The 54,758-nt window shown below is 35.6% G+C and overlaps 1 protein-coding gene and 1 long non-coding RNA gene across 2 annotated transcripts; both read right to left on the bottom strand.

Annotated features, from left to right (window-relative positions):
- Positions 1–14,253: 14,253 nt before the first annotated feature.
- LOC109191533 (pathogenesis-related protein PRB1-3-like) lies at positions 14,254–19,750 on the bottom strand. The gene is made up of 4 exons (XM_019342171.1): positions 19,645–19,750; positions 19,428–19,462; positions 19,219–19,330; positions 14,254–14,774 (listed from the first exon to the last, which is right to left on the bottom strand). Exons 1-4 carry the CDS (start codon positions 19,748–19,750, stop codon positions 14,254–14,256), a joined length of 774 nt encoding a protein of 257 aa, XP_019197716.1.
- A 49-nt stretch (positions 19,751–19,799) lies between these two features.
- Positions 19,800–20,688, bottom strand: LOC109191537. The gene is made up of 3 exons (XR_002055938.1): positions 20,476–20,688; positions 20,252–20,347; positions 19,800–19,863 (listed from the first exon to the last, which is right to left on the bottom strand). It is a non-coding gene; the product is annotated as an uncharacterized LOC109191537 (long non-coding RNA).
- Between the last annotated feature and the right edge of the window lie 34,070 nt (positions 20,689–54,758).

A 54,758-nucleotide genomic window follows, 5' to 3' on the forward strand; every position in this document is an offset into this window, starting at 1 on the left:
AAATACACCATTGGGGGTGGTGAGTTATATGGTGTATTTTTTGGTATGTTTTTTGCATTTCATTATGGTGTGTTTTCCTTACACTGTTAGTGCATGTTGTTAACACTGTTGGGGTATTCTGAAATTCTGCCGCACCGCCGCACCTATAGCCCCTGCCGCAATTGAACTTTTTCATATATATATATATAGATTTTGGTTCCTATGAGGTCAGGTCTTCCCGTGTGGTCAGTGCGGCATACACCATTAGGTATGTATAAATGCACCATACAGTGTTCGAAAATACACCAGAATGAAATGTCAAAATATACATCACACATAAAAAAAAATACACCACACATAATGGTGTATTTACGAACACTGTGTGGTGCATTTATACATAACTAGTGGTGTATGCCACACTGACCGCACGGGTAGACCTGACTTCACAGGAACCTGACCCTATATACACACACACACACACACACACACACACACACACACACACATATATATATATATATATATATATATATATCAAACAATTAATTGTAATTATAAAAAAATTCAACGACCCGTGTTTAATTCATCGCACGGGGAAAATATATGCGATGCACGGACGTATGATATAGACACGAGATTAAAAATAATTTAAAAAATAGAATAATATATGAAATAATTATTTAAAAATGATTAGCACTGCAATTGTATTACGCATTATTGAAAACTTCTTTATATACCACATTTTTAGTCGTACTTATAGATTGTAAAATATCTCCACATATCAAAATTTTTAATCTCTTGATTTACTTACTATTGAGACTGCTACGTACATTTGACCATGATTAAAAATTGGCCTTCTCAAAAATAATCCCATGTGTGCAAGTGCTTGCCATTGACTTTTATTTATTATCATGACATATGATAGCATCAGAGGAAATGACTTTCTTTGGAACTTGAAATGCAATCTTGAATCAGAAGGTGTACATTCGAGGAATTAAAATCTTTGTTCCTGCATTTGTTTCACACGTAATCTGATCTTCCAAAACGTGATCAACCAACCTTGTAATCATTACATTGTCCTAATGAGTGATCTATATTTCAGCAATTTATTGTGCACCTTGTGACCATATAATCTATATTTCTCTTATGTTTATGTCATTTTGTATCTATTTTTTTTTTAATGTCTTGCAGCTTATAGTTTAAAGTCCAATATATTATTTAATGATTATTAATTGTGTTGCATATATATATTTAATTATGTTGCATATTCATATTTTTGCAGTGTTATTTCTCAAAAAAAAAATATAATATAAAATATAATATAATCTCTTTCCGAATTACATTTGCAAAATTTCTAAAAAAACTACAACTTTTGAGGATGCCTCGGACATTGGGTTTGGAGCTTTGTTCGAGTTAAAATCACGGTTACTCACCAATTGTTACACACCGTTAACGACAATAGTTGCAACCTGACTCTCCAAAAAAAAAAAAACACACAGACCACACACCATGGAATTAAAAAAAAATAAAAAACACAGACCACACACTAGTTTCATAATAGTAACACGAAACTATCATTTTAATTCTTCTATAGTTTCATTCGACGATCATGGTCATGTGTGGGCCATGGTCCACGGTATAACAACTATTTACCACACACAAGGCCACCCACAAGAATATAATGCACTTTGCATCTTTCTGAAATGGAACAATAGATAAGCTTCTCCTAAACCGTAATCCACTGCCCTCAGTTCAACCAATCCCATTTACACATCCCACTCATCCTGGTCTAACATACAACTACATCGTACATTAATCATTAGGAACAACAGCTCCCAGGATCGAAATCAGCGTCCGAAAATAAAATCAAAAGCAACATACTTGGGTTCACGAGTGATCACGATCGCCGGAGATGGTGACTCACCAAAAGCGTTATTCAAAATCCAAAGGATATCAAGACTGGAATTATCGATCGAGTTTCACGATTGGAAACGTAATATCATAATGAATAGAAGGAAATTATTATTCATTGCAATCACCAACTTAACCCCATTAATTGTTTTTAAAGAAAAATGTGCATTAAGGGTTTTAATTGTACATGAATTGAACTATCTAATCCCAATATATCAAAAATTAAGATTGGTACATAGGTTCACATTCCAGGATCTAACAAATGTGAATTCATCTTAGCCGTTTATAAAAGTTCATAGGGTTATAGTAAAAAATATGGGTAAATTGCCAAACACCTTGTGCTCTGATGACATGTAGTGACATTTCCTATGTTGGCACTGTAGTGTGTTTAAACAGATAGTACAATGTAATAAAGTCAGTTGCATTTAAAAATAATATGAGTAAATTTTATAATTATTGAAAATTTTAATTTTTTTTATAGGGGATGTGTGGGAAAATTCTTTGGTGACACTAGGAGAAGAAACCAGATATTTTTATTTATTTATTTTTATATAAAATAATCACAAACTTTTTATAAAAAAAAATAAGATTTGACCCACTCGATCTCATTTTAGTTAACCATCAATGTCCAATTGAAGCACTTCAACTTGTTAATACAAAATGTTAATATATATTCACGCACACATTTCGAAAGTTAGTATTTTTTTGAAACAAGATTTGAACCATTAACCTCTGTTGGAAATTTATATAGTAATGGAGATTAATGTTTCAGATGAACTACCATGAAAGCTTAAATAATATTTGGAGTTGTGGAGTTATAAATATTATTTTAGTTTGGTAGAAAGTAAGTTGGGAAAAATGATTTGGAACCGAAGTTTCATGATTCGTTGGTGTTAACGAATCGTTAGTTTTAAACGGATCAATGCTTTTGGTGTCCATCAAATCGACTGGCATCTGCTTTGTTGATTTGGTGTGGTTATGCATGCAATATGCGTGGAATATATATATATATATATATATATATATATATATATATATATATATATATATATATATGTGTGTGTGTGTGTGTGTGTGTGTGTGTGTGTGTGTGTGTGTGTGTGTGTGTGTGTGTGTGTGTGTCCTTTTTTTACTCTTTGCATGGTCATATGCACTCAAGTAAAACATAGGTATATATATATATATATATATATATATATATATATATATATATATATATATATATATATATATTATTTATTTAATAATATTGTATGCATATGAAAGTTCATACTTTTGATTAGTTACATATATTTTATATGTAATTATCTTTTCCCATGTATTTTAGATAAGATTTTATCTTATTGGAAGTTAAGTTTTAAATTTAAATAATTAACTTCCATGTAAACTTCTCCAAACTGATTTTTACATCTATAAAATTTGGAGAATCATCTGAAAAACATACATGCAAAAACTTGCATTAAACAGAGAATAGTTAACAGATGCATTTTTTACAAGCAATTATTTTGCAGGAAATTAAGATACTTCACAGTTCTACAGTTCTACAGGAAATTCTCAAACAAAGCAACTTGAGAATTTCATTCATCTTCGTGTATCCCATAAGATTAAATCTTGAACCATGTTGCTTTATAGACGGAGATTTAAAGCTTATAGGAAAGTAATTACACGCCTGAAAATATCAAATGATCCAATTTTTGTTCCCTGTTGTATTCTATATTTTGTTGTATCTCAAATGCATTACACAATTACAAGCACTTTTTCCAACAATCTCAAAATTAAAATTTAATAACATTTTCTACAAAATAAAAAATGTATAAAAGACTTGTAATATAAAAAATTTATAAAACACTTGTAATATCGTTTGAACTTGATTTTTTTTATTACTAAATTGTGTTTAATTAATTAATTTATTGATACATTATGAAAATTGATAACTTATAAATATTATAAAATTTATTTTATTTTTAGTCATTAAAATATGTTAGATTGATAAATTTAAAAAATTACATAAGACTTTCAAGTTCGGGGTTTGTTGTTTATTTTATTTTTAGTCATTAAAATATGCATTTCTTTAATTTAGAATTACGTGTCTACAATGTCTTTATTCAAAAAAAATATTCATTATCAATAAATTAAATAATAGAAATAATTTCATTAGTTATATTGTCTTTATTTTTCTCCAATATAAAAATTCTTTATATTCAAATTCATCAATTGATTATATTCGCTACAATGTCCCTACAATGCCTTTACTAAAAAAAATTATTCATTATCAATAAATTAATTAAGAGACATAATTTTATTAGTTATATTGTCTTTATATTTCTCGAAGTAAAAATTCTTTACATTTAAATTTCAAATTCATCAATTGATTATATTCACTACATTGTCTATTATCTTTTTTTGTGCACTATTTTTTAATTAAATATCAAAGTTATAACACAAAATAATGCTATATATTTATTTACCAAGTATTTTAATAATACGATGAAAAAATTAAAAAAATATATAATTAATAATGTCAATCGTATTAACTACTTGAGGGATTTTTTGACAAAGAGAGTATTCAAATCACATAACAAATTGAAGTGAGAACTACCTCGCAATGTCCTTGTTTGGCAATCAGCAGTTAGCGGTTAGCGTTAGCGGATTATATTAGCGAATTTGACCAGCGAATTATATCAACGGTTGGTAAAAAGATATTTGAAAAAATTAGCTGTTTAGATTAATATGTAAAATGACCTAAGGGTATACATAATAATAATAATAATAATAATAATAATAATAATAATAATAACAATAATAATAATAATAATAATAATAACAATAATAATAATAATAATAATTGTTTTAAAAAAATAAAAAATAATAAATTAAGCTAATCATATTAACTACTTGGGGGATTTATTGACAAAAAGAGTATTCAAACCACACAAAAAATTAAAGTGGAAAACTATCTCGCAATGCCCTTGTTTGACAATTAGCAGTTAGCTCTTTATTATTAGTATATATTTAATATTACGTGACGGGAACACCCGCTGTCAAAGTACCACTTCTCTTCTCTTCCTGTACTTTTAGAGTGAAATGAAACAAACGATATATAGTCAATCTTTTTAACCCAAATTTGTTTTGTGAAGGGTTGTTTGTTCTTGTGCCTGAACTTCTCGATTCTTTGATCCTTGTAGAAGTTGTAGCATTCAGGTCTGGTATGACCTCGTAACCTGCAATAGTGGCAAGCAGGGTTATATAGTTTATAATGTAGCATATTTGCGCTTACTTTACCATAGGAGCGTTTCATTGTGCTGGATTCAGGGATGTCCTTTGGATCAGGTCCAGACGCTTTGACAAATACTATCTTATATTTGGAGTTACTTCCAGTGAAGCCCAAACAAAATTTTGCAGAAGATTTTCTTCCGGAATCAAGAATTTTATCAAGTGTTGAAGTGGTATCCATCATTTGGATTTTTCGTTTGTAGGTGCTGAGCTCCTGTTTCAAGGTCTGTACTTCTTGCTGGAGTTTTTCTTCTCAGTCGGCTGCCTCCTTAAGTAGTACATTGCTAGTTTGTACTTTGTTTTGTAGTTTTTCTTCTCGGTTAGCTGCTTCTTTAAGTAGAACATTCATATTTGCTATTTGAGTTTGATATACTTTACTAGCATTGGTTACAATCTCTATCTCACTAGCTAATTTGCAATTTACTTTTCGTAGGGCTTCCCATTTAGGATACAACTTATTAAACTCAGCTTCAAATGATAAAGCATTTAGATCCATGTCTTCTGCGGAGACATATTCACCACCCTCTTAGTCAGCTTCTTCAACGGATTCTGAACAGCCAGTAACACGTGCCGTAAATGCAACAAAGTTACCTGAGATTTCTTCGACATCCGATCCAGTTGTTTCAACGTCAGGCTCGTCATCACTCCAGGTAATGGCTGACATAGATTTTTTGCGTCGAAGGTAGGTAGCACACTCAGCTTGTACATGTCCAAACCCCTCGCACTCATAACACTTGATTCCTTTATTGTTGGATCTTTCTTTGGACCGTCCTGGACGTGAGACAGACTGTTTGAAGTTTGACGCACCTGTCCTAGGACCAGTTTTGGACGATGTTGCTCCTCTTTGAGAATTTTTGTTGCGCGAATTTTTGGATATCTGTTTCAGAATTTTAGAAAACTGTTTAGTAAAAAACACAACTGTATCATCACTAGTTTCGTCTGAATTAGATACAACATTATTTTCTTCATCGGCAAAGGCAACATTTTTTTGTTTTTTCGTGTGATCAGTTAAGATTTCCATTTTCATATGTTTTAAGATTTCCCATTAACTGAGTAACTGTTTTATTTTCCCAGCCATCATGCTCTTGGATGGCTGTGACTTTCATTCGAAACCTGGGAGGTAAAGATCTCAGTATTTTCTTAACAAGCTTTGCTTGCGAGAATGGTTCACCAAGGACCATTGCACGATTCGCCAGTTCCTGTACACGTGTGTGAAAGTCGATGATTGTCTCATCTTCATTCATGCGAAGCTCTTCGAAGTCTGACTGGACCAGTTGCAGCTTTGATTGTTTCACCGATGTAGTTCCTTCGTAGGTTGACTCAAGAGCTTCCCAAGCACCTTTGGCTGAAGGAATACCTGCAACAATTGAAAACTGACTTTCATGCATAAGAGAGTAAATTGTGTCTAAAGCCTTATCATTGTTTCCAGCGTTTGTTATCTTAGTTTGAGTCCACTCAGTCTCAGGCTTAGCTACTTCGGTTCCGTCAGTGCTGGAACTGGGTTTGGTGGGATGTGTCCAGCCTGACACCACAGACCGCCACACGGCTTCACCTTGAGCTTTTAGGTGCGTACGAGTGCGAGCCTTCCAATAGGCGTAGTTGTCGCCGGTCAACTGGGGAATGACTTTTGTTCGATCCATTCTGTAACACTTAACAACCCGTGAGATCAAACAAATAAGCAACAAACAGATACACAATAAGAGCCGCTGAAGAGAAGAATTTAAGGGGCACGGAATCGCCAGATCAATAGACTAATAAATTAAGTCAACAGGCTCTGATACTAATTGAAATTGCACCGTGAGACTTGAAATTAAAAAGAAATGTATTTTTACTTGTTTTCTTCGTTATGCACCAGTTACGTTCATTAATTAAACTTGATTAACCAAATATAAATAATGAAAACGGGAAGCATAAAATAAAGTAAAAACACAGACGAATTGTTACGCAATTCGGAGCTCCTTCTCCTACGTCTGCGGGGCACCCCATGTCTGCCCAATCCACTATAGATGTTCACCAAAAGGAGTATTACAAGAGGTAAATACAGATGGCCTCCAGCCTTTACCACTACCATTCTTTCTAACACCTATCCAGGACTGACACACGAATGCCTGAACAATCGTCACAAGATGCTTCAGTAGTACCACGTACAGGTCATGAATTACAGATTGAATATTCTTAACAATTAAATAACATAGCAGATTAAAATCAGGAAGCTTTGTAATAAAATGTGCACTCGGAATATTTCTTAGATATATTAAATATAATATATTTAATATAATATATATTAAATATAATATAATATATCTATAGTATATATTAAATATAATATATCTATATATTATATTTATATATATTGAGAAGAGAGAGAGAGGAATAGATAATTTTATTGATGATTAGAAATGCTTGAATAACAAATCTATTTATACTAGATAAGATAATTCAAATGCTAAAATAAAGGAGTTAATGCTCCATGTAAAGCTAACATCATGGCCATGTACTGCACCTATAATTACTCCCATTATTTTTAACCAATTAACTAACTACTTGGTTTAATATTACTAATAATAATAATAATATTATTATTATTATTATTATTATAACATTGCCTCCTTTAAACCAAGTTGAATATATTGGTCATCCCAATATCCTTCTACAATTTAAGAAATGTCTCTGTCTTCAACGGCTTCGTAAAAATATCTGCAACTTGACATTCACTCGAACAATACTCAATGTTGATTTGTTTTTCATCAACCAGTTCTCTGATTTTGTGATACTTGATATCAATGTGTTTACTGCGACCATGAAAGACAGGATTCTTGGACAACGAAATTGCTGACTTGTTGTCACAAAAAATAGTTGTTGGTGCTTCCTGCTTGTGTTGTAAGAACTCCAAAATTCTCCTCAACCAAACTGCTTGAGTAGCACAGTTTGCTGCTGCAATATATTCTGCTTCTGCGGTTGAAAGTGCTACAATCTGCTGCTTCTTTGAAGACCAAGAAAATATGGCTGAACCAAGATAGAAGGCATATCCTGATGTGCTTTTTCTGGTCTCAATATCTCCAGCCCAATCACTGTCTGTATACCCAACAAGTTCCACAGCTTCATTAGTAGAGTAAAAAAGTCCATCATTACTCGTACCTTTCACATATCTCAGAATTCGCTTTGCTGCAGCCCAATGTGATTCTTTTGGCTCCTCCATGAATCTGCTAAGTATTCCAACTCCAAAAGAAATATCTGGCCTTGTTGCCACCAGATACCTCAGACTTCCAATTAAACTTTTATAAGCTGTAACATTCACATTCTTACCACACTCATCTTTGGACACCTTTAACTTTTCAGCTAATGGAGTCGAAACTGGTTTGGAGTTTTCCATTTTGAACTTTTTCAAAATATCAGCAGCATACTTCTTCTGTGAAATAAAGATTCCACCATCCATCTGAATAACCTCAAGGCCAAGAAAGTAAGACATAAGGCCCATATCGGTCATTTCAAACCTCTTAATGAGTGCCTCCCTGAATTCTGAGATTAGCTTCAAGTTGTTTCCAGTAAAAACCAGATCATCAACATACAGACAGATTAAAACAATATCACCAGAATCCGTGCATTTGACATACAAAGTGTGTTCATGAGGACATCTCATAAAACCACTTTCAACAAAATATGAGTCAATGCAACCATACCACGCCCTAGGCGCTTGCTTTAAGCCATACAAGGCTTTTCTCAACCGGTACACTTTATTTTCCTCCCCTTTCTTCAGAAATCCTGCAGGTTGTTCAACATATATTTCTTCTTCAAGAAAACCATTCAAAAAAGCAGACTTGACATCCATTTGATGCAATTTCCAATCATTTTGAGCAGCAAGAGAAATAACCATTCGAACTGTATCAAGTTTACTTACAGGAGCAAAAACCTCAAAATAATCAATACCTGGTTTTTGCTTGTAACCCTTTGCTACCAACCGTGCCTTAAAATGGTCAATTTCTCCATTTGATTTGTACATTGTTCTGTAAACCCACTTTACTCCAATCGGCTTCTTTCCAGGAGGTAAATCTGTTAACTCCCAGGTACCATTCTTTTCAATAGCACGTATCTCCTCATCCATCGCCTTAAGCCAATGAGTTTCTGTAGCAGCCTCCTCAAAAGTTAAAGGATCACAATCTGCAAAGTGAGCAAATTGAACAATCTCTTCATCAGACAGGTCATTATCATGACCCAAAACATAATCTTGCAAGCGAGCTGGTAAGTGGCGCTCGCGCTGAGATCGCCGAACTGACGATTCTGGCTGTGAGGGAGACTGGACATTATCTGGAATCGGTTGCTCATCAACAATATTTTCAACAATAGGAATAACAACTGAACTTTCATCTTTAGCTAACCAATCCCAGGCACCATATTCATCAAAAGTGACATCACGACTTATAACAACCTTCTTAGTTTCAGGATTGTATAGTTTATAAGCCTTTGAAGCGTCACTATAACCAATGAATATGCACTTCTCACCTTTATCATCCAACTTCTTTCTCAATGGATCCGGCACGTGGGCATATGCCAAACATCCAAAAACCTTGAGATACTTGATAGAGGGTTTTCTCCCACTCCAAGCTTCTTCAGGCGTCTTATCACGGACACTCTTAGTTGGACACCTATTCAACACATAGACAGCACAAGCAACAGCTTCTGCCCAAAAAGGTTTAGGCAGATCCTTGGATTTCAACATGCACATTACCATATCCATGATAGACCTATTCTTCCTCTCAGCCACTCCATTTTGTTGTGGAGTGTATCTAGCTGTCATCTGATGTTGAATACCCTTCTTCTTCAGAAAATCATCACAGGCAATATATTCTGTACCTCTATCAGTTCTCAAGATTTTAATTTCATAACCACTCTGCTTTTCAACAAAAGCCTTAAATTGTTTGAAAACATCACATGCTTCAGACTTTTGCTTCAGAAAGTAAACCCATGTTTTTCTACTGAAATCATCAATGAAAGTAATAAAGTACTTACAACCTCCATGTGAGGGAACCTCCAACGAACATAGGCCTGAGTGAATAATCTCCAACTGTTTTGTAGCTCTCCTTGACTTGCCCACGGGAAAGGGATTTCTATGCTTCTTCCCAATCACACAAATCTCACAGATACGATCAGGGACATTCACAACAGGTAAATCAGAAACAAGTTCCTTTCTCGCAAGATAGTTTAATCCAGAGAAATGAAAATGCCCAAACCGCATATGCCATAACCAATTATCATCACAAACTTCAGAACTAAAGCAATCAAGGAGAGTATGCTTAATTTTCAAAGGAAATAGTCGATTTTGGGACATATTTACCTTTGCAATCAAAACTCCTTTAGCATCTTCAATGGTACAACACCCCTGAGCAATATGTATCTTATATCCTTTTTCTGACAGCTGACCCATACTCAACAAATTTTGGTCTAGTTCAGGAACATAGAACACATCGGATATAAAATTTTGAGTACCATCCTTCAGCTGAATAGAGATTTTACCTTTTCCCAAAATTGGCACCTTTGACTTATTGTCAAACGTTACTTCAGACCGGACTGATTCATCTAGTTCGGAAAACAATTCTTTCTTCCCACACATATGGTTACTACACCCAGTATCCAAGACCCATATGTTCTTATCAGCAGAAAAACTATCACTGGCCAAAAGTAAGGTTTCAGAATTCTCACCAGACTTTTCAGCAGTATTTTCAGCAATGTTTGCTTGATTTCCACGATTGTTGTCCTCATTATACCAACAATCTGCAATCTTGTGCCCATACTTGCCACAATTGTAGCAATGAAATGGAAATTTACCTTGTTTGGTATTACCTCCACCTCTTCCTTGGTTGGAGTTACCACGTCCTCCTCCTTGGTTGAAGTTACCACGACCTCTTCCACTAGAACCTCCTCTTCCTCTTCCACGACCTCTACCAGATCCTCCACCTCTTTGATTAGTGCCAGTCACATTAAGGGTGACTTGGCTCTTCAAAGCTTCTTCTGCTAGTGGTTCCGATTTTGACGCAATCCTGTCAATATGACTTTCTACCATACCTTTCAGCTCTGCAATTGATAAGAGCTCGGTTTTGTGTGACTCTGTTATTGAAGCCACCACATGGTCATACTTCATCGGCATAGTTCGAAGAACTTTTTCAACCACTGGGCCATCTTCAATCGTATCTCCATATAGCCTCATCTTATTCACCATATCAATAAGACGAGTGAAATACGCATCTACTGTTTCTGTAGAGGTCATCTCACAATTATCGTACAACCTTCTCAACGACTGCAACTTAGACTTCTGTGCCCGATCGACTCCTTTGTGTGACACCTTTAAGATGTCCCAAGCTTGTTTTGCTGTTTGAGCACGAGCTAATTGCCCAAAAATGGAATAATAAACACCTTGGTGAATCTGACCCAAGGCCAATTTATCTCGTCGTATAGCGGCTGCATCAGCTCCATCGGGTAGACCGGGATCAACAAAGCTCCAAAGATTTTGAGCTTGCAAATGTGTGGACATCATAATTTGCCAATAATTGTAATCGAGTTTCCCGTCCAATTTGGGACCCGTCCATACAATATTGAAATTTGCAGCCATATTTCACTACGGGAAATATCTCGGGGTTGAAAGGTTGACTGGCTCTGATACCAAATGTTAGATATATTAAATATAATATATTTAATATAATATATATTAAATATAATATAATATATCTATAATATATGTTAAATATAATATATCTATATATTATATTTATATATATTGAGAAGAGAGAGAGAGAGGAATAGATAATTTTATTGATGATTAGAAATGCTTGAATAACAAATCTATTTATACTAGATAAGATAATTCAAATGCTAAAATAAAGGAGTTAATGCTCCATGTAAAGCTAACATCATGGCCATGTACTGCACCTATAATTACTCCCATTATTTTTAACCAATTAACTAACTACTTGGTTTAATATTACTAATAATAATAATAATAATAATAATATTATTATTATTATTATTATAACAATATTGATCTAAAAATTGGCAATCTTCCTCTTTCGAACAGCTTCCTTTTATAGTAGATATTAAGCCTCATTTGTGATCATTAAACTTAGCCTTTTTCTTTGTTCGAATAAATCATAGCCACACACTTTTTTTTTTTTTTTTTTTTTTTTTTTTTTTGTTTCTTTGAAAGCTTCATATGTTGGCTGACTTCATTCTCCAATGCACACTGTCCACTCATTTAGACATCACATGGTCCAAAAAAAAATTAATTCTAACAACTCTAATTAATTTCTTAATTCAAAACTAATAATACCCTACTAAATAAAATACCCAATAAGGTTTAACGTGTAAATAATTTTACACTTCTAATATAATACTGGAACAGAATCCACAATACAATGTGAACCCTGGTCCATGGTATAACAGTTGCACCTCTAGGGTCTGTGTGCTTCTGGTGTCTCCTATCAAAAATGAATATATCAAGCCGGTAAAGGAGAACACTGGTTCAATAAGATTCCCAATGTTAGGTTCATAATGTCAGATTTTTTTGGTTCAATTTGTAATAATGTTTGTATCAAATCTTATTGTTAATCAATTCAACAACATACATGTGTGATAAAGTGTCTTAAATACTCATTTATTTTGATTATATTAATTGTGCTTAGGTGACTTGACAAGGAATTAATCTGTTATATATGAGGGAAACAAGACACATTTGAATCAAGTTTTGATATCACCCGAGTATGAAGATATGACTGGAAGACCTACTTTGAAGTTTTGAATGTGACCAGGCCACAATTAGTCTTTCTTCTATAAAGAGACATCAAATTTCTAGGCAAAAGTTTTACTGAATCTTAAATCCATAAATTATGTAGCTAATTAATTGAGTGCAGCATATTAAAGAGGGTTCTGCAATAAGAGAACTCTACAAGAATGAACTCACAATTAGTGGAATACCAAGTATTATGCAGGAACCCAGAAAAAAAAAAATTCGAAGAATAGCTAGCCAAAAGTAAAAGAAAAAGTTCAAAATTGAATTGAATCAACATCATATCCGTGCATGAAACAATGAAACTTGTTTCATGATAATACATTAGTGATAATATTGTAGTTTTTAAATATTTATATTTTTATCATATCAAGCCGTTAAAAGAGAAAGAAAATATATATGTTTATTCCCAAAGAGGCATTTGGAGCGGTGCAGTTCCCACAAGTCAATGTAATATATTTTAACTGCATGTCTATCTCCTCCTCCATCTCATTGTTCTCCGCCACGCCCACGCCTTCTAGCTTCTGCGGCCAGCTTTGATCCCGGCTCCTCCTTCGCTAAGGGCATAGAGGTTTCCAGGCTCCTCCTTTGATAAGGGCAACCTAAATTTGAAATTACTAATTTATTATCCCTGTACTTTACCTAACGATTGAGCAATAACACAAAATTCTAGGACTAATTTAGGACACCAAAGTCGTTTATAGTCGAGCAATAAATTATCCTTGTACTTAACACCCTTTTACCAAATTACCTAACGAAGGACAATATTGAGCGATAACACAAAATTAAGAAAAACCACTATAATCGAGACCATTGCAGTGTTGCCCGTTTTCACAAGCCAATGTTATATATTTTAACTGCATACTAACCATGCAATATAATCTCACTCTTTGCCATTTCGTAACATTGCAATAATCAACCATAATATATATCTTATATCAAATTGCCCTTCTTTTCTTAGCCTTTTCCATAATCTCTTATATGGCTAGGCAAAAGTTTCATTTACTGAAATTATGTAGTTAATTGAGTGCAGCATATTAAAGAGTGTTCTACAAGTATGATTGAACTCACAATGATGAGTCGGGATACCAAGTATTATGCACGAACCCAGACAAAAAAAATTCGAAGAATAGCTAGCCAAATGTAAAAGAAAAAGTTCAAAATTGAATTGATTCAGCATCCGTGCATGAAACAATATTTGTTTCATGATAATACATTAGTGATAATATTGTAGTTTCTAAATATTTATATATATATTTTTTTAATGCACTGTCTGCATTTTACAAGATCATACTAATCATAAAAAAAAATTGTGTTTAATATGGTTTTTCGCCCATATAGTTGCCCGGAGGGTTATAGTAGCAGATGACAAACATCCAATCAGTTTTGCACGTAACCCTAGCACAGCCAATACTCGTGCTGCCGCCCCAAACCACCTGCGTATAAGAGCGGCAATTGTTGCCGCTGGTGCAAGAATTCGATGCGTGGTCATAGTCCTTCTTCTCACCCATCCACAACTTCATGGAATCCGCCGGAGACAATTCGGCAGAGGCCACCGCAATGTTTTCCCCATACAGCCCGTTAGAGTTCTGCGGCACACAGTCAGCAGACCTCTTGGCGGCATAGGATTCGGCGATGTCTGCTAAGGTGGAATTCCAGTTAACAGGTGGAGATCCAACAGTTTGTCGGGCCGCGTTATGTGCAGCAACAAACCCTTTAACGCAATCAGAGTCACAGGCGGATTGTACGAAAGATGTTTGGGCAATGGCAGCTAAGGCAATTATGGAGATGGTGAGCTGCAGAAAAGAAAACTCCATTTCCTTTTTATTGTGATTTGCTGCAATAAAAAGGAAAAGTAAGAGGAAATGGAAAAATGTGTCTCTATCTGCAGAGATGCAATGGCCATTGGCATTGTGTTATAGGGTATTTATAGGATTGTTTGTATCCTAAAAGAATGGATTGCTTTTAATAATTTGTATGGCTTAGAAATACAAGAATAATGGTCACCTCACATATATTTATAGGTAGAGTATGTATAGGAAGAAAGTTAGGTAGGTTGAAAAAAATTTGATGTTACACTTTATCTGCTTTGCAAGTTTTTTGTTGTCATTTGGTCTCTCAGTGACATATATTGGGTGGGATAGAGGCAGAAGGGATTATACAATTTATGCAGAAAATAAGCTAGGTTTCCCCAGTCCCAATTCATTAAGATTCAAGATTAGCATAAACAGCACTCTGTCGGGAAATTTGGATACAAACATATTTCTTTTACTTTAATTTCTGATAAAGGCAGAAAGTCCAGGAAATATTCTGTTATATTTCTTATAAAGGCATACAGAAATTTTTATGCATGAAGTATGCATAATGAAATTCATAAAAATTTATGAATGTATTTAACACACAGTTTCTCATATTGAGAATGTGTTAAAATATTGAAAGCCAAAAAGTTTACTGGTTTATCTAGTATGGAAATTGACAATGAAAAGAAAGTTTTAATTTAAATCATGGACTATGATTTAAGAAGGTATGAATCTTCAGTTTAGAAGAAACATGAAAAGTTAAAAGATTAAAATCATATATGATTATTCCCCAAAGTGAATGGATATTTCTGAATGGAGGAGGTATATCAATATATGATTGTTCTACTGACAAATTATTGTGTGAACGATGGTCCACATAATTGTATGGATCATGAATATCAAATACATTTTTAATATATTAAAAATACATTATTTTTATATTGAAAGTACTTTACATACATATATAATGTACCCTTAGTATATTTAAAATATACTTTTTATTGCATGCAATCCCAAAGTTCATAAGTTTGAAATTAATATATGGCATAGCTAGGCGGCCTAATATTTAAGATTGTTGATGTGCGTATTGAGGACTACGGAGACAAAGATGCGTTATTCGTGGATTCATAGGATACTATCCAACAACACTCTCCAACTTAATTGACGTGAAGTAGGCTTAGTAACATTAAGATTATATTCTCGAATTATTAGTTCTCATCTTTTATGATTACACACTTAATTCGATAGTATTTGGAAGAAAAAATCAATGTTCGAACTAAGATTGTGATTTTGGTCTTAAAAGGTCAATTGTATGTTGCTACATCTAGAGTTAGAAATCTCAAAGGTCTAAAAATTTTGATATGTGGTGACTCTAAAATTGTAATTCAATTACTATTGTAGTTTACTAAGTTCTTAAAAATCTATAATATTAAATACTATGTACTAAATTATTAATATAGTTTAAGATTTGTAGTAATCACCCACCTTAAATATTATTTTAATTGGAAATATATTTATGTTCATAATTTTATCATAGAAATTCACACATAATAATTATTAAATAACAAAAATTTTATATATGAATAAACCTCATATAGGGTATATTTTTATAACATATTTTCCGTGCATCGCACGAGACAAATACTAGTAATAATAATAATATTATTAATTAATAATAATAATAATATTAATAATATTAATAATCCAAACAAAACTATATACAAAATAAAATGAAAATTAATAATAAAAAAATAAAAAAAAAAAAAAGGAAGAAGAAGAGGACAAAGGGGAGCCAAGGGCTCCCTTTGTAAATAATTTGGGATCATAATTACTTGCCCATCAATGTGGGCAAGTATTGAGAAGTACAAAGTTTTTTTTTTTTTTTTTTTTTTTTTTTTTTTTTTTTTGAGAAGTAAAGGAAAATTAAAAATGGAAATGAAAATTTCGATAATAATATTTTACATCATCAAATAGTAAATATATATTTTAAAAAATAGTATGCTAAATTAAAAATGAAACGAAAATATATCAATAATAATATTCTTCATCATCAAATTAAAATGGAACGAAAATTAGGTAAAAATATCACTGCATCTATATTCTAATTGACTAATTGACTTGAAAAGAAAAAAAAAAGAATAACTGACTGAAAATGAATTTAATAATACTAATTAACTCAAAATATAAAAGGAAATGAATATTAATAATTGAATGCAAATAAAAAATGATCCACAATTGACTAAAATACAAAATAAATGGTCAGATCATTGCATGTTAATTAAAAATTGGAGGAAAATATTTCTATAATAATATTCTACATTATCAATAGTAAATGCATATTTTAAACAACAGTAAAGGTAAATTAAAAATTGAATTGAAATATTTCAATAATAATATATACATCATCAATTAAAACTGGAACGAAAATTAGGTAAAAATATCACTGCATTTGATATTATAATAATTGACTAATTGACTGAAAATAAAAATAAATAATTGACTGAAAATGAATCTGATATTACTAATTGACTGAAAATATAAAAGGATAACTAATTGAGTGATATTCTACCATTATATATTTTCACCCAAGTAAACTGTCCTGATGGATTCAAGGTGGTAGCTCTAGACGAAGATAAACAAGATTGTGTTGGCACTACCAATGTCATCTACAAAGAGGTTTTAATAATATGTAAATATAATCGGTGAGATTAAGTTTTTTTTTTAATTAAATGAAAAAATTGCTATATATGTAGACAAAATACATATCTTCCATACAAATGAATAAGGATAGCAATTCATTTCTATAACGGAGTTGTTAGAGAACGGGCGCATTTGTCTAATTTATGCAAATACTAACCAATGATAAATAAAATCTTCAAAGTTATAGCACCGCATGCGTACATCTAGACATTAGCTATTAATTTGAGCAATTATTTGTACAAAATCAAGCTTTAATAACATCAAAATATATAAACGATCCAAACCGTATGCACTATATAATATTTGATGTTCTAATTTAAATAATTATATATCGATTCATATATTCTTAATATATTACAACAAATTCATTCCGTGCATCGCACGGGTGCAAATACTAGTATATATATATGGCACCTCTGGTAGACCTTAGCTTTAATGAATACATCTTTTGGAACCTGTTTTCTTTCAAACCTTAAGCTCTACCGACCACTTTCTTTATCAAATTAAAGTTTTTTAGTTGGGTTTGTCGAAAATTCACATCTTCTAACAGATAGTAAACTTTACTGGTTCATCTTACTATTATAAGATCTATTGACTTAACTTTCTTCATTTCAATTGTTGAAAGGCCCATTGATTTGTGAAGCTCTACCGCGCGTTTTAAGTTCTTCGGGAACTAGGCTTTTTTGAGTAGATCATAAGATCATCTTCTAATTTGAAGGTAGATTACTATGGTGAGTTGTGCTATTGATGGTTCTAAATGGGGTTTTCACTCAGGGAAATAGGAATGATGTTTAATTTTTTTTATGCATGTTATTAAATTCAAGTAATATTGTAATTCGCTTAGATTTAGAAAGTTAACCTCTAATTTAAAACCAACTCATGCTGGCAAATTTAGAGCAACCAATAACATTAACAATTAAAATGTGAACTAAAAGTATATAATTGTCTATGCGACGACGGATATGGTTATAAAAACTATAAACTATGGTAACGAACATTCATTGTCAACTGTAATTTAACTCATTTGACTAGAATAGTAAACTTTCTCTTGTATGTATATGCATGTGTTATACTTTAATACAATATATCACTGCTGGAAATCTGCATTTTTCCGACCACCAAAAAGTGGTCGGAAAAGGGGCATTTCCGGTCGAAAATGCAGTTTCTGACCAACTTAGCGACCACTTTATGGATTCGGAAAAAAAGCCCTAGCTATTACCGACAACTAGTCAAGGTGGTCGGAAATACCGGCTTTTTTTTGAAGTCGTCGGAACTAATAGTTGTCGGATAAGGAGAGCATATTTCCTACCATTGGTGGTCGGTAATTGGTCAGAATTATCATCCATCGGTGGTCGGTAAGATTTACCAAGAAAAAATTAAAATTTGTATTACCGACCACTACGGTGGTCGGTAAGATTTACTAACCAAAAAAAATAAAATTTAAAATTCTACAAATATCAAATGAATTTGACCTGTTACAATTGAAATTAAAATTTCAATAAATTCTACAATACAATTAACAATTTAGGGAAATAAACATTAGTCAATATTAAATTCTAGACTTATATGAAATAAACCTGTTCACACAGTGTAGCAATGATAGACACGTAGCTGAAGATAAAATCTAGCCTTAATAATTAACTCATTATGATATAATATAGCAAGTAGGAATTTAAACATACGTGTTAGGATATCTCCTGAAGATGTCTTTGATAACTATAATAGCTTCTTGGACAACATAATTTACTTTAATCTTGATCAATTCAAGCAAGACGCTGATACAACGCTCGGCAGCCTTCTCTAACTTGATGGCACATCGTCCAATAGCACGAACAGCCCTCCTGACAAAATCAACGTCTACTTCAGTAGCATATTCCTTGAACTCCAAGAGAACCTGCAAAAGTGCTTTCTTTGAGACATAGTGCCATAGGACTAAAAAAACTTACAACTTAGAATTCAAGATTCCCTTCCCCTTGTATCCTACAACTTACTTGTGGTTCTACAGATGCAGATGCATTTAAGTGTACTGAAAAATTAAACTACTTTAACTTAAACATTGGCACTTAAGAAGCACAAATTTCCCAGGAGCAAGGCCATAATAATCTTTAGTCATTCAGTCTAAAATCAGTGTATGCTTGGAGCTCACTCGACATCTTGAGAGTGGTGCCATGGATTTTGTCTGCTGCACCAGCGTAGTAACGAAAATACCCTGCTGTTGAAGGCACATCTGCATACTAAGATGTGCACTAAAGTGCGCAAATGATGCTTCCATTTTCTGGACGGTCTCACAAATACTATGATATTGCTCTTCCATATCCTTGTGCTGCTATTGCATTACTTCCCTTTCCTCACGCCACCAGTGGCTTCCAACCACACTGCTATTTCAGCCATTTCTAATTGTTTTTGCTTCAAGTGAGACACAGTTTCCTGAAAAAAAAAAAAAAGCATAATGAGACCACAAAGATTGGTGTATAACCATTATAAACTGTAAAGTGGAAAAAATTCTACTTCTACTTTTGTAGGTGTTGCAGATCAGAATATTCAAGCAAACAACATACAGTTCATTCATTCTTAATTTACACCTATTAAACCAACAACATAAATACCTTAGCATCTGCTAATGAATGAAAAATCAAAATACCCCAACATCTGTCTATACTTGGGGATGACAAAACTTCAGAACCTTACCATGTTTTCTCATGTTTCAAAAGATTAATAGTTTAGTCAAAGAAAGGAACCCCAAAAGTAATTTACAAAGTATAAGGATAAATTCAGATATTTTTTAAAAAATCGTTTAGAAGCAAATTGTATGTACCTCTACTTTGTCCCATGCTCCTTTTCTGACATCAGTTTTCAAATTTGAAACAATAGCAGAGCTAACTAACTGTCGATGCATGCCCATTTGAGTAATCTACAAATTCAAAAGTTGTGAACACCTATTTTGTTAAACTAATTAGAGAACGAAGAGATTGAATAAAAGAATAACCAACCTTTCATGAATTGTCTTGCTTCTTCTTAAAATGCTGGAAAAAAACATACCTGATTCTTGCTCATAGCCAAACAGATTAAAATGACTAGACGATGCTACTCGTCGCTCGTCGACCAAATGCTGCTACTCGGCACTCGCAACCAGAGCTCGTTGACCAGATGTCAAATTAGAAAAGCTTGCCTTTCATTGGTACTTCAACAAGCATTCTAGAATTCCATGGTGGCCCGAGAAAGAAAGCCTTACAAGACACTAGAAATCAAAGCAAACCACTATAAAAAAAATCAACAATATAAAAAGGAATACAACAATAAAACACTACACAGGCAACAACCATCTAACAAGATAATGACAAGTGAATCTCTTCTCCTCTTCACCATCATTATAATGAAAACATCATTTAAGACTTGTTTAGTCTAAAATGAATAACATTTAATTCTCAACTATCTGTATGGACTATGGAGGGCAAGCTGATAAAGCAAGAAGCTTGATTAAGGATTAAGTGATTAACTAGGTTACACTTTAAGCTTTTATTAAAGCAATTGTGAACCACAATCAACATCAAATAAATGCAAAACAATTATGAGCCCTAACAAACTTGTAATCATCTTATTTGATCTAGAACGAAACCTCCAAACCTTAATATGCAAGTTCCAATACATTACATATCTAAGCATTTAAGTGCACAACCAAAAGTCGAAGACTTGCCTTAAATGCACCAAGTGATTTGTGCGCAATTTCGACTTCACAACCAGGTCGTCTACGTAGCATTCGACCATTTTATGGAGCATATCATCAAATATTGTCTGCATATCCCGTTGGTATGTAGCACCTGCGTTTTTCAAACCAAAGGGCATTACTTTATAGTAGTAGATGCCTTTTGGTGTTCGGAATGCAGTTAAGTCTTCATCTTCCGGCGCCATGCGGATTTGATTGTAACCGGAGGAGCCATCCATGAATGACAGGATCTCATGCCCAGTCACGGCATCTATCATTAACTCCGTGATAGGAAGCGGGAAGTCATCTTTCGGGCATGCCACATTGAGGTCCCGAAAATCTACGTAGACGCGGATCTGACCGTTCTTCTTACGCACGGGCACAATACTGGATATCCAGGTTGGATATTTAACTTCACGAATGAAGCCAGCCTCAATAAGCTTATTAACTTCTGTTTTAATCGAGGGAATGAGCTCGGGGCGGAAGCGTCGTTGAGCTTGCTTGACTGGGCGACACCCTTTCTTTACTGCTAAGCGGTGCACAGCTACCTTTGGGTCTAACCCTGGCATCTCCTTATATGTCCATGCAAAGACATCAATATATTCTTTCAGCAATGTGACATAGATTTCTTCATCTTCATCGGATAGGAGTGCGCTAATGAAGATAGGACGAGGATTTTAAGGCGTTCCCAGATCAACTTCTTTTAATTCGTCCACCACGGCTCGTACCCCTTCTTCTAACTCATGGGGTGCCTCTGCCGCATCTTCTCCCTCAATCGGGGTTTCATCACATAACGTGATATGGAACGACGATGCCACCTCTTCCTGAGTAGTTGGTGGTACGTCATCACTTGAGCCTACGCTTTCCTCATTTTCTTCTTTATGTACGCGAGTGTGTACAATGATCTTCGGTTGGACTTTCAACACTTCACCGCATGAAACATGAATATATGTTTCTCGTCTCATCCGAGAAGGAATCATGCTTCTAAGCCTTTTGGGAGGTTCCACTTCAGCAGGAACATTGGCACTGTCTTTAATAACTTGGACAGCTCCAGGTCGATCATGCATTGACTTTCTCTTTAGGGCTTTAGGACTTGACCCCAGTCTATCAAAGACTGAGCGTCGAGAGTCCGCCTTACCGATTCGGTCGAAGACTGACTTCTTTTTGTCTTGCCTATTATCATTGGTAGGAGTGAGCTTTGGGTCATACTCGCTTCCCTCCGCGGAGATACAATTACTTGCAGCTCTGTTTATAAGAATTCGCACTGGTTTAGGGGGAACATAGCCCAACCCTTTGCGCGTTTGAGGTTCTTGGTGACTTGCCTTGCCTTTACCACCGGCTTCTGGGATAAGCTTTCCCAACTTCTGTGGCTCGTTGGGGTTATAGCCAGCCTTGGCTAGAAGCTTATAAGCGTTAAGGTCGAAACCCTCGGTACGTTTGGCGGGGAATATTTGGCCCACTTTATCACCACATTTCTCTTCGGATGATTTTGCTGCATTTGTTTTGAGTGTATCAATCCTTGCAAGCGGGAAGATGAGTTTTGTGTTGTGTTGATCTCCCTCTACAACTTGTTTTCCCTTTGACTTTGATTGGGAAGGTGGATCGTCATTGCTTTCCTCAATATCTTCAACAATAACTTTCCTTTTAATGTAGAACTTTGCATCCGTAAAGTAAGACTCAGCCTCTGTGAAAGGGCTTTCATCGGCGACAACCTTTTCAACTACGCCGTTCTTTTCAAACATGAGGCATTGATGCCAAGACAAGGGTACCACCCCATTTTCATGTATCCACGGCCTTCCAAGTAACAAGTTATAAGATGTCCTCGCATCTATGACATGGTAGAGGACACCTGAACTTAGGCTCCCAATTCTTAAGTCAAGTCTGATGATGCCGATTTCTCTTTGCCCTCCCTGATTGAAGCCTTGTATCATTAGACGACTTTGGGCAAGCTCATCTGTAGATATACCAAGGTCCTTCACAGCTCGGAGGGATAGGATGTTGACAGCTGAGCCTTGATGTTGGTCCCGATAGGGTGGTAAAAAGTCTAGAGGGGGGGGGGGGGGGGGTGAATATACTTTTTAAACATTTTCACAATTAATAACACTTTGGTAATTTCAACTCTAAGTAACAAGATATGAAACTTAGATGCGCAGCGGAATAATTAAAACAACCAAGTGTTACGTAAGATCAAAGAGATATATCACATGCAATATTACGGATATGCTTGCAAAGGCTCAAATAATAAGTATGCTAATTTATTCCCACATGCAAATGTGAAATCTACTAGACCGAGATGAATAAATTCGAACAGTATATAAAATGGGTCAGTCAAATATTCATCATGCAAGACAACAAAATATTTAAAGAGATGGTGCACTCAATATGTGTGTGATATCACGTGTGAATCAATGAGTGAATCCAAAAGGAATTGTGTCTGCATGCACTTGTAAAGTCACATAACCCAAACAATAATGAATAAGACGAATAGTAAATGGGTTAGTATGCATGCAATAATAAATAAAGGCAGTATGTAAATGAGAGAGGCAATTTATAGTGGTTCAGAGGTGGTGTAATCCTCCTAGTCCACTCTTCTCCTTTCACTCCAAGGAGGAAATTCACTATCTCGTTCACCCAGATACAAATAGTGAATCAAGTGCACACAGGCACTTCCCGAGTGTTTTGCACACAGCTGCACTCAATCCCGAGTATTTCGCACAAAGCTATACTCCCGAGTATCTCGCACAAAGCTATACTCCTACACCAACTAAGTGTCTTGCACCCAGCTACACTTAGCACCACCGAGCGTCTTGCACACAGCTACACTCAGCAACCACGAGTGTCTCGCACAAAGCTACACTCACGAGTGTCTCGCACAAAGCTACACTCAACAGGGTAGTGTCTTGCACAAAGCTACACTCAACCCTCTTTCTACACACAGTAGAGGTAAGTTTAAGAGAAAACAAATTTCTCTTCTAATGACTTGAAGAATCTCTCGTGTAAGCTCAAACTAGATATTTTGAATTTTTCTCTTTGTGTATTGCGTTGCCTTCTCTGCCCTGCTTCATGTCTTCAAGTCTTCTTGGTATATATAGCTGAAGAAGCTATATTACAGTTGTAGCTTCAATTAATCTTGATCGTTCATCTTGATCAGCTACACTTATTGCCAACTTGCATTGCGGTGATTTAATGCAAGAGATGGGCTTCCACAGTGAGTTTGAAAATCCTCACCTGACAAATCTTCAAAAGTCATACATATCGGCTCATCAGCTGAATCTTCTCCGAAAAATAATTACCTTATCTTGACGGATTCAAAATGATGAAATCTTCCAAAAGATTTTCTGTTGATTCTTGCTTGAGTAAAAATTATATCTTCGTCCATTTCTTCTTCTGAAATGATTTGAGATGCATAGCAAGATATTTAAATGAGAAAGAAGTTGTGTAGAAGAATTCACGTGCATCTTTCTTATCATGTCCACAAGCTTCCAAACTTGTAGTCAATTTAGTATGACATGTGTCCACATTGTAGCATGCACCCAACAAGTGTCATACTTATAAAATATGCTTCTAATGGGATTTGATCACAAGCCCAATTAGATTTGTCTTCCAAGCTTATACCACCACGCCATATTAACTTATTAGTTAATATTTCTAGATTTAATCTTTATTCCCAGAATGGCTTTAGTAGAATTTCACATTAATTCGTAGAATAATCCGAGTCTGCCCCTTGGTCGTCCCCATCAGCTCCTTAGTCGTCCCCTTCTTTATCTCTTACTTAAAAATATAGATATTGAGTGTTGAACCCATGACCTCAAACTTTAGTCACCTTGTTCTTTATCCACTTCACCACTTCAACCTTTGGTGTTTTCTAAGGTAAATAAATCTCAAATAGTAACATTCTGGATAAGTATATTTTGCTAAGAATTCGTAGACTATTATGGCTTGACTTGGGACTTAGGCTAATAGACAACTAGACTCAAAATAAAATAGGGGGTTCTAAAAAATACAAATTTGGCTCATCAAAACTATTACATATTATTCCTAACACTTGATCAACCATAATTCTTTTGAGTTTTTGCCCACGGGTGTATTATTGAGCCAAAGGAACTGGTGCACGTGGCTGTTTGACATGGCCCTTCGTCATTGATTTGCGGGCATGAGTATTTTTTGAGGTTTTCTCAAGCCAAATTTTCACTATGTGCTTTTGATGCTTCACAGGCTCAACTTTCTTCATTCTATGAGTGACAATCACCCATTTTCCTTCGGATGTGTTATCGTTCTGCCGTGGTTCTGAACTTTGACCGACAGCGTGCTTAACAATGAAGGGGAGTGGACGCTTCCGTTGTTTCCCATCTTCCTTTTCAGTACACAGCGGAGCGAACCGTCCGAGTGTAATTGAGATTTGATTCGAGCTCGCGTTAGCATCAGCGAGCTCAATTTTTCCATCCCTGGCCAGTGCCATTACTTTGTCTTTGAAGATAAAGAATTTCTCAATCGGATGACCAAGAAGACGGTGGTACTTGCAGTAATATGGGTCATCCACCCTTGTAGCTTCATCAGGACATTTCATTTCAGGCAACTCAATGAGTCTGAGTTTGAGTAGCTCATCAAACATAGGAGATACATCGGAATCCATGAAAGGATAAGTCTTCTCCTGCCTTTCTTCAATTGTCTGCCTTCTACCACCCCTTGACGGGCCAGAAAATGATCTTGACCTAGGCCTTTCAGTTGCCTTAGTGAAGACTGTCATAGGAGTAGCCTTCACATTCATCACTTCTTTCTTTTCCTGCTTTGGAAAAGGTTTGTTCCACTTTTTAACTTCTTGTTTTCCAGGTGCATTAGAGGAGCTAGGCAAGTTCAATATGTTGAGCCCTCCGCTGGCTTCGATGCTCAATTCCATGTCGTGAGCACGACTGGATAACTCCTCAAAGGACTTTGGCTTAATCCCTTGTAGGATATAGGAGAGTTCAAAGTGCATTCCTTGGATGCACATCTCAATTGCAGAACTTTGGGATATTCTTTCTTTGCAATTCAGGCATAGTTCCCTCCACCTTTCGATGTAGGCACCGACGCGTTCACCCTTCCATTGGTGAGTAGTGGTGAGTTCCAAGAAGCTTACCGTTCTCCTTGTGCTATAGAAACGGGTTAAGAACTCACGTTCCATATCATGCCAGCTATCAATGCAGCCGGGCGCAAGGTCAGTGTACCAATCAAACGCAGTTCCCTTTAATGAACGGACAAACTGCTTTACCAACAGATCGCCATAAGTCCCTGCATCATTGCATGTTTCCACAAAGTGGGCAATGTGCTGTCGGGGATCTCCCTTGCCATCGAATTGCTGGAACTTAGGAGGTTGATAGCCGTAGGGCATTTTCAATTCCTCAATTCTTTGTGTGTAGGGCTTAGCATAGGAATATGAAGGTTGGCCTTCATCCAACTTGCCTTTGATGGCCCCCATTATGTAGTCCTTCAACTGATCCACCGGTATCATGCCTTCGGTAACTTGAATAGTTTTCTCAGTTGCAGGTAAGTGGGAAGCAGCTTCTCCTACCACACGGCTAACATGAGGTGGTGGTGATTGCTGACCAACCACTTCATGCCCTTCAGGTTGCTTTCCTGGAGCACGGCTTCCTTGCTCCTCCATGATGCTTCCTACCCTATTATCGAGGGTGTTAAGCCGTTTCTCTTGAAATTGGAGAGTGACAGTCATTCCTTCCAGAGACTTAGATATTCTAGCTAATTGCTCCTCCACAGACTCTGTGTTTGTCGCCATGGCCGGCATGACGTTGTAGACATGCGACCACCCAGGTGCAACCTTCCATAATGGATGTGGCGGAGTTACGGGGGAAGTGCTCCCGCTACTAGCATTCCCTTGCATAGAAGTTGGACTGCCACCATCGGTAGCTCCCTTGGGAGAGGATGGACTTCCAGCAAAAGCAATTGCCTTTGAGGCAGCAGGGGCCTTGTCGAGCCTTCGAACCACACGTCGTGCCATGGACTGAGGTTCAGGCACTTGGACCCCCAAATCCTTTGCGCGGTTCCTTGTCAGCGGACCTTGCGTTTTCTGGGTTGTGCCAGGGCTAGCTACAGGCGTAGACTTGGACTTGGTAGCTTGGGCATAGGTCCTCCTGAACATGGGATTGTTCGATGCCATTTGATGCGCAGGTTGAGATATAGTAGTAGTAGAGAGATGAGAGGCAGAGCTGTCCCACTGGGTGTGCCAAAATATGTAAACGCGAAAAACTTGAATTGTATATATTCAAAATTCAAAGTATCGGTTACAATGAAGTATCAAGTATATATCAAACAAGAAGGGGTACAATCTCTATATATGAGAAGTCCACTGATTCTCTACTAGCAGTATGCCTATTGGAAGTGTGCCGAATTTGGAATATGCCAAATTGGAAGTGTGCCGAGTTCAGAGTATGCTGAACTTGAAGTAGTTCTTTGTTGGAAGTATGCCGAATCCGGAATATGCCGAATTGGAAGTGTGCCTAGTTCAAAGTATATTGAACTGGAAGTATGACAAGTTCGGGAGTATGCCGAACTGGAAGTATGCCGAGTTCGGGAGTATGCCGAACTGGAAGTATGCTGAGTTCGGGTGTATGCCGAACTGGAAGTAGTTCCTTGCTGAAGGGCCTCCGGAGTAATGTAGCTTGTTTTTCAATGAAGGGGTAATATGCAGCTTGATCTTCAAAGAAGGGCTTCCGGTGTTCAAGTGGCGTGTTCCTCAGCGCGGTATACGCAGTACAACTGCGGGCGTGTTCCAGACGATATCCTGGAGAGATTTCGGCAGAGCTTCGATATGCAGATTTCCAGAGCTCTAATTCTTGAAAATGAAACCACTATTTATAGTGGTGAGTGTGAGGGAAAATCTCCAACCAACTCTTAATTCCTTATTTAATTTAATTTCTTTAATTAAATTAAGGAATGTACCGGGACACCATTGTGTCCAGGTTCATGATTTCATTAAATTTCCAAATAATATCAAATATTCAAATTCCTCAAAATTATATAATCCACATATAATTTTAGTGGGCCAAGACCAAGTCAAGCCCGCTAATTAGGCAACCCCATTCATCCAAGCAGCCTGGTCCAACTCGATTAAATATTTCACCATTTCGGGCCGAACAATCCAATATCCAATTACATTTAATTAAGTAATTAAACTAATTAATTATTCAATGGGCCATTTAATAAACCCAATTAAATAAATATTAGTTCAATTAACCTAGTTAAAGTAATTAATTTAGTAATTAAATATCCACCACGGTCCCATAATATTATTTAAATTTTCAATGCTTACAGAGACGAAGGAGACGAAGATCTGCTATTGGTGGGGGAGGCGGGAAGAAGCAGCTAAAGCGACGGCTTCTATGAATACAATAGATTTGCTGTGAGAGACTCGAGTGGAATAAGAAGAAGAGAGCGGTGTCTTCAAAAAAAAAAAAAAAAAAAGAGAGCGGTGTCTTTAAAAAAAAAAAAAAAGAAAGAAAGAAAGAAAGAGAGCGGAGAATAAATTAGCTAGCCTATATATATGTGTACTGTAAAGGTATTTCCGACTACTGAATGTGGTCGGAACAACGAATATCAATTTAAAAAATTCGAATGGCGAAAATATTTCAATATTTTTTCGTCCAGCCCAATCTTTTGACGGAAAATTAAAAAAATACCACCTTTTCCGACCCTTTTTGTGGGTGGTCGGAAAAGTGGTCAGAATTTAAGCATTTTCCAGCAGTGTATATATACTAATACACATTAATTAATTGATACTAACATAAATTTTTTCTTCTGTATATTAATTTATTATATTACTACATACGTATATACATACATGTGTATAATCAACAATAAAAAAAATAAACAAAAACCTTTAAGAGACACATCAATTCAAACAAAATAAGAATAAAAAATGAGCACAAATAATGCAATCTAAATTTCGTAATGAAGTAAACCACTAATAGATAATCAAAAAGTAGACCGATGCTATATAATCTCTTTGTTTGTTTTTTTTTTTTTTTTTTTTTTGGGCTACATACTATGTAATCTCTCTATGACGTAGAATAACTTAATACCACAACTAATTAAATAACGTATGATATAAAATTTCCTATCAAAGGAATGCTGTCCAAGTTTTTTGGAGTTAATTGTAAATATTTAGATCATTTTATAGATTTAGAAAGATGGATTTAGACAACAATTATAAAAAACATTTTTTTGAAGAGACATTATCTTGTAATTAAATATCTAAGTTATAATACAAAATATGTTATATATATTTATTTAATGGACTATGTGGTCTAATGGTATCCGGGTTGGACTTTTATTTGGAAGATTGTGAGTTCGAGCCTCAGTGGAGGCGTTATTGGTTCTTTGTGTTTCAGTAGGTTGAGAAAGTATATGAACAGATACTACAATGTAATAGAGCCAGTGACACTAAAAAAAAAACAAGTATTTTATAATAAATATTATTATTTTGTTCAATACTTACACATGATAACCTACGACACGCATTTCACAACACATGAAACATGTAGGGAAAAAACTATCACTACCAAATATCAACATGTGCTTGTAAGATAACGAGTTCATATTGTTAGAATATTTTATTATAATCTTATTGTGGTCTATGTATTAAGTGGTCTGGACAATTAAAATCTCATTGTGATAGGTAATGAGAATAAAATATGTAACAGATCAGGGGTTATTATTCCCCTCTCTTTGGCTTTCAATAGGGCTATTTAAGCTACATAATTATTTGGTTTAGGGCCATTATTGCCATAATTTCAATAATCAATATTGGAATGTAAGTTATGTAATGAAGGCAATATAAAAGGGCATAACCATTTTCCTATCCTATCACAGTGAAAACCAACGTGAAAGACCAGAGGGAAAATTATTCTGAAAAACACTCTGCAAACTTGAAGAAAGAAGTTGTGAAGAAGAAAGGGTTGAAAGCTTCATCATTCTCTTATGGAATCAGGTTAATTAGTACTTTAACGCTTCCGATTAAAGTATTGGTTAAATAATTCCATGCCTATTGTTATAGTTTTAAATGTGATATAAAGAGCAAGGTTAGGTATAATGATTTACCTATTTTGTTTTGAAATTTGTGTATATATATGTGTTAATTTCAATTTGTGTATTTGTATATTTATGCGTTAATCTTGTATTGAAAGTATGTGCATACATATTATGGTTATATACATATATTAAAGTTTTGAATGGTCTCGACGGATTAAAGAATGTTTTGATGGATTAAAAATTAACAGAGTTTGAATCATCCCGTCATCGGTTAGACATCCGGTGACCGTCGGTAGCCGTTTCGTCTCCAGCCGTAAGCCCATTATTTTTTTGATGGGCCGTGAAGGGCTCTAGCCAATTTGGCTAGAGCCCTAAGCCCATTATTTTTTTTATATATTTTTATAATAATAATAATAATAATATATTATTATTATTATTATTATTATTATTATTATTATTATTATTATTATGGATGATAGTTTGAGAAGAAAAGATTTGTTGGATTCATGAATTATTATGGTTTGGTGATTCGTGGATTTGTATGGCTCTCAAATTATTATTGTTATTATTATTATTGTTGTTATTTTGTCTATTGTTGTGAGGAGCTTGTTAGTCACCAAAGTGGCCTGGCTAAGGAACAGTTAGATTAAAATAAATTATTGGTTTGGTGATTCGTGGATTTGTTTGGTTCTCAAATTACCATTGTTGTTATTTTGTCTACTGTTGTGAGGAGCTTGTTAGTCACCAAAGTAGCCTGGCTAAGGAACAATTAGATTAAAATAAATTAAAATTTTCCTACTTAAATTGTTTTTAGTCTATTAAGGATTCTGAGAGTCACCAAAGTAACCATGCATGTTATATAAAATTTGGACTAAATGAATGTTGTGTAATGGAAATAAAATTCTATTTCACTCATTAAGGATGTCTATTTTTTTTAGCTTGTTAGCTACCAAAGTGATCTGGCTAGATGGTGATAGATATTGATTAAAAATAGAATTTATTTTGCCCAAATCATTGAGATGCCTTAGATGACAATTACATTAATTATAAATTATATTGCTATGAGATTGCCCAAAGGTGAATCACTGCAAATGATTTATAATACTTAAAGAATATAATTTTAGTGCTTTGTCAAATAGCTTTGTTTATCCAAAGATGACTTGCTTATTTGACTAGTACTTGATTATATTATTATTATTATTATTATTATTATTATTATTATTATTATTATTGTTGTTGTTGTTGTTGTTGTTGTTGTTGTTGTTATTATTATTATTATTATTACTATTATTATTATTATTATTATTATTATTATTATTATTATTATTATTATTATTATTATTACTATTATTATTATTATTATTATTATTATTATTATTATTATTATTATTATTCTTTTGTGTATTGTTGGCATCTCTTAAAGTTATGAAAGTCTGAATTGTTTAAACGCTTAGCATGAAAACATTAAAGTGTAAATATGAAATTTCAGCTTTTGCTCAATTCTCGGCTTCAATTAATGCTGTTGTGAGGTTCAATGGCCTCAATTATCAAGACTGGTCCGAGCAAGTCCAATTCTACTTGGGCTTGAGTGGACTAGACCTTTCCTTAAACACAAAGGAACATGCGGCCCTCACGGACTAGACCTTTCCGCAAGAAGATACGGAATACCATGAAGGATAGATGAGGTCCAATAAAATGTGTTTAAACCTCATGAAAATTACCATGGCAGAAAATATGAGGCCGATGATGCAAAAAGTAAACATTGCATCTGAATTTTTGGAAACAGTGAAAGAGCTATCTATGTCTGAAATAGCAGATAAGTCAATTGCAGGGAATTGAACCTGATGACGGAACTAACCTCTAAGAAGTTTGATTGGTCTATAAGAATGACAAGTAATCTAAGGGTGCTAAGCATATGGAATTGAAATACTTGTCAGTTAAAGAAGAAGTACAGAATCAGTGAGTGTCAATTTGGCATATCAAAACCGAACTTATGGTCGCTGATCCTTTGACCAAAGGTTTAGCACCGAAGGTCTTCTCCTGTCATGTGGAGAGTATGGAAATTTTGGATAGAGCCTTGTTATTATTGTAATTTTGTTTTCAGTTTTATGTTATTGACTTGGTTGAATTCAATTAAATATCTCTGTTTGCACCTATGGTTGTCAGTATTGAGATTAAAGTTGACCTATGATGCATGGAAGGGAACATATTGTTCAAGTAACGTGCGACCGCCATGATCTAGCTAAACTTTAATTTAAGTAAAAGTTCATTGATGTTTTGGGATATTTTGCGAATTAAAGTTATCCTAGTCCGATCCATCAATGATACACATGAACCAAGTGGGAGAATATTAGAATATTTTATTCTTATATTTCTGTGGTCCATGTATTAAGTGGTTTGGACAATTAAAATTCTATTGTGATAGGTAATGGGAATAAAATATGTAACAGATCAAGGGTTATTATTCTCCTCTCTTTGGCTTTCAATTGGGTTATTTAAGCCTACTTAATTATTTGGTTTATGGCCATTATTGCCATAATTCCAATAATCAATATTGGAATGTAAGTTATGTATAGAAGGCAATATAAAAGGGCATAAGCATTTTCCTATCCTATCACTGTGAAAACTAACGTGAAAGACCAGAGGGAAAAGTATTCTGAAAAACACTCTGCAAACTTGAAGAAAGAAGTTGTGAAGAAGAAAGGATTGAAAGATTCATCATTCTCTCATGGAATCAGGTTAGTACTTTAATGCTCCCGATTAAAGTATTGGTTAAATCATTCCATACCTATTGTTATAGTTTTACACATAGTACAACAAATATTCCAGTCATATACACAGCAAGACAAAACTAAAGCTTCCTACTAAACCATAATCTCATTGCATGATGAATCCCTCTATGCTACCACCAGTAAGCCAATTGCACATGACACACTACCAATAAAAAAAAAAAGAAAAAAAAAAGACATGTACTAAAGAGAAGACAATGCCAGTGTTACCAAAAAGAGAATTAAGAAGAATTAGAGAAATTTAAATCGAAAGTAGTATTTACTTAGACTATCGCTTTTAGACTAAATATTTTGACTAGCGTTATTACAAAGTTGCAAACATTTATTTTAGTGACATTTATTAATTAATCTCTCATCATATTATCTAGCATTTATATACTTTAAATTACCGATTTAAATAAACAAATTCAACATTTATTTACCTATGCATGAATATCTCTTATATAATATTGTATTGATATACTTTGAAGTACTTATTTAAAAATAATCATTGGGCATTATCCTATTCGCGCAAACCGCGTAAAAAACAAGTTAATAATATATTCATGAAACTGTTGATACAAACCAATGAAAAATGTTAGACCTATTTGCCAACTTAGTTTATAAATTTTAATTGTATAAATGAAAATCAAGCAAGGATAACATCAGAACACATAATTTATATAACTCATTTCATCAATTGCACTATATAATATTCGTTCTTATAATTTATATAATTTTATATGAATCCAAATATTTTGAAAATATTATAATTGCACGGGTATCATACTATCTAGTACCTTATTAAAACTAAAAAACACATAAATAAATGATTTTTAATAATTTTTTAAATAAAAACTTATATGGTTTAAAAAAAAAACACATATGTATATAATTTTTTTAAGCATATTATATTTAAACGTAAATCTTAATTATAATTTTTAAATATTAAATAATCTATATCTATACTATATATAAAAACAAAATCTTGGACTTAACTTCCCGCCCGAAATCCTCGGATTTTAATATATTGTTTTCTACTTTCCTATTCGTATTATTATTCTATATTAAAATTCGCATTCTAATATTGAAAAATAGTGTAATACAATTCCTAATAGAATATATTCTTTTCTACTTTTCTCTCTGTAGTATAACTAATTAACAGAAATTGATTAGTGATACCCAATAAATTAAGCTAATCATATTAACTACTTGGGGGATTTATTGACAAAAAGAGTATTCAAATCACACAACAAATTAAAGTGGAAAACTATCTCGCAATGCCCTTGTTTGACAATCAGCAGTTAGCTCTTTAATATTAGTATATATTTAATATTTTATGCCGTAATTTTTAATGCTTTCCCTTATCTCCCGTATTTGGTTTCAACCATACCTATACAATTATTTATTGACAATTATAATCAATCTTGACTATATTATCTTGCATTTGTAAACCTAGAATTGCCTATTTAAATACGCAAATTTAACATTCAATTATCTATGCATGAGCAATTCCAATATAATGTTTTCTTGATATACTTTTTTTTTTTTTTTTTTTTGAAAATGTTTTCTTGATATACTTTAAAGTACTTATTTAAAAAAAACATTGGGCATTATAAAAAAACTAGTATATATATATAGAAAACAGTTCGATCAGGTGTGAACTTCTATTATCATGTGCACTGCTTGTAGCTTTTCATTTTCGCTGATCAATGCATGGCTGTGATTGCATTCTAATTTGAGTGCACATGTCACCCTGTGCATTATATACAAGCTATCTTTTGGGCTATAGAGGTCATAGGGCCGTTTTAGTATTTTGCATCCCCCACTTTATTCCGTGTGTGTGGTTTGTTTTTCCTCTATCGCTTCTCTATCATGTGTACACCGCTACCTCAGCGGTGTCTCTCCCGAGGGGTGCCCGATTAGTGATGTCTAGGTCCAATTGTGGTCGCCGATCGGAGAGGAGTGCGTCTGGCCATCTATTCGCGCCGCCGACACCAGTCTCGGCCAGTGCTCACAGAGTGCAGTCGGCCACTCGGCCGTTCAAGCGCCGGGCTTGTCGCCGGCCTTCGCCCTCCACGACGGGTGGTGCATTGGACTGGGCTGCGAGCGGGGTAGCTTCTAGGGTCGCGACGGGCGGCGCACCGGTGGGCTCAGCGAGGTTAGTTCCGGTTCTTATGCTTTATGGTTATATTCTTAGTAATGCAGTCTTCTTTTTTCTGGGGGTTTTGGTTTTGATTCTGGGAATGTAATTCCTAGTTGACCTGATTGCTCGAACTGGACTTGGGGTTGTTCCTTGTGTGCATTCGTGGCTTGAGAACCATTTCTACCGGCTTGCATGTCATTGCCGAGTTCGGGTGCATTAGTGATCATTAATGGTGCCATGCATTGTGGTTGTGCATTCTATATGTTTTCCGTAATTGTTTACTGTGGTGTGCAATTTTGGGTTTTCGAATTCTTGTTCTGAATTGGGGTTTCAGTTGCTATGGGGGACTATCAGGGCACTACAAAATTAAGCTCATAGTATTAATAATATTGCGCCACGGCAGTGGTGCACTGCAATTGTGGGGCTCTGTGTTTAAAAACTAGATTGTTGTGTGGGGCTCTGTTATGGCATGATGGTGAGTGCCCGGGGGTTTATCACAATGCACCACTGCCGTGGGTTTATGGCAGTGCAAGGTATCTTGGTTTGCTTAAAAAAATATTTTTGTTTTCATTAAGTAGTTGTGACTCAGGTTAAATTAATTTATTGTGCTACTAGTTTATTCATATATAGCCGTAGTTCTTTATACAGTGACTATACAATTGAAATGGTTGAATGGTTGAATTAGAATTGTGCATCTTAAAGGGAAATTGCTTATTGTTGAAAAGGACCATATCTTACTGTTAATTCTTATATTGTTACCTTTTTCTCTAAGTGTGACACCCCGTAATCCAAATTCAATTAAGGGATTAATTAAATAATTAATCATAAACCAATTGGTAATTTAATTCCTTAAATTCCTGAAAATTCAATAGTCGGGGACTAGTAATTGACTAGTCAACCCCAAAGTCAAGGGTGTACCTTAGGCTTTGTAAGGACTTCCCTTGTTCCCTTACACCTCTTTATGTTAGTAAGGGTAGTCATGACTTTTCACCTTGTGTTAGTAATGCAAGCTAACCTAGTAGACAACCCTCATTTCTCTCCTTACACTTTCCTAACTTTAGCTCTACCTTCTCTCTAAAAAGGTAGATAGCTTTTCTTCCAAGCCAAGTTGAAGCTTTGTCAAATCTTCAAGAGTTGTCTCCAAGATTCTACCTTTCATATATTTGGGCATCTAGGAGGGTAAGATCTATGTTCATCTTGTGTTTTTAGTGTTTTCTTAGGTGTCTTTTCTTAAAGATAGAATCTTTATGATCTTTTGGTGTGTTCTTGAAGTGGGTTTGGAAGGTGAGCTTTATTAGGAACTTGGTGAAGTGTTAAGTGAAGGTTTTTGTGTACAAGAGGTAACCCATGCTCTACAAAATCTATTTTGCTTACCTATATGATGATTTCTTGGATTCTACGTGTGTTTTGCTATGAAATGTGAGTGTTTATGCATTGTCTTGTGAAAATGCATATCTAGGGCTTGTGTTTAGGGTTCTTGTATGCCATTGCTTGGCTATTCCTTTGATTCAAGTCATTTTGTTGTATTTGGTGAGATTTGACATGTTTTGGACTTGAATTTGAGCTTGGTGTTGAAAATCCCCGAAGGGATTATTTGGAGTACAGGTATGTACTCGCGGGCAGAACGGCGGGCAGTGGCCTACCTGCCGCCCACCCGCGGGGAACAAGCTGGACGTGGGTAGTGTACCCGCGGGCGGAACCACGAGTGGGGGTCTACCCGTGGGTCCACCTAGATTGCACGATTAGTGTTATGGGACACTAGTCACCAAGGTATTGCAGTGGTCCTCGTGGTGGCCATGACGTGATTATGGAGTTGTGACCTTTGTGTAAGGTTCACGTATTTCTTGGGTGGCATGTGTTGCCGTGTGTGTGATCGGTACCCTCGTGTACTATGAATTGGTGGTCTTGTTGGTGGTTCGTTGGTTGGGGACGACGGTCCCAGGAGGAAAAAAGGTTGGGCTAAGAAGTACAGCGGTCCTGGAGGTAACGGTTGGAACTAGACATAAGGTTGGGGGTAGCCATAAGGTTGGAACCCGGCATAAGGAAGGCATATCAACTCGTGATGGGTGATGTCACGAGGGCTTGTGTAGCCGTTGTTGTATATATCTCTATTTGTGACGTGTGATGTCACAAAGACATGTGTTGCCAATGGTTTTGTCCTTATTTTCTTGTGTTATGCATGTCGGGTGTTAATCTACTGTGTGATGGTAGATTGTGCCTTGAGTCGTTCTTATGAGTTATTATTGCTTCTTGGCGTGTCTTGGGATGTGTTCCCTTATCTTGTTGTGAGTGCTTTGAGTCTTGTGTTGACCTTACTCTTGGTTTTGAACTTATATATAAGTATTCCGTTTCGCAAATGATTTTACAAACGTATATCTTATCTATGTATGATATTTCACATTTATTGGTGGGTTACCGGCATCATTCGCTGACCGGGTGTCGTCCCATCTTTTATGTGTTTCTTTCAGGTGACGTTTAGACGAGAACGCGGTTTGGTGCCAGCTAGTGTAGCTCCTTCTTGTGTTTTGTGGCCTGTGAGCCAGTTTAGACTTAGTACTTGAACTTGTATGGTTTTAGATGTTGAATTATGCAGATATTAGCCTGTGCGTTCATCCCTGGATGAGCGTGGCATAGCACCCCTTTGACTTCCAGTTTATATATTCCTCTTTCAGCCTTCCGCTGAGTCTAATGTTTTGTTTAAGATATCTGCATGTTTAAGGCTTTAAATAGCTTGGTTTTAGGGGGTGTTACACTAAGTATATGACAATCCTTGTTCTATGATTATATGAGATTGGTTTGTTATATATTTCATTCAACAGGTGCTCTGCATTCAACAGCAATGGTTCTTTTCATGGTTGAAATTATGCACATGTTCACATGTTAGATGTGGACACTCCTTGTAACACCCCCGATTTTACCAACATTTTTAAAAATTAAATTCAAAGATAAGCAAACTAAACATCAAATGAACATAAAACGGAAGTTATTAGAAACCGAGAAAGGTGTTATGTCACACCCATAGAACTATGGGTGCACACGCTAAATCTATCACAATCATCAAACATAACATAAGTCTAGGCATACAGGCCACTAGTCTAGGCACACAGGCCAACAAAAGCAAAATATCTAAGCACAGGAGCTACACTATCTAGAGTCCTCATCTAGCGCGCACTACGGACTAAGCAAAACCTGTAAATCATGTGGATAACACCTGGTCAGCGATGAATGCTGGTAACCCATCAATACGCGTTAAATAACATAATATATAGATATAATCAAAAGCGTTTAAGACTGAGAAATACAGTATATAGTCATTTTAAAGCCGAGAGGAGATCAACATCAAAGACTCATCACACTCTCAACAAAGACTGAGGATCATGAACCTCAACAAGACACAAAACCATAAACAACAAAGGACAACACAACTCAAGATGCAACCAACCATTCACAAGGTAGAGTTCATCATACACATGCTCATAAGCAAGGAAATAAACAACCACATAATGACAAATTCACGTTCCAACTTTATACCTTAGTACCACCCTTATGGCTACCCCCGGCCTTTTCACAGTTCCAACCTGTACCTTCGAGTGCCACCCTATACTTCTGAGTCCAACCTTTTCCTAGTCTGGGACTGTCGTCCCCCGCCAAACTTCTGCCAAACAATACCGCCGAACTCATAGTACACGAGGGTACCGTACAGATCATAGTAACATACCACAAATCATGTGAGTAAAGCTCAAGTAACAAAACCACCAATCTCGTTCATATTCACACATAGTCATCATCATCAAGAAGACTAAGGCTTATCAATAGCCCTAATCAAATATCAACAAAGGTACAACGATTTGTACAAGACCACATCATAAGAATCAATCAAGAGATCACAACAAAGACATGAGGCAATACTCAACAACAAAGGATTACAATCCAACATCAAATGATTGACAACACGAGTTGTCAACCCTAACAATAAGGAACAAACCACACATACAAGCGTAACAACATCAAACTATCATGCTCATCAAACGGGTAAACCAAAATGGTTCCAACGAACCTTTAAGACTCATATTAGCCCAACGAATCACAAAGTTGGACCCTGAAGCACGATTCAAGACCCCAAATCCTAACGTAGATTCCTAACACATCGTTCTAGACATACGAAACATCAAGAAGACTCACAAAGAGCTCACCTGTACTCCACAATTTCCCTTCGGGGAAAATCATCAACAAAGCCAAGTTCAAGTCCAAAACACCCAAAATCTCACACACAACAAAGATATGACTTGAACCCAAGAATAAGCCAAGCAATGGCATTCAAGAAACCTAAATACAAGCTCTAAACATGCATCATCACAAGATCATGCATCAAATTTCACAAATCACATCAAGAACATTATATAGAAGCCAATAATCATTCATAGCAATAGAAAATCGGTTTTGTATAGCATGGGTTATCTTTGAAGACCACAACCTCTTCCTTTTCACTCTCCTAAGCCTATTCTTAGAGCTCTTCTTCCTCACCAACTTCTTACACGAGATTCTAACTTAGATAAAGACACACAAAAGATGGCTAAAAACACTAAATAGCCAAGAACCTTACCCTTTCCTAAGGTTGGAACGAAGAAAGTAAGAATCTTGGTGTGGGAACTTGCAAAGCTAGAAGGTTCTCCTTTTTGCTTGAAGAATAAGCTAGGTTCTTTTTAGAGAGATGATAGAGTGTTTAGGACTTAGGCTTGAATGAGGAATGAATGAAATGTCTTGCTAGGGATAGCTTGAACAACAATTCATGGGTGAAAAGTCACTTTTACCCTTACAAAGGTTGGAAAGAAAAAGGGGCAAGGACACAAACCATAAAGCACAAGGTACACTTGATTGACTTAAGTAACTAGTCAAATTTTAGTCCCTCGACAATTAAATTTCAGGATTTTTAGAAATGGATTACCAAAGAAAGCTTGGATTAATTCTTCAATTACTCCCAATTAGTATTTAGATTTACGGGGTGTCACATCCTCTCCCCCTAACAAGAAGCTTCGTCCCCGAAGCTTGGGCACGACGGATTTACCAAAAAGATAGCAACGAATCAAAGATGCGACAAGAGATCGCAAGGTATATATAAACAAGGCTCCAAAGATCAAAAGTAGTGCAAGGTTTCAAAGTAACGGAGAAAACTTCTCAAGCAACACCACCACTAACATAACTTAAGGCAAATGCAATCCCCAATGTTCCTGCAACCTAATCGATCTCGTCAGAAAAGATCGAGAAATAGATGAAATTATCCGATTCCTGCAAGGCTTAGGTGATGACTATAATCCGCTTAAATCTAACATCCTTGTGCTTGATCCTTTACCAGAAATGTACAAGGTGTTCGTTATGACGGAAAAGTTCGAGAGACAATTGAACATCACTAGCTCAAACCTGCAATTCAACCTTGCCAATGCCGTTCACAATGAACTCAGCTCCAATGACGAAAACAGTGTAGCAGCAGTGAACTACTATAACGGAAAGAGAAACATGAACTCAGGTAATGGAAATCGAAATGCTAAATGCACTTATTGTGGAATGACTGGTCACACCGTGGAGAAGTGCTATAAGAAGCACGGCTATCCACCGGGATGGATTCCGGGGTTCAAATCCAAGGGAAAACAGCCGGCAATGGCAGCCTCTGCTAGCTCGGACAATGCTGCCACTTCTGAACAGCTTCAGAAACTTATATCTCTCCTACAGATCCAAGTTGATCAACACCAGACTCCTACTACTGCTGCTGCCGTCTCTCTTATTCCCAATCTCACAGAACATGGAGCTCAAGCAGAAGGCAAGTCCTATTTCACTTCTCATATAAATTCTCTTTGTGATTCCACTTGGATTTTGGACTCGGGAGCAACTGATCATATAGTGTGCTCTCGAGAATTTTTTAATAATTGTTGTGAAGTTAAGGGAGCTACTGTGAACCTACCTAATGGAGAGAGAGTTGTCGTTCAACACAAAGGAGATATCAAACTGGCAGAAGATCTATGGCTGAAGAATGTGTTACACATTCCGGACTTTAGATTCAACATTGTGTCAGTCAGCAGATTGCTACAAGACTCATCTCACATTTTGTTGTTTAACTCTGGCCAGTGCCTTCTCCAGAAAGCTGGGATGACCAGTGGTTTTGCTAGGGAAGAAGACGGTTTGTACCTGCTGTGTCAACCACCAAAGATCAATTCCTACAGCAACTCTGTGATGAAAGTTGATAGTGCAGACCTTTGGCACAAGCGTTTGGGACACTTTCCCATTAATAAGATCCATCATATAAAGAATGTATCTGTTTCTTATCGTAAGCAATTGCCATGTAATGTCTGCCACTATGCTAAACAGAAACGTGCCATTTTTCCTTTAAGCAACACTATGTCAAATAAATGCTTTGATCTAATCCATGTTGACATTTGGGGTCCCTTCATGGTTGAATCTCTAGGAGGAGAGAGATATTTTCTAACGATTGTTGACGATTTCTCTAGATACACCTGGGTTCACCTCATGAAGAACAAATCCGAGACAAGGGCTATGATCAAAATCTTCCATAAACGAGTCCAAACTCAACATGGAGCAGTTATCAAAACTATAAGAAGTGACAATGGAAGGGAATTCAACATGAATGATTTCTTTGATGAAAATGGGATGGTTCACCAAACATCGTGTGCCAACACACCCCAACAAAACGCAGTAGTTGAGCGCAAACATCAACATATTCTAAACGTAGCTCGTGCTCTCAGATTCCAGGCTAACTTACCCCTTAAATTTTGGGGTTTATGTATTTTACATGCTGCTTTCATCATAAACAGGTTGCCATCCCCTGTCACTGCTTGGCTTTGTCCATATGAAAGGTTGCACGGAAAGAAGCCTAGCTTGGACAATGTGAAAGTTTTCGGATGCTTGAGTTATGCTGCTACTCTATCACAGGGCAGACACAAGTTGGCACCTCGCAGTAGACAATGTGTGCTCATTGGTATTCCAGCTCACATCAAAGGATACCTGCTCTATGATCTACAAGATAATTCCATCTTTATATCTAGGGATGTGATCTTCTACGAAGATTATTTTCCCTTTGCTGACAAAGTAGCCTATGCTGACAAATATCCCTCTCAAATGGATACTCCATCTCTGCCCAACATTCCTGTCAATAGCCGTGAAGAAGCTGCTGATCTAGGCATCCTCCATAGTCATGTTGATTCGATGAATGACACCCACAGCAGTATTGGATTGCCTATGATGCAAGATGAATCAAATCCTCATGAAACGCACATAGATTCTGCTTCCATACAGAATTCCCCCTAACATTATATGCCAAGCAATGAAGTCTCTTTACATGCCACTTCTGATGAAGAATGCTGTGAGGACACTGCCGTAACCATCCACAATGCTCAGCCAAGGAGATCTAGCAGATCTCGCAATGCCCCCTCTAAACTTCAGGACTACTACTGTGATGCCATTATGAGCTACAAGACATCTCCCCATTCTCTGTCGAAGGTTATATCCTATGCCAACCTCAGTCCCTCACATAAAGCCTTCTCCATGGCAGTATCCACAATTAAAGAGCCAAGAACCTACCAACAGGCCATGCAAAATGAATGTTGGAAGAAGGCCATGGATGCTGAAATTGCAGCTTTACAGGATAACCAAACATGGGAGTTAACTGATTTACCACCGGGAAAAATTCCCATTGGTTGCAAGTGGATTTTCAAGGTGAAGTTGAAAGCCGATGGCACGATTGAAAGACATAAGGCACGGCTCGTTGCTAAGGGCTATACGCAGCAGCTTGGCATCGATTACCTTGACACATTCTCTCCAGTGGCGAGACTGACTACTATTCGGCTCTTCTTAGCTGTTGCAGTATCTAAGGCATGGGAAATTCATCAAATGGACATCAATAATGCCTTTCTTCACGGTCACTTGAACGAAGAAGTATATATGTCTTTACCTCCTGGTTTTCACAGCAACAAGCCGAATCAAGTATGTAAACTTCGACGATCTCTATACGGATTGAAACAGGCCAGTCGCCAATGGAACTCCAAGCTCACTGCTGCTCTAGTTCAGAATGGATTCCATCAGTCCAAATCTGAACCATCTTTGTTTACTAGAGGTATGGATACCAATTTCATTGCTTTGTTGATCTATGTGGACGATATAATAGCTGCCAGTCCGAGCATATCTGTCATCAAATCTGTTAAGCAATTCTTAGACAAAGAGTTTAAAATTAAAGATCTTGGCCCCCTAGGCTACTTCCTTGGAATTGAAGCTAGCAAAGTGAAAGGAGGCATGAATCTTTGTCAACGAAAATTCGCTCTGGACATCTTAGAAGAGGCTGGTTTCCTGGAAAGTAAGCTAGTACCAACCCCCATGGTTCAAGGCTTAAAGCTAGCTCGTAATGATGGCACACCCCTGGCAGATCCGACCATATTCAGAAGATTGGTAGGGAGAATGCTATACCTTACTGCCACATGCCCAGACATAGCATACTCCGTTCAACAGCTCAGTCAATTTGTTGATTGTCCTACGGACAAACACTTAATAGCCGCTCATCGTATACTGCGTTACATTAAATTGTCACCTGGCCAAGGCTCACTATATACTTCAGATTCTCAACTTCAGCTCAGAGTCTTCTCAGACTCCGACTGGGCAGCATGTGGTGACACTCGAAGGTCCATCACCGGATATTGTGTATTTCTAGGTGACGCCCTTGTGTCATGGAAATCCAAGAAGCAGATGACAGTGTCTAGGAGTTCCTCCGAAGCCGAATACAGAGCCTTGGCAGCCACAATCTGTGAGGTACAATGGCTTGTCTATCTCTTACAAGACTTGCACATCCAGCTGGACAAACCAGCCACCTTATTCTGCGACAGCAAATCCGCTATAGCCATAGCGGAGAATCACGTCTTCCACGAACGCACCAAACATATTGACATCGACTGTCATATCGTTCGGGAGAAACTTAACCAAGGCCTCATTAAGCTTCTGCCCGTATCCTCCGCCAATCAAGTGGCCGATGGTTTTACTAAGCCTCTTGGCTCTCAGATGTTCCAGACCTATGTATCTAAGCTGGGCGTTCAAAATTTACACGCTCCAGCTTACGGGGGGGTATTAGAGCATGATGTAGAAGGGGATAATGTGAATTAGTCGAGGGCCTTCTGGTCTTTGATCATCTTGGCAGTTCCAACGGCTTTTGCCGCCCTTTCTTTGTGTATATGCTCTTCTTGTATTCGTCTAACAGAATGAATGAAAACCATTCTCATCATTCTCTTATCTCAATTCCTCTCTGCTTTTTCCGTCATCTCCTTGGCTGATCTCCGACACCAGCAAATCAAACTACATCTGAAACGAAAGACTAAATACGCATGTCTACATGCAACTTGAGAGACCCGAGATAGAAGCAAGAGATTCAAATAAAAGCTTAATTTGCAGCTACGATGATAAAATAAGGTTCTTTAGTAATGAAAATCTTGCAATCAATAATAGATAAGTGAATTTCCCTCTTCAATCATATAGTTAGTCAAAGAATGCTGAATTTCACATTACACTGAAATTTACAAGATTTCAAATATTTTGATAATCCAAATATTGAGTTATATCGTGATGATACCCTAGAGCATATCTATACTTTGTGGACAAATTGGAGGTCACTTTTGAATATAAAATTTCTGAGACCTTGCATCAAGTAAGACCGAGGCTTTAAAAAGTGTTCCACCTGGAGTAGATGTTGAAGATTGGAAGTGGTTTGTCACTAACAAATTTATGACAGAAAAGTTTCAAGTATGTTGATCTGATATGGTAATGACGGTTTTATATATTATAAAAAAATATTTTTTATTTAAATAATCACTTACATTTGAAAGTTATGCAGAAAATCAGTTAGCAAAACACTAAGAATAGGTCAACATCAGATATGGGAATGCCTATCGCACCGGGAGTAACCCACATAGAGAAATCATATTGAAAATGTACTAAAAAAAACAGTTCTGCTAGTTATATATGAATTTTTTTTTTCTTTTTTACCTAGAATGACATTTGTTTTTCTCAACTTATTGGGAGGTAAAGATTCACAACCGCCTGACTTGGGAGTAATTTTCTTAAAGACTAGAAGCAAAATTGAAAAATTAAATGGGACAAAAGAAGAAGAAAAATATGTAAGCTAAGTGTCATTATTTAGCCTTTCTACATTAATCTTTTTATCTTGATATACTTCTGCATTAATCTTGTTTACTTGTAATCTTTTTATAGAATGAAATTGTGAAGATTATTAGGTCTAACCCATCACTTTCAAACCTTGAAATTGTTGAAAAACATTTTGGACAACAACGTCATGGTCATGTATATGGTTATGGGGGTGGAGTGAAGCGAAAAAACTTAAATGACACAAAATCTATTTACATCAAAGAGCTAGAGGCTAAACTCCATGAGAAGGATGAAGAAAACCGTGACCTTAAGAAGCGCATGCATATATTTGAAAGTAGGTCGATCCGAATAGAGAATGGAGATCCACCATTAGTTACAACTACAACTACTAGTGATGACATCCAATAGGTACATAAAGTTAATGGAGAGAAACCTTTAATGTTGTTTATTATATAAGGAAATAACTAACTGATATTATTTTTTGAGTTCCTTATACAAAATGACTAAATTTTTATTATTGCAGGGTGCTTAGAACTCAAGATATGAACATTAAATAGCGAAATTTCACAGAAATTTTGCACAAATTCAAACCCTAATTCCCCAACCCTAGCTTAAATCCAAAATTGTTTAGCATAAACACACACATTGATACAATCAGATAACTTTTGGATGAATTTGACAGCTTATTACATTACAATAGAAAAGCTAACCTTAAAAGCTAAACCTCAGTTCTTCACGGCGGCGGCGGTTGGACCGACGACAACAGAGGATGGAGGCGGCGATGGCGGCAGAGGTTGGACACGGCGACGGCGTCGAAGCTTGGACGCGGCGGCGGTAGGATAATACCTATAGTTTCATTTTATATACACTATAGTTTTATTACAACACAACTACAGTAATGTTTTGATATAACTACAGGTTCGTTGGATAATATACACTCAAATATGTGAAATTATTATTCAGTTTCATTTTGTATACACTGTAGTTTCATTTCAACACTACTATAGTTTCGTTTCAATTCAATTGCAGTTTCATTTGATAATATAAAAACAATATGTGAGACAGTTTCAGTTTAGATGCACTGTAGTTTCATTTTGTAATTAACACACCAAAAATACGCGCTCCGTTAAGCTATAACGGCTGCCAGTTCTTTACTTAAAGAAACGGCGCCGTTTTTGCATCATGGTCTACAAAGCTTTGTGGACCGTGGTCCATGATATAATTGCTAAAAAACCAGGCTACCCACAAGTATATTGATAAGTACGATTAATATATTTAATTTAGATAGTTTATAATAATAAATTACTTTTATTTATTTAATATTATATTTATTTTAAACTTTATTTTATATTTTGTATTAATATAATAGTTATTTGAATAATTTTAGCTTAAATGTCATTTTTCGGCCATGGGGAATACATTTGTTAATTAATAAGAGTTGGGCAAGGTGGAATTAAAGTAGGTTAATTTTTTTTATTTTTTATTTTTATTTTTATTTTTTTTTAATTTCAGCAGCCCAAACTACACATGCATGATGCAACCGTGTGCACCTTGCATGGTGCACACGGTTGTAAAAACGACGTCGTTTTGACGTCCGACCTTTAAAAAAAAAAAAATCAGAATTGCATAACTACACATCCATAACTTCATAACTATAAATCCAGATTTGCATAACTACAAATCCATAACTTCATAACTATAAATTCATAATTGCATAACTACACATCCATAACTTCATAACTATACATTCAAAATTGCATGCATAACTACACATCCATAACTTCATAACTATACATTCAAAATTGCATAACTACACATCCTTAACTTCATAACTATACATTTGAAATTATAACTTCATAACTATACATTCAGAATTGCATGCATAATTAGACATCCATAACTTCATAACTTCAAATCCAGAATTGCATAACTACACATCTATAATTTCATAACTATAAATATAGAATATGAAATTATAAAATTATGAACATATGTTTACGTAACTAAAGGCAATCAAAAATGATTTTTTTTTATTTAAGTAAAACGATGCCGTTTTTTGCATCCGGGTGCACACAGATGGACAACATAAATTGCCCCGTTTAATATATTTGTCCTTTCTTTATCTTTTTTTCCCTTATAAGCTTTTTACGTACGTAGACATCAGCGAAACTTCTTCCGAGCGTCTTCTGTGAACGCAGCGACGACATCGGCAATGGGAACTCCGTTCGCGGTCTGCTGCGATGAATGACTCCATGGGCGAACAACTTCTGCGACTGCTTCGAACTGCTAGTCTGCTACCACAAACGGACGAAATCAACTGGAGCTTATTTTCTTTGGTGCGTAGTATTTAGAAAATAAATATTATTTATTTTCTAGGTTTTATGTGGTTGAAGAAATTGATTCAATTTGAGGATGTTAGGGAAATTAGGATTATTTTTAGCTGATTAGGGTGCTGAAATTAGTATAAATAGGCCTGAATTATTCAATAGAGGACAGTCAGTACATTTTATTATGATGTGTTGTTAAGTTTATTTTCCAACTCAATAATAATTGAAGTTTTAGTTCTATTAGAATTGTGAGATCTAATTTGATTTTCTTTTATGCTACACTATTTATATGCCTTCTATTATCTTGATATTACTGCTTTGATTAATTGTACAAAAAGGATCTGTTGTTCAATTATCAATCCAGTAAATTGCCATTTCGAATTCTTAAATCTGTAATTGTTTAAGTGTTCTAAACCTTAGTCGTAAAATAACATAGTTGATTATAAAAGAGATTTTCAATCTTATGTTATGGAGATGTATAGTCTAGTTTAAATGGACTGAGCTTGCGAGTCTGTCGGCTAAAATTGGTAGTCTTTCTAATTCTTAATGCTGATAGTTAATTAAATCCTAAGGGCTTATTTAGGGTTGTTAATTATCTAGAGAAGTAATTGAAGAGCCTGTTTTGATTACCGATAAAGTAAGGAGAGATATGTTGTTAGATCGAGCTTGTTAATAACAATAACCAATTTGGTGTAGGATAAAAGAATTTACACTTGGCTAAAGTGTCATCTAGCACCATGAACCATATTTGATTATTCATCCCGCACCATGAACTTTCATATCGTATATATCAAGCCACAAATCAAGAAAAAAGAATCACCTAGAACTTTTAGCAGGTTATCATATCTTCCTGTTGACATGGCCTGATGTGGCATTTCTCTTTACCTTATGTTGTCCATGTAAGCATTTACATATTTAAAATTTAAAAAACAAAAATTATTATATTAAAAAAACTATAATTTTCTTCTCTTTATTTTCATAATTTATACTTTTTCAAATTTTCAATCCCAATGTTTCAACTTTCTTTTGTTTTTTCGAGAATTCATATTTTTTGGCTAATTTTTTGTTTAGTATTATTCTAGTTTTCCTAATTTATAGAAATGCTAATTTTTTTTTGTTTAGTATTTTCCCACATAAATATATCCATCAGCACTTTGAACAATAGTTATGTTGTGAAACCGAATGCACCATGCATGGTGCATACGATGCAAAACAACGTCGTGTTTACTAAAAACGCGCGTCCCACTTAAAAAAAAAAAATTCAGGTTCGATTCTCGGCAATAGCATTATTGTGGATATGTAGTTATGAATTTCTAGATATATAGTTATGAATTTCTGGATATATAGTTATAAATTTCTGGATATTTAGTTCATTCATTGTGGATATTTAGTTCAATCATTGTGGATATTTAGTTCATTCATTGTAGATATTTACTTCATTTATTCACTGTGAATATATAGTAATGAATTTATGGATATATAGTTATGAATTTCTGGATATATAGTTATGAATTTCTGGATATTTAGTTCATTCATTGTGGATATTTAGTTCAATCATTGTGGATATTTAGTTCATTCATTGTGGATATTTAGTTCATTCGTTGTAGATTTTTACTTCATTCATTAACTGTGGATATATAGTTATGAATTTATGGATATATAGTTATGAATTTATGGAGATATAGTTATGAATTTATGGATATATAAAAATGCTATTGCCGGGAATCGAACCTGATTTCTTTTTTAAGTGGGACGCGCGTTTTTTTAACCAAAACGACGTCATTTTTGCATCCGTATGCACCATGCATGGTGTATACGGATGCACAACATAATTTGCGAGGGCCCTTTGAATATATATTGCTTATTCATCCACATAAAACCATTTAGATGGTCAACAACTAAACCAAGTGAAATTAAAAAAAAATGAAATGAAGTTACTAATATAAACTGTAAAATATATATATTGCGAAGAACAAAACAAAATAAACTCCCAATTCATAATCTACTAGCTAGTTAAAAAACAAAATCATATAGATATAGTAGCTATAAACACCAGCTAGTTAACAAAAAACAAAAACAAAAATAAAAATAAAGAGAAAAAAAAAAAGTGACTCCATCAATCTTCATTTGCCTTCATGGTCCCATTGAGCTTGACTCTGCGCAAGCTACAGAAAAGAAGAATGCATTGTCAATAAATCATAAACTGCTAAGAGCCATCTATATGAGGTATTTAAATCCGCATTATGTTCAATTAATTTTATCTGACATTCTAACAAAGCTTTCCTGAAACAAGTCTGTCCCTCTTCCACTTCCTCTCCCTCCTCCTCTCACTCTCCCTCTCACAGCAGCCAATGGTCTTCCTCTTCCTCCAACAGCAGAAGAACCATCACTCTTCCTCTAACAGTAGAAGAACCAGCAGATTCTGCTTGTTGGGTTGACAATGTAGGACAAAATCGTTTGTTATGTCCATTTCCCTTGCATAATTGACATGTCATAATTCTTCCTTTTTTAGACAACTTTCTAACTCTTCACTCATTTTTTGCTTGTTTTTTTTTTTTTCATTTTCTTCAAGCTTTCTTTTTTTTTTTTTTCCTTTGGCCTACCAGTCATCTTCGTTGGAATAGGAGCAAGTATTTCATCACCTTCAGTCCTTGGCCAAAAGATTTCCCTATTCAATGACTAGTAAAACTTAATTAGAAGAAAACATTATATTCCAGTTTTGTATTAATTAATTAATAACTAATGGTCTAATAGCTAATTTCATATATGAATGCAGAACTGTAAACACGTATTCCTTTCCACTTTTCTAACACTTTGTCCATATCTTTTCAAATCAAAGAAGCTTAGTAGGACCTATTGTATCAAAAGCATACACATTTGTATTCACAGTAATTGTACATCAACATTATATTATTCACAGCTTTGCGCATAATATATGTGATGTGTATAAATTTTTCCCTTTTCTGTGAATAATATATATATATATATATATATATATATATATATATATATATATATATATATATATATATATATATAATGCAAAGAAAAGAAAAAGAATGTACACATCATATATATTATGCGCAGCAACAGTACAATATATATAATTCACAGAAAAGAGAAAAATTTACACATTATATATATTATGTGCAGCAACAGTACACACACGCACACACACACACACACACTCACACACACACACACACACACACACACACACACACACACACACACACACACACATATATATATATATATATATATATATATATATATATATATATATTATTCACACAAAGATATAGAAATATTATATAACAGAAAAGTATAGAAACATACATGTTAACGCAGCTAGCGCGCTTCGTCACTTTCAACCTGCCGTCACCTTCAGCCTTCCGTCACCTTCAGCCTAGAAACATACCCACTAAATCAACTTAACATGGATTTTCTACGCCTGGGTCATCCTCGTTTGAATGCTACGTCTTTGGTTGAGCGTGGTTTCATATACGATTTGGGGGGAAACTGGCGCCATGTCAGCAGGAAAATAAGGAAACCTACTAAAAGTTCTAGATGAATTTTTCTTTTTGGTTTGTGGCTTGATATATGTTAGGAATATATGTATTAGGATTTTGATGATACCAATGTAACTTAGATTGTAGACCCCTAACTTTTTGTCATATCTGTTGCTACCTTCGTTCTAGACGAAAGGTACCATAACTCACTGTGTAATTCTTGTTAAGGTAGTTAAACACACAAAATCGAGTTATGATCTTTTAGTTAGGTTTCTTTGAACGAAAGAAGAGCGGATGATTGAAGCAAAGCTACATCTTGGACAGACCACGAATGGATAGATGATCCTTTACCGCCATGAACAGAAACCGAAAGTAATCTTTCGTCCAGAGACATTATTTCTAACGACCAGACTGCCAAGACAATCCATCTTCTCTCAACTCAAGAAGAATGTTGTGTCTCAGCTGATGGATCATCCTAGGAATAAGTTATCCTAAGAATGAAGAGCACACTAATCAAGGTGCATTAAATGTCATTGTACCTCTTTTCAGAGCTAGAAGACAAAACTTGCAGAAGTTCTTGCCTCCAACGACTATATGGCACAACTGCATTTAATGAAGCATTAAATGTACCAGGCTCTCCGGTTATTACCCACTGGTTCATAAGTTTGAAATATCATCCCCTCCAACGGATGGATATTTTCTCTCTTATAAATACCCATCTTCTCCATGATAGAAGTTGCTGGTTTTTATCTCAACTGATCATACATATTCAAAAGCTCCTTATACAAGTTCACTCTCTTAAGCTTTTGAAAACTAGTGTTTCAAGGTGTGAAGTTTACAATAAGAATTATCAGATTTCATCCTCACAACCCTGAAGAAGTCTTGCAACTTATATACGTTGATCATCCATCATTCAACTAGTTAGTCAAGACTTCAACCCGTTGGAGAACCTCGCAGATATTTTCTTCCAACCCTCAGCTCTAAAGAAGATGTTGATAGAGGCGGAGTAAACTCTAGGAGTTGAAAAAACCTTCAATTAGCTGTCCGGCTTAGTGATCAAGGAAGCTAGCTTGGTGTTATTTGTACTAGGAGTGATAGTGCAAACCTTTCACAAGTTGTGAAAGAAAAGTGGAGTAGGCACAGTTGGCCAAACCACTATAAAAATCTCTCATCTCTCTCTCTTTATTTTTCCTTGCTTTACTTTCGTGCATTGCATATCATACAATCTGAACCGAAAGTTTCATAAAGCAACAAACTGTGCAAAGCAATATAAAACTCGTCTAGCATATCCGCTGCGTAATAACCCTGAAAGGAGTTATTTCTGTGAACATCGAGTTGAGTCTATTCACCCCCCACCCCTTCTAGACTCTCCTTTCGAACCTACCGGACCAACAATATATATGATGTGAAAGTTCGGGATGAATAATCGATTATGGTTCATGGTGCTAGATGACACATTAGCCTTTACACTTTATTTCAATGATCACTTCTTTGTATCAATTCTGACATTATGTCTTGGGTTGGATACTAGTTTTCCTGTGATTCATTTTTACTTAATATTCTTTGTCATTTATTAATGCTTGTTGAACTCGAATTATCATTCCATTCTTTATTTAAATTTTGGAATAAAATTAAATCGAACCAATCTCTGTGGATACGACCTTACTCAGTAAATTATTATTTGTTGGATTCGACACCCACCATATATAATGCACTTTGCATCTTTCTGAAACGAAACAATAGATAAGTGTCTTCTAAACCGTACCCCACGATCTTCAGTTCACCCAATCCCATTTAATCATCCCACTCATCCTGGTCTAACGTACAACTACACCGTACTTTAATCGTTAGGAACAATAACCCCCAGGATGAGTGGGATGTTAAGCCCACCGTAATATCAGAATGAATAGAAGGCAATTATTATTCATTGCAATCACCAGTAACTTAACCCCATTAATTGATTTTAAAAGAAAATGGCATTAGGAGTTTTAATTGTACGTGAATTGAACTATCTCATCACAATATATCAAAAACTCAGATTGGAACATATGTTCACATACTAGGATTTTAAAAATGTGAATTCATCTCAGCCGTTTAAAAGACTTCATAGGGTTTTAGTAAAAAAATACGAGTAAATTTTATAATTATTGAAAATTTGAATTTTTTGTAGGGGGGTGTGGGAAAATTTTTTTGGTGACACTGGGAGAGGAGACCAAATATTTTTATATAAAATACTCGTGACTTTTTAAAAAAATAAGATTTGACCCACTCGATCACATTTTAGTTAACCATCAGTGTCCAATTGAAGCACTTAAACTTTTTAATACACTAATGTTAATTAATATATGAGTAAATACCACCTATGGTCCCTCGAGTTTGGTGGCATCGCCATCAATGGTCCCTAACTTCTGTAATTACCACCCGTCATCCTCCGAGTTGTGAAAAGTTACGTTCTAGCGTCCTTACGTTACTTCCTCCCGTCTCAGCCGTCAAAATGGAGGGTAATATTGTCATTTGACTTATACGAAAAGAGTTAATACCAGCCAAGGTCCCTCGAGTTTGGTGGTTTGGCCATCTTTAGTCCCAAGTTTGGGTGCTCAAGGATGGAATTGAATATCTTAGCAAGATTGTTGTCAAACCAATGTCCCTCGAGTTTAGGCACGACCTCTCAAATCGACCGCCTCCTCTGTCCACCTACGCCTCTTCATTTCCTCCGCGACTATGTTTCCCCCAACAAGCCATGCCTCATCTCCTCCGCCATTAACCACTGGCCGGCCACCGCTCTCTGGCACTCTACCCAGTACCTCCTCGACGCCCTCTCCTCCTCCACCGTTTCCCTCCACCTTACCCCAACCGTTCGAGCTGACTCCGTTACCTCCCTTCCTACCTCCCATTCTTCCCTCTGCTTCGCCTCAACACATGTCGAGCAGCTCTCTTTCCCTGACGCAGTTGACTCTGTTGCATCCGTGTGCACGCAGATGCACAACATAATTTGCCCCGTTTAACATTTTTGTCCTTTCTTTTATCTTTTTTTCCCTTATAAGCTTTTTACGTACGTAGACACGAGCGAAACTTCTTCCGAGCTTCTTCTGTGAACGTAGCGATGGCATTGGCAATGGGAACTCCGTTCGTGGTCTGCTGCGATGAATGACTCCATGGGCGAACGACTTACGCGGCTGCTTCGAACTGCTAGTCTGCTACCACAAACGGGCAAAATCAACTGGAGCTTATTTTCTTTGGTGCGTAGGATTTAGAAAATAAATATTACTTATTTTCTAGGTTTTATGTGGTTGAAGAAATGATTAAATTTGAGGATGTTAGGAAAATTAGGATTATTTTTAGCTGATGAGGGTGCTGAAATTAGTATAAATAGGCCTGAATTATTCAATAGAGGACAGTCAGTACATTTTATTATGATGTGTTGTTAAGTTTATTTCCAACTCAAGAATAATTGAAGTTTTGGTTCTTTTAGAATTGTGATATCTATTTTGATTTTCTTTTATGCTACACTATTTATATGCCTTCTATTATCTTGATATTACTGCTTTGATTAATTGTACAAAAAAGGATCCGTTGTTCAATTTTCAATCCAGTAAATTGCCATTTCGAATTCTTAAATCCGTAATTGTTTCAGTGTTCTAAACCTTAGTCGTAAAATAACATAGTTGATTATGAAAGAGATTTTCAATCTTA

This window comes from Ipomoea nil, unplaced genomic scaffold, assembly GCF_001879475.1.
Source record: "Ipomoea nil cultivar Tokyo-kokei standard unplaced genomic scaffold, Asagao_1.1 scaffold1673, whole genome shotgun sequence".
Taxonomy (NCBI): domain Eukaryota; kingdom Viridiplantae; phylum Streptophyta; class Magnoliopsida; order Solanales; family Convolvulaceae; genus Ipomoea; species Ipomoea nil.

Excerpts from the sequence above, each read along its gene's own strand:
- LOC109191533 (XM_019342171.1), bottom strand. The coding sequence starts at position 19,750 with ATGGAAGAGCAATATCATAGTATTTGTGAGACCGTCCAGAAAATGGAA. Across the intron at positions 19,331-19,427 it reads CTGCATCTGTAGAACCACAA|GTTCTCTTGGAGTTCAAGGA; the intron begins GTAAGTTGTAGG and ends GCACTTTTGCAG. Across the intron at positions 14,775-19,218 it reads AGAGAAGGCTGCCGAGCGTT|CAAATCACAATAAAAAGGAA; the intron begins GTATCAGCGTCT and ends TTTTTATTGCAG.